The sequence below is a fragment of the Alosa pseudoharengus genome, unplaced genomic scaffold (assembly GCF_046254945.1).
Source record: "Alosa pseudoharengus isolate Yale_2024_CS ecotype anadromous, Long Island Sound unplaced genomic scaffold, YU_APseudo_1.1 YU_APseudo_1.1_scf_22, whole genome shotgun sequence".
Lineage (NCBI taxonomy): Eukaryota > Metazoa > Chordata > Actinopteri > Clupeiformes > Clupeidae > Alosa > Alosa pseudoharengus.
In genome coordinates this window covers 28,598,548-28,669,453 of record NW_027468680.1, presented here as the reverse complement: position 1 = coordinate 28,669,453, position 70,906 = coordinate 28,598,548, and the positions used below count along the sequence as shown (strand labels likewise).

Below are 70,906 nucleotides of genomic sequence, written 5' to 3'. Positions count from 1 at the left end.
TTTCTTCATCTTAAGGATAGTGCACGGTCCTTGGCTTGCACATGCAAACAAACCACAAATGCTAGCAGACATTCTACTGAGCATAATATGTTGTGGGGTGGATTTTTATTTGTTAAATGTGCACTGTAAAGTAGTCATTTGTTCTCAGTGATGAGGATCAGAGGATTATATCACAGGTGATGGCCCCCTCTTGAATTTCCCCTTGGGCATCAATTAAGTATCTATCTATCTATCTATCTACTTGTACGGTCGTAATACACACATGTACCCACACACACATGCCCATTGACACAGGGCAGTGTGTGCTCGTATGCATGTCGCCTGGTGTCTGAACGTTGACAGATCCTGTCATCAAGCGCACCCTGCAGAATGTGCCGCCCCCGAGCAAATGGAAACTGAACACATCTCGCTCCCCACTCTAAGTTGGCCTATGACCACCCCCACGACCCGCCATCCAAAACGTCCACCTTACTCACAACCACCTCCAAACCCTCCCCACCCTGCTCCGTTCACACGGTGACGAGGGTCACACCGGGGTCATTTTAAGGTCAGACGTGCATGTCGTCTTCCAAGGGGAATCCTGTATATCCCCACACTCAGTTTGCCGAAGACTAAACACAACCCTCTCTCACTGATAGCGGCCCATATTAGTTACGCTTTAGCTCTCTTTTTCTCTTTCTCTTTCTCTCTCTCCCTCTGAGAGATGTAGATGATGAAGATTAAGGCGGGGGGGGGGTGCTTTGGATAAAGGTTCTCAAGGTTTTGAGAAGGGGCAGCTGTGGGAGAGGTGGTGGAGCGGTGCGGTGCGGCTCGGCTCACGGCCCTCGGAGGGGAGCAGTCGCGCTGGTGTTGAGAGGAGCTGAACTACTGAACTCGCCTCCTGTTGTAAAGTTTGCTGGACTTGGATCAAATGTCGCTCAGCTATTCAGTGTGGCCAATAGAACAGGGACTGTGTTAAGAGGTGTGTATGTGTTTCTCTCACACAGTGTCCCTGTGTCTGTGCCTGTGCCTGTGCCTGTGCCTGTGCCTGTGTCTGTGTCTGTGTGAGAGAGAGGGAGAGAGACTGAGGGAGAGAGGGAGACATGGGAGGCATTCATTAGATAAAGCACAATAGCATTCAGGAGCTCCCCCTGGTGGTGTAATGGCATATTCTCCAGTGAGGATTTTAAGACCATGTACATGTCATCTCTTCAGTTCCTCTAGTTAAGTGTTCCACCCAGCCAGTGATTTGTTGGCCTGAGTTACCTGAGTGGGAGGGTAGAGTCACTGCTGTTAGCATTACGTTCTCTAATGCCATGTGAGCAGAACCTTTTTCCTCAGTGGTTCTTTGAGCACTGTTGGGATTTGTCATGACCATTCCATCAGTTGCGTATGCACACACACAGATGTAACTTCTACACCCTCATGAGAGATTATACTCCCTATGCTCAAACACCCACTCCAAAAGAGTGTGTGTGTGTGAGCGCGTGCATGTGTGGAGATTGGCTCTGCTAACTTGGGTGTAAACTTTAATTGAAACCTTGCATTGCGTCACGCCGGCCAACGCGCAACCCGAGCCAGCACGCATTGAGGAGTGATGAAAAGGCACACGTTCCACTGGGATCCAGCTTTCGCTGCTTTTAAACCGGCAGAAAGACGAACCAGCCTCGCGGTGGACTCGAGCGTGCCGCACGAAGATGCTTGAAAGCAGAGATCACCACCCATTCCCCCGGGAGGTCAACGCCGTCACCGTGGCTTGAGGTCTTAACTGTGTGGCATCTGGAGGGAGAGCACCCCCCCCGCTCCCCAACATCCAATGTCATAACATTTTCTTCAGCACTCGCAGAAGAGCATATGACAGCACAGTGGCATCCTCTGATGTAACGTAACCACCACTGCTGCTGCTAGGCTAAAGCTTGTCTAGCCGTGTGGAAGCTCCAGAGGATATACAGATGTGCCCAGCATCTGTCTGCGCTAAGGTCTCGGTGCCCTGAAGCAGAGCTCAGTGGACCAGGTCTGGAGAGAAATGGGGACTGGGTTTGGGATGGGGGGGGGGGGGGTGGCTGGCTAACGCGGGTCTCTCTCCAAAAAAGCAGCAGGGTGTTTTTCTGTGCGAGTGATTGATCTGTATTATGCGCTCTGGCCTTGAGAGCGATCCTGGCTGAGCTCTAGTATAAACGGTAAGGCGACACTCGGGCCTCGGTTCGTCTTTCTCCCCCTCACAGACCTGTCGGCGAAACCCAAGCCGGCTGGATTTGGGAACGCGGGATGAGGGTGGGAGAGAGGGAGGGGAAGGAGGGGTAGTCAGTGGTGGAAGGGAACAAGGAGGGGGAGGGTTTATCTGATACTTTCCAAAAAAAAGCCCCCCTCTAATCTAGCCCTTATTTTTTTCATTCTCAGCCCAGCAAAGACAGCACATCTGGTAACACTGTAGGCGCATTGTCCTTTTTGGTTCTTTGGCGAGGGAGTCGGGTTGCCTCAATATTTCCTCAAGGATCCGGTTTCGCAGAGGACACACACACACACACACACACACACACACACACACACACACACACACACACACACACACACACACACACACACACACACACACACACACACACACACACACAAGTACACCGAGGGAGACTTTGGGGAGAGACGAGAGTGGTGTTACCAAATAACTCAAAATAAATGTCTGGATTTCACAAAGACGTGTGTGATGCACTTCTCCTTTCCTGTCATTTTCTGAAGAATGGCTGTGGTTGTGCTATCCTGACAGGCTAACAGAGTTTTGGAACAGGGAAAAGTGGAGCCTGTCTAATTGGCTGCTCCTCTCTTCAGTACAGAGAGGAGGGGTGTGTGTGTGCGCCGGGGCCGGTAGAGGTAGTGGAGGGTGTGTGAAACGTTAGACTTGCGGCAGTTATACGAAAGGCGACACGTCTGACAATTTAACCCCCCCCCCCCCGCCGCTCCAGCCCATTCCTCCTCTCTTGGATTCATATTTCCTAATTATAGCGGAGAAATCAGAGGCGCACTGATTACATCTGGACAATGGGCTCACACAGGCCCCCTTCAGGAAAGTGTAGGGAATTGTACAAAGTTGGCTCAAGATTTAGTGAGTGAGTGAGCAGGTTGGAAGAGCTGTTATGTTTGTCTTCCCCTCTGCACTAATAAATTCCGTCCTCTCGGATGCAGGTCAAGCGATCAGTATGTGTCGAGAGTGGAATAATATATCTGGATTTGTACTGGGTCATGTATTTCTTAGCCGGTAGTTTGTTTCTGGATAGTGTTGGAATTATATGCCTCTCTCTTTCTTTCTGTCTTTCTGCCTTCTGTCTCTCTTTCTTTCTGTCTTTCTCTCTTGGTCCCTCTCTCACTCGTTCTCTCTCTCCTCTCCATTGTCATCTTGGTTCCATTCACCATCCAATCCAGTGTAAGGGCCTTTTAAACCTGCCTACTCCTCTGTCTCCCTCTTTACTTTTAACAAAAATTGCTAATGTGCAGAAAAAAACACCTGAAATGTGTTGCCTCTTTTGTTGTTTTTTTTCCGGCAGGTGCTTTGTGCCACGTGCCCTCGTGATGGCTTCCCTGGGGGAAAGCGGACATCAAAAGTCTTTTTATTTTCCTTAGTCAAGCTGTTTGCCCGCCGAATGCTGGGTGCCTCTTTGAACAAACAGAAGCCCAAACCTTGCAAGCCTCTCAATTCAGACAGCCTCTCTCTCTGCCGCACCCCATGCTGCTAGTGCAGGTGGTTTCACTCAGGGCTGATGCTCTCTGTCGGTGTGTGTGTGAGTGTGAGTGTTTGTGTGTGAGTGTGTGTGTGTATCAGAGACACATTCGCCTGTTAATGTGTTCTCAGGATCATTTTCAAACAGAGGCCAGGGCAAGAGGTGGTGTGAGGGGTTGAAAATGTTATAAACACTTGTTTTTTGCTGTGTATATTTTGGTAGAGTAGAACTATGTATGTCTGTTGCTATTTGTGTGTGTGTGTGTGTGTGTGTGTGTGTGTGTGTGTGTGTGTGTGTGTGTGTGTGTGTGTGTGTGTGTGTGTGTGTGTGTGTGTGTGTGTGTGTGTGTGTGTGTGTGTGTGTGTGTGTGTGTGTGTGTGTGTGTGTGTGTGTGTGTGTGTGTGTGTGTGTGTGTGTGTGTGTGTGTGTGTGTGTGTGTACAAGCTTGTGGATGCTACTGCACCCGGAAGTGTGTGTGTTGGGTACCAGATGTCTGGAGCCTTATTAACCCCTCAACCCTCTGGACATTTCTCTGTTTTTACTCACCATCTGCTTTTTAACTGCTGGACGGACACCCAATCCACCCCACTAATACAGTTTTGGCTGGGTGGGGTAGGGGTTGGATGGGTGTGTGTGTGTGTGTGTGTGGGGGGGGGTGGCGCTATAAATATGACTCGTATTAACAAAGCCCCGTCGAATGTGTCCAACCCAAACATCAGGCCGGCTGCACAGCCCGATAACGAGACGGTGGTGCGAGGATGATGACAACCTGGTTAACAGACTCACCCAGGCAGCCGTCGCCTCCTACCCTGCCCTCTGCTGCTCTAAGTTCTAAGATTGCATGAGGTGTTCCACACATAACATAAACATGCCAGCTGTATGCAGTGAAAACAGGCACAGGATCTTGTGGAATTGACATGATAAATCTGAAATTCATTTTAAGTACTAAAATGCATTTGAATAATAATAATACCTTGGTTGACTTGTTGGAATGTGTAGAGAAATATCTTTTGAATGTACACTACCGTTCAAAAGTATGAAGTCACCTAGAAATGTCCTTGTTTTCATCATTAATGTTGTAAATGAGAAAGAAATGGCTGATCTTTAATGCAATATCTACATAAGTATACAGATGCCCATTATCAGCAACCAGTCATCCAATTTTTCAAAAGGCACATTCTGTTTACTAATCTGATGTCATTTTAGAAGGCTGACTGAGAAAACATTTTTCCCCTTTTGCAATTATGTAAGCACATAATGTAATCTGAAAACTGCTGCCCTGATTAAAAAAACAATGCAACTGATCTCAGCTGGTATTCTGTCTATAATGGAGTGAAATGGAAATTTCAAAGTGACCCCAAACTTTTGAACGGCAGTGTATGCTTGACATGGATCATATTTCCATAGAGTACATTTTGAACGGCTCTGCTCCAGTTATTAGGACTTTTTCTTGGTTAACGGTGGTGCAAGCATAAAGCCAGGTTTCTAAATTTCCTGACCATTGTATTGAGAGCATGTCCATTTAAACCACGTTGTGTTTTGGTCCACAGGTTGTGGAGCTGATCTCCAGTGCCATTGGTGACCTGGTTCAGGGCATCTACTACGAGGGCTCCAACTCTGCTGAGGTAAGACCACCATGCAGCTCCCACGGTCAGCCACAAGAGGACCCTCAACCACATGGGGCCTAATCAAGTCAGTCACGAGGCCTCTGCGGAACATTAAGCCATTGACCAATCCGAGACAGATTCAATTGGCCACAGTTGAGGTTAGCTGGTGTTGCATGACGGTAAACATGTTGTTCCTTTCGTATCGGGTTCCATATTCTGCTCAAGTCGCTGGACGCATGTTCAGAAATAAGGGATAGTGAAAAGGGATGTTTGAAAGATGTATGGGCAACACTTCATAGGCTGAATAAACTAATTCCACATGATCAATGGAGAAGTGTCACATGACACCAGTATCTACTGTAAACATTCTACTAGTGGGTTGTACATAAGTTTTGCTCGGCTGTGCAGATGTAGTGGCTTGGATTGCATACAGGCATAGCAGGCACACTGCAGTTCATATGAAACGTGACATTTTATTGGCCGGTTCATAATCCTTAATTGGACTTGCATGATCAGATGTACAATGGGGCCAGAGGAACTTTTTTTCATAATAAGCCCAATTTGGGAGTCTGAAGCAGGTTTGCGTCACCAGACGTTCAGGGAGAGGCCATTCACAGACCAGAATGGAGAACAGAATGGCCCGGTTAAATAATGAATGAAAGGGAGAAAGTTGGTGCATGATGCAAACAGCCTGAATGTCTGGACTGGGCCGCGTTTCCTCAGGGATGCGAGGGGAGAGTATTTCTAACGGGGGGCAGAGGCGGTTCGGATTTCACCTTGCCCCTTTTAGAGGAGAGGATTCCGAGCAGACACCGCATCGTTTTCTCCTTCCAAGTATGCTCCGATTTCATCCAGCCCCCCTTCACCCGTTACTTTTTTTACCTGTTTTGTTTTATCTCACTGTGTGTTTTTGAAGGTAACAGGTATGAATGGATAGGAAATCTGGATGCTTTTTTGTCATCGTTTCAGAGTATTGGCTGGATGTTATTGAAATTTTTTTTCCCTTGACTTTGTGGTGGAGAGTTACTTATCAGTTTCAGACATCTTCAGACAATGATTTTGTACTGGTGGAATGTCTTTTCCCCTTGAATAAATCCACTGAATTTGTATCTCAGTGTGTACTGCAGTTATTCACAGTTATCCCCCATTCACAGGACTCCAGTATTGCTGATGTCTCCATGGCCACGTGGGAAGACCAGACGTTCCTATCCCACGGTGCTTTGCTGGCGAAGAGTTGCCAGGCAGCCATGGAGTTGGCTAAGCACGACGTGGATGCCCAGATGCTGGCCTACCAGTACGGCAAGCACCTGTCACTCGGCCACAAGGTACACCAGCCAGCTCCCAGAAAGAAAAAAACCTCACACACAGGAACCCCCCCCCCCCACCTCACATTGCTGAAATCATTTAAATAATTCATAAGTTATTAATTTCCTTGAGCGAGTGCAAGTTCTAGAGGAGCAGAGATTTGTAGGCGTAAGAGCATACCTTGCATACACCGATTTCATGCCCTCCAAGGAGCTTGCATCTGTTGCATCCATCTGTTCCTCGAGGCTCTCTCCAGCATCCTAATCCTGGTGTGGATGCTTGGGCAGCATGCTAACTTTGTCTAACTTTGTTTCCCGTTTCTTTGCCAGCTGAACTCTGACCTGCAACCGTTTGTGAAGAGTGGTGCAGCGGAGCCCCTTCCCTTCAGCCTGGACCTCGCTCCAGTGGTCTTCCACCGGCAGATCGTGGGGCAGGAGAAATGGCTCCAGCAGCTGCAACAGGTAGCTTTTGCTCCCCACAGACACACTGCTGCATCAGTGGCTTGGGGATTTGACAGGCACTCCCAGTAGGGCACAGTATAATGCATCTGACACATGTGTAGGATGTTTGATGTTTGAAGATGACATGAATGGTTTTCTTTAGGGGCTGGTTCATTATTTGATGTTGCCATTCATTGACCTTGTATTAAAAATGGCTCTTTAATACTGTTTATGGCTTATCTTAGTATACATGTTGTATAATGATGGTGTACTGTTTTACAGTTGATGGCACCTGATAACATGAGATCAGTTCATTGTTATTTGAATTCATTTTTTTCAATACAGAATTTAATGTTCACCCTTTTCCTTCCTCAGGCAAGAAGCTTTGGAAGACCTATAGATTTTTCTAAGGTGAGAGAAAATATACCATATTCCCTTAATTTTAGTTTACCAAACATTTATTTGAACTGCATCCCCAATAAAATGGCCATTCACTGTGTTTTTTGGAAAAGACACGTCCATTTCTCCACAAGCATTTCTCCTATACGTGATAATAGGCGATTGGAGTGGAAATCGCTAGTAGAAATCTAGTCAGTTTGGGGAAAAAAAAACTTTTTTTTTAACACCAAACTCTTAAGAAAATATCTATATGTGAGAGTTAATCCGAGACAGAAAACCTATCCAGCAGACACTCAGTGGACCCAGTGCCCCTTTCCAACTTCCATGTCTCTCCCACCTCTGGGGCGCGCGTGAGGAATGGGTCAGGGTACGGTTGCAGCCCGGGTGTGAGGGGCCAGGAGGGTGTCTGTTGGCTGTAACCGATAGCAAGTTTCGAAATTTGGTTTCCAAAGTCAGATGGAGAAGAAAGAAGGGGAGACAGATGAAGGGGGTGGGGGGGGACAGGAAGAGTGAGAGAACAGGGGGATCTCGGGTCGCGTCTGAAACCAGATCGAGGGGGATAAGGTACCAGGGCCTATTTACGGAGGAGACAGAGCGACTCGGGGACAGTGGCATTGGTGGAGAATCTCCTTCACCAGGGGGCAGGAGCACAGAGGCGCAGAGGAAATGGCGGTAACTCTGTGTGACAGCCGTCAGCATGAGCGCTGCGCTAAACTGTCAAATACATAAGAGATCAACTAATAGGTCCCAGCAAAACTGCTTGTTACACTTTTTAAAATGCTACTAGAAATTACTGAGACTTGAAAATGTACCAAGAGACAGCATACTGTCTGTGGTGCCCAGCTGGACCAGTAGTAGATTAAAGAAATTCATAAATTGGAAAACATTTCATACAAACAGTGTTCGTCTAAGGGCTTGTACCAGGAAATTAGCACTGTAACTTCAGTTAGATTGAAACTCCATATACAGGATAGACAACATACCAGGGGAGAACGTTTAGACTGCAGCTTCCGTGTGCTCCTCTCCCCAAAGTGTACATAGACTCACATTATGGGCGAGTCCAGTGATGCTCTCTGCCTGGTGTTTTTTAAGACAAAAGCCCACAGGGGCTTTTCAGCACAAGCTGTCTTCGAAATCATTTTGGTCAAATGCCTAGAGCAAGTGATGTCCTAACAGGGCAGAAGGCGAACCACAACAGGAAGAAGAGACAAACGTTTGAGTGTGTCCATGAGTGTGTGTCTGTGAAAATGTTTGTGTGTAACAGTTTGTGGTGAGAAAAGTTAAAGTTTTCCCAAAAGTCTTTTTTCTCCCATTGAATACAGAGATATAAAACAACATAAAAATGAGGTAAATCATCAGTTCATGCTATCATCATTTATGGAAATGACTGTAAAAATATTAATGTGACCGTGCTCTTCTTCCTCTCCTCTGGACAGCTGTGGCGAACAATTAAATCGGAACAAGGAGTGAGCAAAGCCATGGACCTGTGCAGTTACCACGGAAACAAAGCTTTGGATGCCATCAAGCGCTTCCCTCCATCAGAGGCGCGATCTGCTCTAGAGAACATTGCCTCTGCCGTCACCAAGGTCTGACCAACTCCGGTTCTACTGTAGCGCGATGAAGAACATTACCTCAGCTGTCACAACATCTATGCCACAACACTCATCAATGACTTTATATGAGCAAGTGTCCGTTAAACAGATGGATTTGGAACCAGGTGTGTCTTGAACAGAAGTATGGGCATATTCAGTGCAATTCCATGCGGATGGGTCTGATGTGCAGGATAGAGTAAACTATTCAGAAGGAGTGCTGTTGGCTTGACCATGCGGTTTGCACAGCCTCTTTCATGTCAACTGATTGGAGCAAATGGGTTTGCTTTCTTATGATTGTATGACCATCTGTGTATTCTACATGTCAAAATAAAAAGTTAGCATTTCCGTTATAAATTATCTATAAAATGGTTTAAACTATATAATTACTTGCTTTTGGTTTATTTATTTATTTGTCTTTGCTACAACTCAACTGTTGTCTTTAATCACCATTACAAATCATCATGTTCTCTTGCTGTTCCACTACAAGTGTGTGATAGCAGACAAAATCAGGGCAAAAGGAAAAAAAAGGTCAAACTGCTTCCCTTGGTTCTGCCACAGGCACACTTGAAGCTGTGCTCGCAGAAATTATTAATGAGGCCCACTCCCGTGACCTGAGCAAATGGACAGGAAATGCGGCAGTATTGATTGGGCCGTCGTGCGGGCTGGCGCCAGGGTGGTGGCCTGTGGTTTCCCAGGCGCTCTCCACAGAGGGACAACAAGGGTGTGAAGCTGGGCTGGAGGAGCGTCACCCTAACCAGCAGCCCCCTTACAGACACACCATCCACCCCCCACCCTCATACCCCACCTGAAGGACGTGGAGCTTACTCCAGGGAGTGGAGAAGAGAGTGGCACAGGGACTTGCATGTTGTCAGTTAGCCCCGTGCTCAAAAACAAACTTTTTGCAAATTAAAAAAATAAAAAGACTGCCGGCTTCCCCTGCTGCTCTTGACTGGCGGCCGGATGCGACGCTGCCTCCACTCAGGTACACAGTGCAGTGCGGCAAGCCTCTAGCCATCCATGAAATATGTATCCGTGCCTTGAGCAGACACAAGGAAATTCAGAGGGAAAGTAAAAGGAACAAAAAGTAAGGGGGGGCTTAAGTGCCAGTCAAAAGCACAGCAGGGTTTCTCCAGTTTAGAGAATTGGAAATTATTTGTTTTCTTCTTTCTGCCCTTTTTGCACAGCAGTGAATCTATGAAGTCACATTCAGGTACAGCGGGCTAAACAACCATTTTTCTTTGGGGTATGTGTGAGTGTAGAGAAATACATTCCACACCCAGAGAAGGGTCGGCAAACGTAAGTGGTAAATCAATTAGTCAGTGGTTATTGCTCAGACAGTTTCCCTTGTGCATATATTACACACAGGTTGAAGTTAAACATATAAGATTCCTGATTGATCCTACATATGACTAAACTAAGCTACAATGTGTGTGTTTTCACATTGTGTATGTGAAATAGAGCCAGCAGACGGACACACAGATCATGAAGTCCCACTGTATCATGCTGCCCTGAAACCCAACACTGTCTGGCTCTGCTCGACAAGATGATTTTTGTGGTTTGGGCGTTTGTTGAAACCCAGCTACTCCTCTGTCACTTGACTGGGTTTTATATGAAGTGCTTGCATAGGACAGCAGCTCCACCCTATCCCAGTATGGTGTCACTGCAGCTGGGCACCAGGGCAGGACCAACAGAGGTCTGTCCCAAACAACTCCTTGCGGTTTCCTGGTACCCTCCTGCAATACTCCACTTATTACTTTGGTGAGTACACCACAAGTCCTAATGCATGCCTTTATTTCATTTAATGATAATGTCTTTGAACGTATCAGTTGATAACTTGGATAAAGATATACCTTTGAAAAAATGCAATACAAAGTAGTAGTGTTAGTGGTTGAATTATGGGGGTGGGGGATTGTGGTTTAATTGATCTAAATATTGGTTTGGTTTAGCAACATTTCTTTCCAGAGAAATATCTATGTGCTTGGCAGGCATTGAGCATAGAGAAACGCCATGTGTACCGTTGTCAACATAAATGTTCTCCCAGTAGATTATAGTTTGGTGAGTAACCTGTTGATGGCAAGACTGTGCTCATCCTGATGTATGAAATCTCTCAGCCCTGCAGGTGCTTCATGTTGCGCTGGGAGAGGAATGCGTGAGCAGCTTATTGATGTTTAACGAGCAGTGCTCGACGACCAAGATGAGATGACATCCCCGTCTCCAGAAATTCTCTCTCTATGCTCCGCTACCTGACATATATGCGCAAATCTCTCTCGCTTGAGTGCATGATGGATCTGACCACCGTTGTGCCCTGCAATCGAGACAGCCCCATTAGCCGAGTAATGACTGATTCCTTTCCCATTCCCTGCCATACACATACATATCACAGGAAGCTTTTTACAACAATCTTAACACCGCACAGACATTTCTGTGGGAGGTCATGGACCATTGAGCTAGCAATGAGCAAAGACTGTTAATTGTGTCTGGATGTGGCAGTGACTAGATGTTGATAAAATTCAACCAGGTGTCTGCCATTCTTACCCCATTAGCCTTTAAAATCAGTTTCTGTGTTGGACATAAGCTAAGACACTGGAGAAAAAATAACCCTAAACTTTTACCCTGTTATTTATTATTATAATTTATTAATCACAATATTTAGTTACATTTAATTTAGCCCAGGCTTGGTTTTACCTAAGCTTACCCTACTTTATAAACAAATGTAAATAAATGTGCAATATGTAGTGTTTCCTTAAAAATCATGTTCCATAATGGTTAAAATATGAAGAGATAGTAAAAAGGTAATATTGTCTATTATTTTTAAGTTTGTATTTTTTGAATTATTGGCGCCTCTGCTAAAGTTGACTAAAACAGGTATAAAAAAATATTTGTTGGTGATTTATTGTAATCTCACAATGAAAACAATGAGGGAAAACCCAACCTTGAAGGGAAGCAAAATTATTTTGAGAAAAAGGAAAATCTCATAAAAAGATAAATAAGACGTTGCTCACAATTATTGGCACCCCTGCTTGTAATACCTTCTTAAGCCTCCCTTTACCAATAAAAGAGCTTGTTTGGAGAATACAGAGTAAGGGATAGGGATTTAAGAACATTCGTCTTTACAAAATCTCCCCAGATCGTCCAGATTCCTAGGTCCACACTTCTCCTCTTTGACTCACCTTACTGTATTTCTATGGAGTTTAGATCAGGAAACTAAGATGGCAATAGCTGAAGCTTGATTTTGTGTTCAGTAAACCATTTTTGTTTTTATCTGGTTTTGGTTCATTGACCTGATGAATGATCCAATCATGACCCATGTTTAGTGTCTTGACAGAGATTGACAGATTTCCTTTGAAAATTATCAGGTTTTTCTCTGGGTTCATGATACCATGCCGTTATCAAGGCCTTTGGGAATGAAAACAGCCCCACAATATCACAGCCTATCCACCATAATTCTCATTAGGCATAGGGTTCTTTTCAGTATAGACATCTATGTACGCCAAACCCACCTAAAGTGTTTCTTGCCAAAGAACGCAATTTTCATTTAATCTCACAATAGACCACACTTTCAGACAAAGTCACTGTACTATTCAGAACTCCTGCAGTTTACATTTGTAATTAAATGACTGGAAAGGCTTTTACCTGGCATGCTCTCTATAATCTATTGGCAGTGAGGTCAATTTTGAAGATTTTTTGGGGGGACTTAGTGACCCCAAGATGATACCTTTTTTCTGTAACTCTCCAAAAGTGGTTCTTATGGAATTTTTTGCCTATCTTACCATCCTCCATATTGTGCGTGGGGGCAAATGTCAACACATTTTCTTTTTATTTAAATTTAGTGTACAGTAATTTCCTGTGTATTAGCCTCATTGTGTATAAGCCACAGGACAGTGTTTTGTGCCAGTTAAAAGAAACAAAACCATATCAATACCATATTAACTGCCCCTGTGTATTAGCATCATAGCTGAAGAATTTTTTGCAAAATATAAGCTGCAACTAATAGTTGGGAAATTACGGTATTCTCTTGTCTTTCCGATGTTGAAAAATGGCTCGTGAATTTAGCCTCTTATTTTCATACCTTAGTGAAAATGACAGTCATGAACTACTACTAAAAGTTGACAGACACTCTGATTAACTTAAAGAAGTTGAAATTAGATAGGAAAATGCTTCTGTTACATTATGTATATAAGATTTTCTAGGGGTGCCAATAATAGTGGGAAATGTGTGTTTGTTAAAAATATTTATTTCTTTATGAGATTTTCCTTTTTATAATAATAAATTTGCTTCCCTTCAAGATTGGATTTTTCCTCAATGTTTTCATTGTGAGATTACAATAAATCGACAAAATGATTATTTTTTTATACCTGTTTTTAGTCAACTTTACCAAAAGTGCCAATAAATCTGGAGGGCACTGTATCTGAACCAAAGACCAAAAAACACCAGAGAGGTAGCTCACTCCTCCCTTCAGTGCTCCCTGAGAAACTCCACACACAGTGCTTTGTACAGGCTGTCCCCACTTTGTTTCCAGTTCACGGACAGGGCTGTTTATTAAGATCGTTTTTTTTTACAGTGAGAACGGAGAGCTAGCAGATCACATGGAGATATTTGCTGAATGTTACAAAAGTGTTACATGTTAGAAATGACTTAGCATCACTTACCCTACCTTTAACATATTATGCCTGAAGACGCTTCACCCATAACCTTAACAATTGCATGTAGGCCTATGTATTTAGTATCTATTTTATTCTTTAAAATGTATTCTAGAGCTTGTTGGTCCATCTTAATGGCCTTTCTATGGAGCCCCTATGAGCAAAACAATATATAAAGTTTAGTTTCATGTGCTCACATGAAGGTTTCGTGTGCACACATGAAAGTTTCAGGTGCTCACGCAAAGCTTTTTTGTGTGAGCATGCAAAACTTTGGTGTGACCATATGACAGCCTGCTGTAGCCTGGAGCATTCTGGAGACAGTGACAGCTAGATAAATGACTACAGTACAGGAGTTATACTATATTTTAGTCTCTTCATTATGAGAACATTGCTGCTTTGCTTGCAAGTCGTCAACTTTATATTGTTTCCATACGACATTAAAAACGTTTTGTGAAGTCTTGTAATCTGTTCTGGCACATGGGATAGGCCTACACCGATTTGGATCGGACAATTATTTTAATTTATAAACAGTTACAAACATCTGGCCAACTCCAAGGATATAGGTGGATGTACACGAACGCCAATATGGCAGTTGTCTACACATATCCCACCCCTTCCGCGGCAAAATGTCGACATGTGAATACATTGAGCCAATCATGTGGTGTGTTGTGAAGACATTGTGCCAATCATGTTTTGATCTCGCCACTGGAGCAAGGTTGGTGTAATGAAGCCTTGCGCACGCGTATTTCTGCTAAAATAGATGCCCGATAAGTGCCCAAAAAGTGTTGCAATATGGCCGCCGAGCAGTCTGGCTTTCACCAGACCAAGCTCAATCTTAAGATTGAACATTAGTCTGGGGAGTCCGCTGTGTATTTTCTACTGCACAAGAGGCGTGATCAACGGGCATAGTTCAAATGACTCTGTACGCAATTGGATAGTCATTCACCAATCTGACCAACGAACCGGGTGGCGTTTGCAGAGCGACGTGAAAACTCCAGGCTCTCCCGTTATCGTCATCGTTTTAAACCTGCCAAAAGCGCGCCAGGTGGATAAGCCAGTTTGTGATTGGCCCCCGCAAAAGTGTAGCAGAAGCAGGAGAAAGAGATGTATAGGTTTCCGCTCTCAGATCAGGCTGAGTTCACCCAGCCTAGCCGCAGAGTGGAGGGACTAATAGATATTAGAAAGCTAGATACCGTATTGGGCACGAGTTCTATTACAGTAGGTGGCATACGTAAACGCGCCCGCCATATTGCTGGGGGCAGCACGTTTACTGTCTATGGGGGAGTGACAGCAACACTTGCCGCAATCAGAGACACCTGTTTGATTTCCAGTCAGAGTCACATGTTTCTCCATTGGCCTCCAGTTATCTAGCTTTCTAATATCTATGGAAGGACTTTGGGCTTATTATGTGGTACAAAGACTCTCATAACAAATTATTCATAAACACAGACAGCCGCCATCCTTTCTAATGAACTGGTGTGCCAGTTTGGCTGGTGATCATGTTGACTGGTGATATTTGCATAAAATCAATATATGAATATTCAACAATTCCCTGTCTAGTTACAGGGTTCTGCTCTGCCTCCGCCCCTGGTGTTAAGTCAGACAAATGGATCTCGCTGGGGAAAAAAAGCACTAATCGCTTGATTGACGATAGCCAACAATGTGTGAACTGAAAAAAAACAAACAAACAATGTAATGTACGGAATTGTGTTTTTCCTTTTGTGGAGAAAATGCTGCATATAGGCCTAAGGCTGCAAACACTTAGGCTTCGACAAAACAAAAGTAACTGACAAGTCATAGCAGGCCAGCATTACACCTAGTGGCACAAAATAATCTAGCCTCCAATTGACCTTTCGGTAAGGTCATCTGTGATCATTCCATGCATCAAATGTGTATTTCATCCACAGTTTGTCAAATGGTACTCTGTGTAGTGTATTCGGAACAGGGTGTGAGACAATGGTTTATTGTGAAAATTTCAAGGCCTTGTTTCAAAAGAAATTACTGATTTACATCTATTTGGTACAGCAGGGTATTCTCCAAAAGGTCCGAGGAAGTTTTGCACAGCACAAGCTGGATTAATGTCCCCTGTGTGCAGCAATGCATTGCAAAGCTTCAGCTTCACCCACAGCAACCCACAGCTGTGCGGAAATGACACAGCAGGCCAGTACCGTCACGTCACGCGAGAGGGCACTAGCAGGAAAAAAACACGGCGGCGATCGAGAAACACGGACAACAGTTACCCGTGGACAAAACCACAGGGATAATCACAGCGGACATGTTTAACACGCCTTAAACTATTGCAGAAGGCTGCAGAGAAACACAGAGGTAAGTTTTTAAAACTGTGCAGAGGTATGTTTACAGCAGAACAGTCGTAAAGGGGCAAATCCGTCGGTGAATGTTTTTCTTGCCGCGTCACGCAATAAGAATTCCTCACTTTAAAGAAATAGCCACGAGAAATGTGGGTTGCACGCTGAATTGTCGTTTGTGGATGAATGCGCTATCAAGAAGCAAGCAAAGCTTTATTTGTACGTGTTCGTGCATAAAGTACTATTGGAGAGGTACATCTGCCTCTCAGGTTGTAATGATTCGTGGGTTTGTGGTGGAAGAATGAGGAAGTGGAGTGGACAGGAGTCTGAGAGGCGCGTGTGCAAGACACGGAGTTACAGCGCCGCCCCTGTGCACCCGGCGACACCCCGACCTGTATACACAGATAAACAACATAAACAAATCCAACTTCTCACGGACAAAAAATAGCTCGGCTCGAACGATATATGTTAATGCATGACGTTATGCACGTAGGTTTGACTGGCGTGCCATGTAGGTTAGTTTTCAGGTCTACTACCAACTTTGGAAGTCTTCTTGCAACGAGGTCGGGAAGTGTTATTGTTTACGAATAAACATATGATGGTGGCTTACAGCATATCCGGAAATGTTAGTGACATAGTTATTACGTTGTTGTTATTTTTGAGTACATTAAGTCATAATCAGGTGGCAATTTCTTGAGTAAAATAGAGGGGATTGGTTGAACTTTGAGTTATATAAGTCAAACTTACATAATCAGTGGGTATTTCTTCAGTAGGCTAGTTAACAGATCAAGAGGTGTTGAGAAAAGAGCATTGACAGCTTCTCTAATGACCCTACTGCATAAATATGGCTTAGTATAATTGTTATTTTGACTTCACACAAAAGTGGTTCGATTTTGTAATATTTTAACATATAAACATAATGTAGAACTCCAGTGTCAAAAACTATCAGAACAATCATACATTTTTGCTGCACATAGGCCTACTTTTACACAGGCATTTAGCAATTACAAACATATACTTTGTAGGCTAAACCTACTTTGACTGTATTGTTGTAAAAGTATTCTAAAATGTTTTGTCAGGATATGAATGTCATCAAGCATGAAGACAACGTAGAGAGAGAGATGCTTGAGAAAGGTAAGACCAGACTGCGTTTTGTCTCCTTTAATCCTAGTCAACTGAAATGCTTCTGTATGAATGCGTGACATTGAGCTGTTTCGTTTAAGTGTAGAAGAACTTTGATGTTTCAAAATAATACAATTTCTAATTGTTGCAGGAGGGGAATCATCAAAAGAAATTAAGACAGAGGAAGATTCAGAAGTGTTACAAGGCTGTCATGGGACTTCAGAAACTGCTGTGGGAAAGTCCCTGGGTGCCGCCTTAGACGACATCACTACATGCTCTGAAGCCCAGCAAGAGTCAGAGGATATGAGTATAAACACAGACCAACCTATAAGCAGGAAGAGGGTCAAACTTGCCAGTGAGGTAAATTGCCAGATTATCAATATTTTACTGTAACCGTATAATATCTTGCTCATACGACAAAAGGATATTTCATTGTTTATGATGGTGATGCAGTAAGATTTGCCTTAGGTATTAATATGTTGGTTTTAATTTTTTTGTTCTAATTTTGCATTCTACCCACAGCACATATTTAACACATATAGCTGAGTAGTTCATAAGATTGTTCCTGTTTTGACTATATCTTATATGTTTTGTCTCTGTAGGTTGGGGAACATGTGCAAGAGAAGGGGTGTGAAGAATCCACAAGGTCACCACTCCATAGCCTTACGTCTGACAAGAAGGACGCTGCCCAGGAGAAGACCATCGCCTCTTACAGGAAGCCTCTGTACAGCATCTCCCATCGCATTACAGAGAAGAAAGCTGCCTCAAGTCTGGATCAGCATGGACAGCATGAAGCAGGGGTTCGGTTGAACAGTATCCTGTTCCCTAAACTATGCAGTTCGGGGCCGAATAACCGATGTGAGTCAAGCCTCACTCAAGGGGGTTCAGCTGCTGCTACCCCAACCGACCCAAACCTCTACCCTTTGATCGAGAAAATGTTCTTCATTCTCAACACGCTGAACACAAGCATGACTCAGCTGCACAGTAAAGTGGACTTGCTGTCTCTCGAGGTTACGCGTATTAAGAAACAAATCAAACCCTCTGAAATGGCAATGGAGTTCCAGCCCCCGCCAGAATATCAGCTAACAAGTGAGGAGCTTGCTCAGCTGATGGAGCAGACATCCACAGCTGGGGAGCTCGGGTGCAGGCTGCTGGTCCAGCTGTTTCCTGAGCTGTTTACAGCCAAGGATTGCATTCATGGCTGCGGTGCCTGCGGTATAGCGGGCAAACGGACTCTCGACTCCCTTCACCTTCAGCTCATACGCAACTATGTGGAAGTCTGCTACCCGTTGGTAAAGAACAGTAATGTTTGGCAGACGGAGTGCCTCCTTCAAATTAATGACTTTTTTAATCGTTTCTGGGCCCAAAAGGACATGGAAAATGGCCAGCCTCATGGCAAACAGACTCCAGTTGGCCTTGGCTTTGAGGTAGACCAGAGTCAGCCCTGCCATTTCATCAATGAGGATGGACAGGATGAGAGACTTTCAGTGTCCAGTGACAACAGCAATGGTCCCCTAAACATCTCCTCAGACCTCATCTTGGATTCCCAGGAGGTGGGGGAGGAGCTTGATGACCTCTCTTCCCCTGATGACTTCGTCATTTTGTTGTTAAATAGGCTTTTCCCAGAGGTCTTTGAGGAGGGCAAATTGCCTGAGGGTTACAGTGGTTGTAACAGCATCGGGAAGTTATTACTGGACTCTGACAGGTTAGAGATCATTCGCAAGTATATGGAAGCTAATTTTCCTGATATGCCTGAGGACACATGGCTACAGATCTGTATTCAGCGAATGGAAGAAGCACTGGAGGCAATTCCAGGAAATGGAAATGACCTGGACAACATGCAGGATGAGAGCTTTGACACAAATCTGCCAGACGATATTTCTATTGTTAAAATCAGTGAGTTTGGTGATTTTGATCGTCCAAACCGCAGGACTAAAAAATCATGGTTGGCACCCATCAATTTTGACACACTTGAGATTCCTCTTCCTGATTTTGATGTACCCCAGGAATATCTCCTTACAAAAGAGCAGCTTAAGAATAACTATGATTGTAGCCTGTCCATCGGGAATTTTGCTTCCCGCTTGCTTGTTCTTATGTTTCCAGAGTTGTTCACATATGAGAATGCACGAAAGCATTACAACTGTAGTGGTACCTTAGGCAAGAAGCAGCTTGATCCAATTAGGATCAGATTGATCCGTCATTATGTTCAGCTGTTATACCCCCGGGCCAAGAATGACCGAGTATGGACCCTTGAGTTTGTGGACAAATTAGATGAGCGGTGCAGGCGGAGGGACACCGAGCAGCGCCGCTCATACCAACAGCAACGTAAAGTTTTTGTTCCAAAGTTGGAGCCAGACTTTGTAACTGCCAGCCAAATAAGCCAACTGACCTCTGAGCGCCTGAAAGAGGACTACGAAATGCCACCTGTTCCTCCTGAAAAAAGTAGCAAAGACTTTTGCAAGATCCCTCTGGAAGAGCTTGCCGTGCCTCCTCCTGACTTTCCTGTGCCTTCTGTGTACCTGCTGTCAGATTCTGAGGTGAGGGAGATTGTTCAGCAGAGTCTTTCAGTGGGGAACTTTGCTGCCCGCTTGCTGGTGCGTCTCTTCGGAGAGCTCTTTACCCAGGAAAACCTGCGGCTTCAGTACAATCACTCTGGCGCCTGCAACAAAAAGCAGCTGGACCCTGTCCGTCTGCGCTTGATTCGCCATTATGTAGAAGCTGTGTACCCAGTGGACAAGATGGAAGAGGTGTGGCACTATGAGTGTGTTCCGAGCATCGATGAGCGTTGTAGACGGCCCAATCGGAAAAAGTGTGACATTCTAAAGAAGGCCAAGAGATCGAGCACTGTGTCATACTCTTAACACCTCACTACAATGTCTTGTTTTTGTATTTCTCACAAACATGTATTATTTGCACAAGTACCTACGCTGAAGATTATAGTTAAACTTTTACAAAATGTCCATGGCAAGGACCAAGTATGTAGAATGAGGCCAAGCTGATGGTCCGTCCTCTTACAGGATGTGTTGTAAAAATGTAGCTGCCGCACCAGACAGTATAGCTTCTTAACAGGGCTTGAAATTAATTTTCTGATTTGCCTTTCACAGTGAGCTACTTATCAGCCACTCACATCAATTGACATGTAAATGGTATAGAGTGGCAAATCATGTTTCAGCTTCAAAACAATTTAGTTAGCAGCAGGTAGGGAATTGCCACATGGTATTGGTAAGTGGATGTTAATTTCTAGCCCTGGTTTATAATCACTATCCTTTGGTAGTGAGAGGGTAGTATGTATTTAAATGCCAAAATATTACTGTTGTAATTATAATTTTTAACATGTTGCTAAGCTATTGTAGCCTTAACAGAAAACATGACATTAACACTAATGCAACAAAATAGGTCACAAACAAGGTTTTAAAAGGTGGCAACAAACTGATTTCTAATTTAGATGTAGCAGCGTTCCAGTACTCGTCTTTTGTAACAAAGATGTTATGTCATAAAATGGTAAATGGTCCCTTAAATCTGTATTTAACTATTGCAACAGGTGGTCACTCTATTTTTAAATAAATAAGCAACATTACAATGTAAAATTAAAGATGTTATTTTATTCCATCTTTTTCTGAAAGTATTCTTTGAATTTCTCAATGTTTTGACGATTTGCAGCATCACAGGCCTGGGAATATAGGACACAGGTGTAAGACCAATGTCCTTTGTAACCTCTATTACATATAGAGCATACACGTATCAGTCATTTATGAAACAGTGAAGTATACACTGAATATACCATGTCCATTAAGCAGGAATTTTTCAGGAATATTATGCAATTTCTAGCCCATAACAATTTTTGTCACATTCAGCAATCACCTCACAATGGCTAGCTGCCCATTCCATGAGTACCTGGTCTCTGTAGGCAGCCCAGGCTCCAAAAACTGGAAACAAAATGGGAGCAGCCTGGTGAGCTGGGGTGAGCTACCTCTCTAGTGTTTCGTGTGGTCATTGGTTAAAATATAATGTAAGTTTTTTTGCACAAAAGAGTCTGCTAATGAATGTAAACATAAACACAAACGTGACTTCCTGCGAAATCCCTGACTGCACCTGTAATGTTAACAGAGATTTAAAGATGACATATATACAGGGTTCCCACTCTAAGTCAAATGTAAAGTTCCATGACTTTTCCCTGACAAAAAAACTGAATTTCCATGACTTACTATATAATGAATAGTACAATATACCGACGAAAGATTTCAGAGCACCTGCGTAGCGCTCAAGAATCTTTTACTTTTTTAGAGCGGAAAATGAATAAATAGGCATTGAATAAACATAGTTGGGCTACTCAAGCAAGCAGTAAAGCTAATAACCAGATATAAACCAATTCTGTGTGGAAATATATTTGTATTAATGTATTTTGGCAAGTAAAATTTAAACTGCTACAACAAAATTCCCTGATATTCCATGCCTGCCCCAAAAATATAAAATTCCCTGACTTTCCATGTCTGGAATAGACTTTCTAAAATTCCATGATATTCCAGAAATTCCATGACCCGTGGGAACCCTGTATATACTACATAACCAGTTAAAACTAAGTTCTGTTAAATTTCTCCTTTCAATGTGCTGATAGGGATGATAGTTTTTCTTAAAAGTTCCAGGAGTGGTTCATATATTATAAGTTAATACTTTAGCAGGACATCCCTAGCCTGGGAGAACCCAGACAAACCTTTTGCCCTCAAAAAACCCTCAATATTTGAATTTGCTCTGAGATAAGGTCTAGTGCTAACCAGGCTAGGACATCCCAGGCCTAACCATCAGATTAAATGGATATAGTTTACACTGCTTACAGCATCTGTCACTGTGGATGTAATAAACATACAATCCCAGTCATAACTTCAATTACTTTTTGTTTTATTCTGTTTAAGTGCTTAACAATCATGATCATTAGACAGCAGCAACTCCACTGAATGATCAATATTAGAGAGCACCAGCTCTCTAGGTCTTAGTCCAAAAATCAGACTCCAATCAAAACTCCAATCGAAACTCAATACCCAGCTCCCTACTACAATGTGCATTTTAAGTGTTCCAATAGTGATGAAACAAAATACATAAACCGATTTCTGTGTATTATAGGAAAAGTTTTTTTTTGTCTCCTGACAACATAAAGAACATTTAAAAGTAAAGAAAACCATTGTACAGGTCAGACTTGTACCATTTTGACCTGTCAGTTCTCTGTAACACAATAAGTGAAGTTTCCACAATATGAAATCATAGCCAAACCACCTCAACCTTTTCATAGAAAATGGAGTCATGATGATACAAAAAAGCACTTAACAAGAGTGTTTGACACAACTACCAAAGAGCCACGAGCTCCCGTTAAAAAATCCCTCAGCACTGCAGAATCAAACACAAGTTCTTTAGTCCAGTTATATTTTTTTTTCTCCAAAAATGTCAATCCTTGTAAACGTCTTTCTTAGGTAGCTGTAAGTTTTTCCAGGTTCTTAAAATTACTTTATACTTGTCAGCATCTCTTGTCTCTCCTATTACTTTCTTGAAGATGACTCTCTTTAGGTTGACAGAGTCTATTTCTTTGTCCTCACCCAGTATGAAGTCCAAAGTGTCTCCTACTTTAACCTGCAGGAGAAATCTTGCATAAGTCATTTTTGCTGTGGAGAACTATTGCTTGATTCTTTAACACTCATGTCATTCAAGTCATGTCTTTCTTCAGTCTAAATAAAGGCAAGCAAATCAAGTATGCTTTAAACGTATTGTCATTATGCAAAAGAAACAGGTTTGAACAGGAAAGGTATTATAAAAGAGTTTCATGCATAATTATTTTATAATATAAATCTCCAGAGGGTCACCTACAGTTTTGCTCTTCTTGATTAGTTTCAATCCATTTAATCGCAGTCTGCTTCCATAAAAGGCATCCTCCACTTTGCTGAAAAGGAGCAAAATTACCTTTACACATTACTACAGGATTGACAAGCCGACTGTATTCACCATACCAAACCCCATAAAAACGGTCAGGAGGGATGATACAGAGTAGGACTGTTGTGGCAGCACATACTCTTGACCACTTCCAAAATCACTTACTTCCGTGCCATGTCTAGGCCAGCTTTCAAGATGAGGTCATAGCGAAAGGACTGCACATACTTCTCTGTGTCTTTATAGTCTTTTGGCAACCCTGGATCATCTTGAAGTTCATCCTCAGAGTCGCTATCATCCTCATCATCCTCTTCTTGCACTGTTCTTTGGCTTCCTTTCTTTTTTGTGGATCTGTACCTAGCCTGATGTACGGACCAACCGGAGGAAGAATCCCTTACTGTTGTCAAAGCTTGTGTCCTCAGTGTCACGGGACCAACGGAGCCCCACAGCTGACGTGCATGCAATGTCCGAGGACACCATGAGCTCCACGCTGGTCCATGGCCTGTGGAGAAGAGCTGAATGGAGTTCAGACGACCCAGCTGTCTGAGAGTCAGCGCAGGCAACAGACTCTGCATTCTCTCGCCGCAAGCTGCCGTCGACGGACCTGGTTAAAATATTGAATTCATTTAAAAGTACTTTAGAGATAGCCTTCGTAAAAATACTTTACGCTTTCCTTGGGGAGAATAATGTGATTACGTTAACGTTACAGCCTAAATGTACTGCTAAATAAAAAATAGCTGGTCACCGTCACACATTTATCAGGAGCAAACATGCTGTTAGCATTCGTTGAACTTAATTGAAGCAGTGAACATGATTCAGTAGATGACACCTACCCGGGTAGTTCTGTCAAAGTAAAAAATAAAATAAAACTACGAGATACCATTCTATAACGTTCACTTGTAACATTATGATACATTGATGACAAACTAGCCAAACTGTTGCACAGCATAGAAGTATGAGATTAGCAAACCTGCAGCGAACAGCTCCACCCCTGTTTATTTTGTGACAGCAATAGAAAGAATCAGAAGCTGCAAACACACTTCAAGCACCTCGCAAGGCTCGAGATTCTACGTTTAAGGCCAATTAACTATTTATTTAAACCATCACATTAGCTAAGTCTGGTCTGACAACCACTGTCTGTCTGTCTCGCCTGGGCCCTTTCACCTTGTCAATAAAAACACATGCAAGACTACATCCCTTAACCAGGAGGATATCGTTTCAATGATATCGCCCCCTATAGCCTGGCAGTATGTACTGCCTAGCCTACTTTTGTAAATGTAGCAGGGGGCGCTGTTGCAATGAATTTGACAGAACATTCGACTTGACATTCACGGCTCTAGATTTTGCAATATCCTTTAATTGTCTTAATTGGCAGAGGGAGTCCAGTGTAGGGGCGGACGGGGAGTAGGCCTAGCGTATGGGAGGGACCAACCCAGTTTAACACACTAAATGTCATATCGACATTTTCAACAGCTTGCATACAGCTGTCAAATTGTCTGTGAATAAATGAAAAAAGTTCAAGTCTGTCTGGCCCGCTATTCTCAAACCGGATTGGCTCATCGTTGCACGTGCCCGCGACTAACAGCTTTATATTTGCACCCTCAACCCGTTTCTTTTCATTTACTTAGGCTACCAGTTGTAACCTCGGGTCTTTAGACATCATTATGATGTTATGCTCGTGCGGTTGTTTTATTTTTTGCCTCTTAATGTTAATACTTGGGGTCGAGGGAACATACAGACGTTATGGATACCAACCACAACAGATGCACGCGGACCGACCTTCTGCACGAGCCTTTAAACAGAATTTCTTACACAACGTGCAAGCGCAACAAGGTGCCATCAATGCAGGAGGTATGATTGCACAATTATCATTATTTTATGATTCTATCAAGTTCTGTCATCGACACACCAGAATAGCAAATGCAAATTCGTAACAGAATTAGGCTACAAATTCAAATTCAATTCAAACTGCTGGCCCAAATCGGCCAGGCTATATGTAATATATAAGTGGCATAGGCATTTGCATTGCATGGGAAAAGTTATATTACCCTTTTGTTCTGCATAATTAATACATTGTAAGTTTAATTAAGTGAATTATGTAAAATTGCTCTCTGCCAAAGGGTTTATTCAAGGATTAGAGGTTCAATGAGTTCAAGTTGCTCATGATGAAAACAAACACACAATTGTTATTTAACAGAAAATCCAATTCTCTTCAAAGAAAGTCTTAAACTGTTGCTAATAGCAAAATAGACCTTCAACATCAGATCCAGCTTGCATACTGCTCAATGTTGCTTCTTCTGAAGTAAATAGCCAGGCTACTTATTTCAGCAGTGAATAATAATTTAGAGACCTGGTTGTGCCAGGTTGTGGATAACCATCATGCCCCTCATGCTTTTTCTAACCGCTATAGGCTTACTCTTTCTCTTTCTTGTGTAACATCATCTATATGCTGCAGCAGACAAAATATCCATCTCTCTACTACCTCCTTTTTTTTAATTATGTTTACCTATGGTGGTCCATAGCACATGGCAATAACTATAGGTTTTATGGCTACCATCATTATCACAAGCCTGCGCGGATGTGGCCCCCATTCGCATACCAGCAGCCCACAGCTTCTCCTCCAGCTCCTGCTCAGCCAGTCGGTACCCAGAGCAGCACCTCCCCCATCCACTGGGCTACCACAACAGGTAGAAGATTCCTCAGTCAACCCTGGCTCCTGTCCCTCTGCCCAGTTGTATGGGCTGCTGCATGAGAGCCCTTCCAAGCTATGATCTGCCTTTCTTCTGGCCATACTTTTTCCTTTGTAGATGAGTTCACTAACCCTATCTGGACAACTAATCTGTTATGCAGTGGTCAATTTGCTCTGTACTGCAAGGATGAGTGATATACTCTGTGTTGTGGTAAAAATGTTGATTGGTCCTCAATTTAATGAAAGCATTTTTAGTTATTTCTCATTAAATGGGATATCAATGGTTGTGATAAATATACTGCTAATCTCTACTCTTTTTTATTCACTCTCTAATTTTATTGACAGACACAAAGGCTACCTCAGATTACCAAGGATTCTTTCATTAGTTATTTTTTTTTAGTTCCTCCATGTTACTTCTGATCATCGTCAATCTTTTCTCTCTTTTTCAAGAGTAGACAGTTATTTTTTACCATAATACAGTTTTAAGAATTCTAGTTAGATTTGAATTATTATTCAGTCATCATCACAATACTATTTTCACTTTGTGCCCTGTAGCACCGACAGAGATGTGCAAGAGTCGCCCACTCGACCTGGTCTTCATCATAGACAGCTCACGCAGTGTGCGCCCTGCTGAGTTTGAGAAGGTAAAGGTCCTTCTGTCAGACGTGGTGGACACTCTGGACATAGGCCCTGACGCCACACAGGTGGCGGTGGTCAATTATGCAAGCACAGTAAAAATCGAATTCCTGCTAAACACCTATTCCAACAAGGGTGACCTGAAACAGGCACTGGCACGAATCGACCCGCTTGCCACAGGCACAATGACTGGCTTGGCCATCAAGACGGCCATGGACGAGGCCTTCACCGAAGTGTCCGGGGCCCGGCACACCTCCAGAAACATCGCCAAGGTGGGCATCATTCTCACCGATGGGAGGCCCCAGGACACGGTGGAAGAGGTGTCTGCGGCAGCCCGTGCCTCTGGGATTGAGATCTATGCTGTGGGCGTGGACAGAGCGGACATGCAGTCTCTACGTCTCATGGCCAGTCAGCCTCTTGATGAGCATGTTTTTTATGTGGAGTCCTTTGGGGTCATTGAGAAACTCACCTCCAAGTTCAGGGAGACTCTATGTGGTAAGACCATTCTGTCAGACCTGCCTGCCCAAGGCTCCTCCTGCATTTTGATCTATCAAAAAATTGAAACTTAAATGAATCCATTTCCTAATTTGTATTATTAACAAGTAGTTGTATGTCTATTAACCCAATGCAACAGAATAATTGAAAACTGTAGCCCAACAATTATCTCACCCTATCACCAATGCTGGATAAATATTATTTGCAGGCTTTGACCGCTGTGCCCTTGGACATGACTGCCAACACATATGTATCAGCAGCAATGCTTCATACAACTGCAAGTGTCGGGAGGGATATGTCTTGAATGAAGACAAGAAAACATGTTCACGTAAGGATAATCTATTAGATAGGAGACACTTCTTCCAAAAATCTTGACTAAATGATAACAGATTGAACAGTTGGAATGGATATGTTTTGATTACATGATGTTCAGATACATCACTGTTATTTCAAACCAATATTAACTGTGGCAAAGAGGTATGGTCTGTGTGAAACGGTTTGTGACCTTTTGTTGTCATTATGTATAATTAAGCATGATATTTTGTCTGGTTCTTCCCTGGATTTACCTTTGATTTAATCCATGTTAATCTTTTGGGTGGAATGGTATGGGAAGGTGATAATTAAGATGTTTGATGCACCAGGCTTGTTGACCTTGTATTGATCTGTTGGGCTCAAAAGCACCAGTTTTTGTGAATCATAAACATAGGTTGTATGATCCTGCTTGGTTACAGAAATGGACAACAACTGTGTTCCTGGACAGCCATGCCCACCTACATGTGTGTTAGTCGACGGTTCACTAGAGTGCACATGTCCAGAGGGATATGCCTTGAGTGGCGACAACGAAACATGCTTACGTAAGAGCCCTCTATCATGACGGATAGAGAAGGCCTCAGAATGCAACCAGATGTTAAGTTCTAGAAAACTTAACATCAGCATGTTTGCAAAGGTTGCAACCAATTGTCTGCTTTGGTAGAGACATTATTATAAATCTCACCAGTTCAGTCTTGTTTTACTCATTTGAGACTTAGTGGGAATTTAAAATGACTAAATATAGACTGTTTTACATTCCCTTTTGAATTCCTTTTTGAATTCAAATGAAAATAATGTAACAGGGTACATAGGTTTGTCTGTTGTGAGGCCTCTTCTCATTTTTGCCATAAAAAAATAATCTTTCAAACTGATGAGGTGAATTTTCCTTGAAAACACCAGCTGTGTGATCCTGCTTCTTTGTAGCAATGGAGAGCAACAACTGTGTTCCTGGACAGCCATGCCCACCTACATGTGTGTTAGTCGACGGTTCACTGAAGTGCACATGTCCAGAGGGATATGCCTTGAGTGACGACAACGAAACATGCTTACGTAAGAGCCCTCTATCATGACGGATAGAGAAGGCATTGACATCTGCCTTTGATAACTTAAATAACCAAAATACAAAGGATGCATTTAAGACTTCAGCTCTAAAAGTGGATAGAACACAACTTTAATATGTATGTGTGGTGGTGCAGCATGCATATTATGTCCAGAATAATGCTAAGTACAATACAATTATTGATATAGGCTAATCTAATTGGTGTATTGGAGCGGTAACTGCATCTTTGTATTTATGCTGTGAACATTGTTGGACAATTGGGCAATTATTGGACAATGTGAATGGGATTTTCACTGGCATCATTGTGAGTGGGTACTATGGGAAGTATTCCATATAGACTATCTAAAATATACATTTATGGTTATGCAAGATATACACTTTTTGCCAAGCCCCCTTATTGGCTTTACATAAAGAGTTGAAACCCTGCAATCTTGTTTGTTTGATGCTATTACAAGTGGTACAGATTGGTGGCTTCTGGTGTTTGCTGATTTTCTGTTGTAATTGGTGATAGCTGTGGTTATTGTCCTTATACAGCAAATCTTACCAGAACATCCATATTATAGATGCTTTTCCATGCCATAGTATGCTCTTGCTTGTTTCCAGCCATGGATGACAACTGCAAGCCTGGACAGCCATGTCTGCCTGCATGTGTGACTGTCGATGGGTCACTGAAGTGCACATGTCCAGAAGGATATGCATTGAGTGACGACAACGAAACATGCTTACGTAAGAGCCCTCTATCATGATGGATAGAGAAAGCATCACAATGCAATTAGATGTTGAGTTTTAAGAAACTCACCATCTGCAAGTGATGTCTGCAATAACTAACAGACACATTTTATATTACTAATTTACTGAACTTTGAAAGCAACAGCTGTTAATATATGACATGTTCTTCAAGGACTAGCTGACAGAAAACTGTTATCCCAGTAGGAGACGTAACTATTATGAACTGCACTCAAATTGAACATTTGAGATGCGTGGGGGTGGGGATCAGTGACCTTTGATGCTCATCTTCCCTTCTTTGGTATAATTCTGGTAAAAGTTTTCACCAGGTTGGCCAAATGCTTTTCCACGCAGTCATTATTTTGTCATCCTGCTTGTTTGCAGTGACAGAGAACAGCTGTGTTCCTGGACAGCCATGTCCGCCTTTATGTGTGACCGTCAATGGCTCACTAAAGTGCACATGTCCAGATGGCTATACCTTGAGTGATGACAACGCATGCTTACGTAAGAGCCGTGTGATGATGTTAAGTGAAGGAATTGCAATGCAATGCAATGTGATGTAGTGTTTATAGACTTAACATCAGATTGCTGTCTGTTGCATCCATCTAGAAGACTAATTTATTTCTGAAATATCAGTGTGCTGCTTACCTTTGGTTCATTCACTGCTATAGATTTATTAGTAGAAGCCTACGATGAGATGACATTTTTTTTCTTGAAAACACCAGCTGTGTGATCCTGCTTCTTTGTAGCAATGGAGAGCAAAAACTGTGTTCCTGGACAGCCATGCCCACCTACATGTGTGTTAGTCGACGGTTCACTGAAGTGCACATGTCCAGAGGGATATGCCTTGAGTGACGACAACGAAACATGCTTACGTAAGAGCCCTCTATCATGACGGATAGAGAAGGCACTGACATCTGCCTTTGATAACTTAAATAACCAAAATACAAAGGATGCATTCAAAACTTTGGTCCTGAAAGTAGACAGTGCATGACTTTGTATTTGTGTGTGTTGTATGAATCAACATCCATATTATGTATAATGCTATTAATGATATTTCATTGATGGCATCTCAGATATATAACAGTAGCTGCATCTTTGTATTTACACTAAACGGGGACATTATTTGAAGACATTGTGAAAGCTTGGGAAATTTCTCTATTTTGATAGATAGAGAATAAAAAGCATAAAAATCCTAATAGATCTGCATGCGCAGTCTACAATAACTAACAGAAAAGTCTTAACAGGTTGTATTACTCATTTCTGAACAGCACAGCTGTTAAGATAAAAGACATGTTCTTCAAGGACTAGCTGATAGAAAACTGCTACCAGAGGAGATGTAACAATATGAGCTACTCTCAGATTGAGATGCATGAGGATCAGTGATCAGTGGGGATCCTTTCTTTATATAATTTTGTAAAAGTTTTCACCAGGTTGGTGAAATGCTTTTCCATGCAGTCATTATTTTGTCATCCTCCTTGTTTGCAGCAGCAGATAACAGCTGTGTTCCTGGACAGCCATGTCCGCCTTTATGTGTGACCGTCAATGGCTCACTAAAGTGCACATGTCCAGATGGCTATACCTTGAGTGATGACAAAGCATGCTTACGTAAGAGCCCTCTGTCATGGCAGAGTTAGATAGTGATGGCATTGCGATGCCAATTCAAATTGATGTTATAAGTGTATACAAACTCAACATCAGATTGCAACATGTTATATCCACCAAGAAGGCTGTTTTGTTTCTGAAATATAAGTGCTATACTGACCTATTAATATTCTAAGGGCTGCACATATGTTACCTGTAGTTTGCATGAAATCAAATGCATAATTGTCTGGAAAGATGTACTGCAGAAGTGCAATTCTTTGGTTCTGGGATTTCTTGGGAATGGCTGTATTTGTCTGTGTAGAATTATACATAATATGCTGCTACATCACAAAGCAGTCTAAATCGATAACTTAGTCACTAAATTGATTTAGTTAACCACTCTGCACACTGCAATTATGATAGGCCAGGTTGTAATTGTGTGTCAGATTTGATTCTGGGAGACGTTTCATGGGAACAGTGTGATATGGGGTAGTTTGCTATGTCAGCTTTTCATGTTGTGACCTTTTGAAAACTTCAACTACTACTAAGTACCAATCTTTGCTACCTGTACGTGATATAAAAAAAAGTTTCAAAAATGGGCCTAGTTGCAGTGATAGTTATTGTAGGCTATGTGTCATGTGAACAATATATTTGTCATGACAAATATTTAGTTCTATATAATTTGCAATGTCATTGTTTTATGTACAGTACAGTTGTATTATGTGTGGTTTCTATGTGGTTGTTATTGCCATCTGTGAGATAATGAAGGGAGAAAACAGTACTCTGGCTACCTCACTAATGACTAATAGCTCAATAGTATGGCAGTCAGAGCATAATACTCAGCTGTAGTACTATCAGTTTTTCAGGTTAGTTTCTAGACCAGCTAGAGCACTGTAGAAGCATCCACTCGGCTAGTGAAATGATTTGTCATACAATTCACAGCAATGGAGAACAACTGTGTTCCTGGACAGCCATGCCCACCTACATGTGTGTTAGTCGACGGTTCACTAGAGTGCACATGTCCAGAGGGATATGCCTTGAGTGGCGACAACGAAACATGCTTACGTAAGAGCCCTCTATCATGACAGATAGAGAAGGCATCACAATGCAAATAGATGTAGAAAAACATCTGCATGTGACGGCTTCAGTAACCATTCATTCATTAATTAATTAATTCATTCTCAAGCAAGTCAATATCACTACAAAACAATGTATACAATGTATACAATGTATTAGTACACACATTTGTCACTTTTTGAGCCTTCTACAGGTCTCAGGTAATTTGAATGCCATTAGAAATGATTTTGTGGTATACAATTTACTGTTATTAATCCTTGTGCTGAGGTAACTGGATTATGTTCTAGGTGTTGTAATCTGTTGATGGCAACACTACTTAGTGTACTTACATTCTTTATCTCTGATGGCTCAAAAAGCATCACCCACTGATTGCTTTTGCATGCAATATTTAGTGTTGAAATCTTACTCATTTTCAGCAACATGTAACCCAGGAGAGGAATGCCCACCCACACATGTCATGATCAACGGCTCACTGCAATGCACATGTCCAGAGGGATTTATCTTGAGTGCTGACCAAAAATCATGCTCACGTAAGAGCCCTCTATCATGGATAGAGAAGCCATCATCACAATGCAGATAGATGTTAAGGAAGCTTAAACAGATGTTATGTATGAAAATAAAAACAGTATCTGCATGCAATGATATTACAAAGAGCAAAGCATGTTTTTCTGGCAATCAGCTTTGGCAGAAAACAGAATTGGCTTTGTGAAACATCTTTAACATCTTTAAGCATGTCTCAATCCCAGTTATAGGCTTTCTATGTACCCCATAACTCATTAATCATTTGAGGGAATAATGGACATTTAGGTGCTTCGGAAATATTTTAGTTCAATACTTTAAATGGTTGGTGTTAGGGGGGCTTGAGTGAATCTTGATTTAGGAGTGTATGGAGGTAACTCTGGTCTCTCTGGTCTTGTCATTGGTGGTGACAGAAATGTCTGTGTTGTATTCTCATCATACAGTCACCTTGCTCTGGTCCTAAAGCAAATCGAGTCATCAGGCTTCAGTGTCAGCCATACCAGACAGACTAGCTCTCAGTATCATACATGATACAACTCCCCATGAAAGAACAAGCTTTGCATGTTTTGTAAAGTTGCCAGGCCACTGCCTGCAAAACTAATGTAGTAATGTCAAAGGCATGAACATGGAAATTATGAAAATAATTACACGACAATGGACAATATGTGTTTGTGTTTTCATTTTGAAATGGTGTAAGGTATGTTTCTGTTTGTTTGCCTGTTTATACATGCAGGACACAAGTAGTGCACAAGTGCTTCTTACCCTTAATTATTTCATTGACTACCTCATCTTCATAAATCAAACAATGAATAACTTTTACAGAAAGCTAATCCAGAAAGACAGTGCTTAATAATCATAATCTTCCATTAAAAGTATGTGCATGTAATATCAAGGGGATTAGTATTTCCCATTTGCTAAGCTTGCTAAGCTAAATATGCAAAGACAACACAGCAAGCTTCTCTGACACACTCAACAAACAATGCGCTAACATCATTTAGGGACCTACTGTTGAATTGTTTGTGTATTTTAACAGTGTGTTCATCTCCTTTTACAGAGGAAGTACAAGGTACGGTGACTGAGGACCCATGTATGTGTGAGGCTCAGATTGCCTTCCAGAGGAAGGTTCAAGCAACAATTCAAGATCTTACCAGCAGACATATCCTTTTAATTTGATATTGTAGTTGCAGCTCAATCAAATTTATGATAGGTAGCAGTTTAATTTGTTTGCATATTTGTGCACATTAGGTTCAATGGTGTATAAGGCAGTGCACATCACATTGTAAGCATGAGGTCTTAATAACTGATTCATCACACTGAAACATATTTTACCTTGACTGATGTGGTTTTACTAGCTGAGGTCACCCGGAAAGTTGAAGAATTCCAAGGCTTGCGATGATTCCAGAGATTGGCCAGAGATCATTTTCTGGAAAAATACTATAATTTCCTGCAAAGCATCTTCCATATAACCAGCAGTAGATTAATAATAAAATTGTTTTACATGCCATGCATTATTTCAAGTCTGTATAACCATGTGTTCTGTAAAATATCAGGGGCAAGGTTGTCAGTAATGATGTAAATGATATAAATGTAAAAAACGTGCAATTAGCCCACTGTGTGATCAACATGTTGGAAAAGCCAGTATTTGTTTCCCCATTTGGATATTTTGAATTGCGGCATTATTTTTGTATACATTGTGTTGTTGTTTTTTTAGATTTAAATATTATGTATAACCTTAAGAAGGTTTAAAATGAAGATGAATGAAGTTATCTTTGAAATGTCTGTGTAAAGTTAAAATATATTTTGCTTTATTTTGGATATTTGTGAAGATCTGGATGGACAATAAAAATGTACCTCCATAGGCCTATTATTGTGTTTCCTAATTGTGTCTGCCAAATCAGCTGGGAGTAACATTAGACAACTAAAAAACTCAGCGTTATAGAAACAGTCCTGTCATAGACATGTTCTTATTTGTGATGACCACTAAAGTTCTTTTATACCAACTTTAGTTGTTTAGTTAAACTTTAGTTGTTTAGTCAAAGGCTAGACCACTGGAAAACCTCATAGGTCAGTGGGGTAGACACCTTCTGGCAGTGGCTTCTGAGAATGAAATCAAAGATCCTAGGCCTAGGCCTACTAAGCGCTCCACTTCAACCCTCTCTGAAGAAACTACTTGCACCAAAGACTACATTTCCCAGGTACACAAACGGAAGTTTTCAAACGTCATCCGGTTTTTGGTTACCTGGAAACGGAGCTAAACTCTTGAAGTGTGCTAACGTTAGCTTAGCCGTGGATGATGCTCTGTCCTGAGGATGTAAATAAAATGCGTTATCTGTCGCTTTATGCTAATAGAATTTCATATCTTCCCAGTTTCATATGGTACAGTGTATTTAGAGGCTAATGGGAAACATAAACAGTTAGCTTAGCATAGGTAAACAAGTAAGACGGGCAACTTGAAGTTAATTCACCAAGCGACAGATCAATAGGTTGATTTCGTAAACATTGGCCAAAATTAACGTCAACGTTAGTTATTTGTTCGCCGTTGGCTAATGCTTCTCTTTAACATCAACATCAGTTACGTGCCTGGCAGATAATTTGCAAGAATGTTTATTTACCTAAGCAAGAAGGTAAGATGTTTATCCAAAACCCCTTCTTATTGTTGCTGTAAATAGCTGTAACGTTAACGTTAGTCAATCTGATAAAAAAAAAAATAGGCTAGGCTTCTAAATGTTGACGTTCGTAAGTTTTATATTAACACAGTCAAGTAAATTTATAATTTATCCAAATGTATTGTACTTAGGCTACTGTTTATGCGTCTAACTGCGTTTTAGATTCATTTACGTAAGTTAACATTAATAATTACTGCTCTGCAACCTAAAGTTGGCCTTTGACATAATAAAACGTTTTTTCTTCGTCCCAATAAGTTTTTCGAAAAGTAGCCTACTAATAAATAGCCACCCTTTCTCTCCCGTCAGATTGCTATTCCGAACAGCATACGGTTGAAATGTGTGTCCTGGAACAAAGATCAGGGTTTCATTGCATGTGGTGGCGAAGAAGGACTTCTTAAAGTTCTGAAACTGGAAACTCAAACAGGTATAAGGATCCTTTACTATCTGTTGTTATTCTCAAATCGGAGCTTTTTTGTCTATGGCAAAAAGTTAATTATTTCCCTCCTCCCATCATCTGTTGTCCGTAGATGATGCCAAATTAAAAGGACTTGCTGCACCCAGTAACCTCTCAATGAATCAGACTCTTGAAGGACATAGTGGTAAGAACTTTACGGAAAACAGTGATTCTGCTGTTCATCAGGCTCATGCATTTCTGTGCTCAGCAGGTTCATTTCTGTTTAAATATACTTTTCTGACAGGTGCTGTGCAAGTTGTGACATGGAATGAACAGTACCAGAAACTAACAACCAGTGACCAGAATGGCCTTATCATTGTTTGGATGCTGTACAAAGGTTTTACATTTTTATCAACCAAAATAGTCAGCTGCATTTGAGTACCTCTGCCACTTAGACTTGATTTGGTTTTGTACTTTTCTTTACACAATCAGGCTCTTGGTATGAGGAGATGATAAACAACAGGAACAAATCTGTAGTACGGAGTATGAGCTGGAATGCCGATGGCCAGAAGATCTGCATTGTGTACGAGGATGGGGCAGTCATTGTGGGGTCAGTGGATGGTGAGTTAGCCCTGTTTTGTTTTCACTTGATCAGTCCAGCTAATTCATGTTGGCATTCTCAGCTCTTTTGGAAAAACCTCGGCTAACATCCTTTTAAAATCCAAATCTGATCAGAATCGTCTTGTACTACTTTGATCATCATGAATAGCTAGATAGATGGTAGCGTATGATTAAGGACCTGAGTTAGTATGCAGTAGTCAGAAAGCTGTGGGTTCAATTCCCGGCTTCCACCGTTGTGCCCTTGAGCAAGGCACTTCACCCCAAGTTGCCCGGGGACAATGTAATTTCTTGTAATATAGATAGATCTTTATTGTCTTTGTATGCGATACAACAAAATTCTGTTGGAGCTGTGTAAATGTAGATAAAATATGTGATACTAAGCCGAGCTTGGAATGAGAAGGGGCAGGAAGAAAACATACAGCTTGTCTACCACAGGCAGACTATTGAGATCTTATAATAATAATACATAATGAATCAATGATGAATGAATCAACATCATTGCTAGGCAAACTGCTGATGATAGGTTGTTGTTTTTCAACAGGTAACAGAATATGGGGAAAAGAGCTAAAGGGAATCCAGCTGGCACATGTGGCCTGGTCTCCCGACAGCAAGATCCTCCTGTTTGGGATGGCCAATGGAGAAATACACATATTTGATAACCAGGGGAACTTCATTGTGAGTACTGTCACAGAATGAAATGTAAAAATACCCTTTTGTTAAGGTGACATTTTCTGTAGTTTACCATCATTCTCTGTGGTTTACATCAAAGGTAAAAATGACTATCAGCTGTTTAATAAATGTCACTGGAGCCATCAGCATAGCAGGCATTCACTGGTATCCTGGAACAGAGGGTTACATTGAGCCTGATTGTCCATGTCTTGCTGTCATCTTCGACAATGGAAGAGGACAGATAATGCGCTATGAGAATGATGAAAGTAAGCAAATTTGGGACTGCTGTTAAGTCTACATAATATACTCTGTAGGGAACTACCAGCAGCTGTTTTTATGTGGAAATACTGTTACTTACCCTCAACCTTTGGGTTCAGATCCAGTCCTGCTTGATACTCAAATGAATGTGGCCAGTATCCAGTGGAACCACTATGGCAGCGTGCTTGCTGTGGCTGGATGTCAGAAGAACATCTCCTTGGATAAAGAAGTAAACACAGTCCAGTTCTACACTCCTTTTGGAGAGGTTAGAGCATGCAAGTCTCACCACAAAAACATAATTACATATTTAGGCTACATTTTGAAAGGTCATCAGCTGCATTGATCAATGACTATGTATTTCTTGTGCCATTTGAAGCATTTGCGTACACTGAAAGTCCCTGGGAAACAGATGACGGCGGTATCCTGGGAAGGTGGAGGATTGCGTATTGGATTGGCCGTTGACTCCTTTATTTACTTTGCAAACATCAGACCTGATTACAAGGTCAACAATAAATATACTGTAATACCTGCAAAAACATGGACTAATTGATATTTTACAATATTTTTAAAAATGTTTATGGTAGCTTGAAAACCACAGAGATTTAGCATTAGGAATGTATTTGCATTTAAGTGGCTAGTTAAAATGGACAGATGTGTACCTCCACTTAGGTCAGAGAATAGAAGCATGAGTCCATTTAATCAGTATAGAATTAGTTAAAGCTAGTTAACTTCTTTAGCCTGTATGAAAACTGTTATTCTAGAGAGCCTTCCATTCCCAACACCATGACAATAATAATCTGTATATGAATAGACCTAATTTGCTGATACTTAACTTTGTTAAAACATGTATTAACCATGTTGGGAGTGTTTTTTGTGGGGAAATTCTTAACTATTAATCTGTTGTTGTATCTTTCCCCCCATATTTTGTTTGTAGTGGGGTTACTGTTCCAACACAGTTGTGTATGCCTACACAAGGCCAGATCGTTTAGAATACAGCGTGGTTTTCTGGGACACCAAGAACAATGAAAAGTTTGTGAAGTATGTGAAGAGTCTCATGTCCATCACTACCTGTGGGGACTTCTGTATCCTTGCCACCAAGGCAGATGACAACCAGCCACAGGTAAGCCATGCAAATCAATAGACCAATAGAATGCTTTAGAGCTTTGCTGGTGTTAATTATTGAGGTGTAAAGTTGTAAGAGAGATGCATGCTTTGAAGTGTGTGGTTATGTAAGCAGGCTCTTTTAGTTTCTGCACCTGGATTCCTGCCAGACATTGAGAGGGAAAGAGAAAAGTTGAAGGGTTATCAGAATGCAATGAAGAAAGGTCCAGTTTCTTCTTCAGTAGGGCAAGGAACTAGCAATGGCAAGGTTAGTAGTTGTATTCCTGCAGGGAGAATAAGAATATGGCGTGTGTTAAACAGTGACACCCACAAATACGTTTAGAAAGCACCATCAGTACTTCTGGTGTAATTGTGAGGCTTGTGTGGCAACTTATCGCTTGTACTTGAAAATTACTGGTTCCAGCATCCAAGGGCAGGCATATTTTACCAAAAGCTCGTAGTGAAATATGTTTCATAGCACTGTCTACTAGTGAAATGCATCTTGTATGTAGTTCAACATTTGTCTTTTTTTTCTCAAATCCACCATTAGGAGGATGCAGAACCAGAATCAGGCAATGCGACGGTAAATAACATCATGCAGTCATTTCATGTTCTGGGTTGATTTGTAATACAGTTGTTGTTTACTCCATATGATTGTTTGAGGCATGTATGTATTGACTAGTTGTTTGGAATGTCCAATTTCTTGTTTGTATTTCAGTATGTGTTGGTCCTTTGTAATTCTATCGGGACTCCTTTGGACTCCAAGTACATCGATATTGGTGAGTAACCCCAAAAATCAGTCCTTTAAGTTTTAATACAACAAACAAACTTGACCTCTAACGTCTAAAAGCCAATCCTTATTTGTTAGTTTTTTATCCAGCAGTGTGAGATTCTTAACTGTAGGGCTTGTAGATGGACTGGTAGCAGAGGCTTCTCTCTGGTTAGTCTGTTTGAGTGGGTTATCAAAGGTTGGCTATGGCCACAAAAGTGCAACTCAGCAACAAAAAGGCCTTTCACTGACCTATAGCAAACAGAGCCACTGAGCATCTTCCTGGTTCATAGGCATTCCGCAAAATTCCTTCCCTGTGTGATAATGCAGATTTGTGCTGCCACAGACACGTCTGCCAAAGACGGCAGTTGATACATGACAGGGCACCTTTCATCCTCTGGTGGATATACTGTACATTTCTCTGAGATTCACCATGTTTGCGCAGAGCTCTTAAAAAGTGCACAATTTTATTGTTCATTATCTAAATTATGATTGTATGTTCTGATATTCCACTGCATACTGCCATTGGGATGGTAGGTTTGGCTAGATGTTTCTGAAATGTTTGGTGCATCTAGTGTATAAATGTCTAAGCTCTCTGTTGTTTAGTAAGTTCTGCTTGTAGATATGTCTTGCATAATATAATTTTTATGGTTTTTCATTTCAAGTTGTCGACTCCTGAATTCTGTGAAATGTTTCACTCACAGATCCACTGTTTGTCACCATGACGAAAACGCATGTGATCGCTGCGTCTAAGGAAGCCTTCTACACCTGGCAGTATCGTGTTGCTAAGAAACTCACAGCCTTAGAGATCAATCAAGTTGCCAAGACCAGGAAAGAGGGAAGAGAGAGGTAAGTGGTGGAAGCTGCCACATGACACAACCAGGAGGATTTTGACCTAACATGCCCCTGCCATGTGTAGATGCAGGTACATTTTAAGTTTATGGTCTTTATAGGAGGGGGAGATGCTTCATCATAAATGCTCTCTAGACAAACCCATGTTAGTCTGTCAAGCCGGTGTGAGAGTGTGTTTGTTGACTCTGTCTATCTTGGGAGAAAAGGTCCATTCATGGGTGTGTACAAACACAGGACAAGCAATAGAAACCCAGACAGTCAGCTCTGGTTTGGGACCAGGTGTCCCGCCAGGTCTCCCCTTGTACATAAACCCGAGGGGGAAAGTACAAATTGTACCAGTCTGCCTTTCTCCCCGTTTGATCTGCCTCCTTCTCTTCTCTTCCCCTTCCTCCTCCCTCTCTTCCTGTCTCCATCCCTTCCTCTTGTCCGACCCACCCACTCTTACAGGGTATATCATATTGATGACGCTCCAACAGGGATTACAGATGGCACCTTTGACTTTGCCAAAGCCTTTGCTGTGAGTACAGCTTGTTTGTTTCATATACAGTCATGTTATAATGGGGAGTGGGTTCCTCCCTGGTTGTAAGGTGTTGGGTTATCAGTTATCAGTATCTTCCCTGTGTGAATTAGTCTCCAAAAGTTCACACTTATCATAAAAGTTTACTTAATTACTGATGTTATTTTGCTATAGCTAAAGCCATGAATGAGTTATACAACGTACTTGTATGGTGTAAATGCAGTTTACTGACTTTCAGCCTTTAATTTCTAAGGCAACGAGAGACCCCATCTGCTGCATCACAGCCACAGATAAAACACTGATTGTGGTACGTAACTTTCCTCATACTCTTTGAGAAATCTAATGAGCACATTTATTACTGCAAGTTGCATAGACTGAAACTGTGGTTTGGTGACTATTATCCTGCCAGGGTCGGGAATCCGGCCTTATTCAGAGGTATTCCCTTCCCAATGTCGGACTTCTGCAAAAATACACTCTGAACTACAGGGCATATCAGCTCTCCCTCAACTGTAATTCCAGGTTAGAGACCTCACGATATTATGCCTACAAACATGACACAATTATTTAAAGGAAAATGCCATATTCTGTTATGCAAATAGTGCAGCGATGGATAGTGAGAAGTTTGTATACTTACAGTAATCTTCCCCATTCTTGTCCCTAGTCGTCTGGCCATAATCGACATTGCGGGAGTGTTGACATTCCTTGACCTGGAGTCGCGGTCATCTTCAGGGGATGGCTTAGCGGGTGAGCAGGCAACAGCAGCAGCGGGAGATCCATCCAAGTTTGAGCGCAAGGACGTTTGGGACATGAAGTGGGCCAATGATAACCCAGACCTTTTTGCCATGATGGAGAAGACTAGGATGTATGTGTTTAGGAACCTGGACCCTGAGGTGAATGCTCCTTGTATGTTCTTGATGAAGCCACTCCTCCCTGCTCTTGAAAATAAACTCTGCTATCTTATCAGAATAATTTCTGTTTATTGCCAAGTACTGTTGTTCATGTGCAGTGAACTTATTAACTCATTGTAAATACTGTGCAGATGGACAGCACACTACTGAATGGCTGAATGGCTGTATTTATCTGTAAAAGAATGTTATATGTTTACTCTGCATTACCAAAATCCATTCAAAATCACCCCCCCCCCCCCACCCCCGATTCAAAATCCCCCCCCCCCCCCCCCCCCAATGGCCTTTTTCATGTCATTTAAAGGAGCCAATTCAAACATCTGGATACATATGCAACTTTGAAGACCTGGAAATCAAGTCTGTTCTTCTAGATGAAATTATGAAGGTAAAATTGTCTCCACATTCTAATGTTTATTGGAATTGTATGCTGAAATAACGGCTTTGTTTACTGTTCCTTGGCATCAGATCATCAGAACAAAGCCAAAACCAAACTACAGTTAATCAAATAATCGGTCAGTTTTGTAGAATTTGCGCTAAATTTGAATTCTACAACTGACTCATTACTGCTGTCTGCTCCCCACCCTTTCAGGATCCTGAGCGACCAAACAAAGATTATCTAATAAATTTTGAGATCCGGTCGCTCAGAGACAGCCGAGCGCTGATAGAGAAAGTGGGAATTGAAGATGCCTCCCAGTTTATTGAGGACAACCCACATCCCAGACTTTGGTATGTCTTACAGTAAAGCCATTCACTTTTTCTCTTCTGGTTCCTATGACTCGTCTACTATGCGGTATCTGTTGACAAATTGTTATATCCTCCTACATTCTCAAGTATTCTGTCAGTAGACTTAGGTGCATATCATAAATAACAAGCTGTCCTTCAATCTATGGGCTATACAATGAGACACACTCTATCTCAGGTGAAATTGAAATGCAGGCTATGGTTAGGAAGGCTCTGTCCTTCCCAGTGTGCATACCCTGACCACTTTGTCTAGTAGTTTGTCTACGTATGGGGTGGGCGGTGAGGGGAAGGCAATGATGCATTCACGGCAAGCAACCTCAGACTGACGTAGCAGTTTAGCATGATGTTTATGGTCTGTGCAGTAAGGTCTGGTTCCCTACGTAGGAGAGACCCTCTGGTGCGACATCATGGGAGGTGTTGCATAAACCAATGTGAAAGTACCTTTGGATGTGACCGTGGGTTCAAGATGTGGCTGAAGTCATTGCTTCATAAGTAATGGCTTTGAAATACCTTACTCTCATCACAGTTGGTTGCTGAGAGCTGTTTTTTTTTGTTAAACTGTGAAAGAAATTGTCTTTTCTACAAAAGTCACTCAATCATCTCCAAGGCCAGGGGCAGCAGTAGGAAAGATGTGCATTAGCTTGACAGGACCTTGGAGATTTACAATGGTGTTTTGGTGGCGTCGGGCTGATTGATATTGGCTTAAAGAGGACTTGGGCTACCCATGTCAGTTTTCACAGCACATTAAGGAATTTGGGAGTCTCTGAAAAATGCTCAAGGTCTTTCGCTGAGTCTATTGGAGTTGAAGCCAAACTGAGCAAAGTTGGGGGGAATCATGGTTGTGTGGCTGAGGAAAAAAAAAAAAAAACAGAGAACATTTTAGGGTTTAATCAAAGTGTCATATGTTAGAGAACATTTTTGCATTTTGTTTTAGATGACATGGCAAACTGACAATATTTCTGTTATCCACATCAAAATAGAATTATGTTTGTAAGATAGGTGACTTTATTGAAATGCTAGTTTTTAATGTCGTACCTATCTCAGTATCTATTGCTGTATTTCAACTGTCCAGCTCATCACCAGGTTCTTGAAAACGTGATGTCTCTGGAGTGTGTATTTGCGCAAATGCAGAAGTTCTTTTTCTTTTTTCATCTGAGCTGCTCTGTGTAATGGAGAGGTAGGAATTTGGATTGTTAAGGGAGAACTCAAGGAATGCGAGTGGCAGTCACGCATTGAAAGTGCAAATGTCAAGAAGCCAGAGTGAGACCCAGATGCCTCCCTCATTTCTGTGATTTCAGAGTTTGCTTCGAGCTCTCAGTGAGAAAGAGATCTTTTATGACTCAGACCAAGGTTCTGGGGCAACCCAAGGATCCCAACCTGAGGAGTGGAGATCTGAGGGTCATTCTCAGTCAGCTGTGAAAACATGAAATGGCCTTAGTGTGCCTTGGAAAGGCTAAGTAAAACAAATTTGATTTGTGACGCACTCTTGCATGTTTCGTGAGTTCTTCATGAGATGGCCAGGCCTAGTTTCCCAACAGCAGAGGCAGCGAAGGTCATACGAAAACCACCATCCCTTCACATCAAATTTTCTGTGGGTGTAAACAGGACTTCACAGCGTGTTCATGTCCACCTGAGATTTTCATGAGTGAAGATGTACAGCTCCATAGCATTCAGTTATAGGCCACATAACGATTGTACTTTGTACATCCATTATTGTTAAGAAAATTCAAATTTAACATTTTTACCTTTAACTGGCTCTAGATATGTCTATAGCAGTGGAAGTATCAAAAATGCTGAATGTGCCTTATGCTTTGTAGCTGCCTGTGAAAATGTTTTAGTACTAACAATGCAGGTCTATTCAAGTCTTTCATTGAATTCTGTCCATAGGCGTCTGCTTGCTGAGGCAGCCCTTCAGAAGCTGGATCTAAAGACTGCCGAGCAGGCATTCGTCCGCTGCAAAGACTATCAGGGCATTGAGTTTGTGAAACGCCTCGGCAACCTGCAAAGTGAATCAATGAAGCAGGCTGAGGTGGTGGCCTACTTTGGCCGGTTTGAAGAGGCCGAGAGGATGTACCTGGATATGGACCGCAGGTGACAGGAGTTCTGTTCTGTATTCTCAGTGGGTTGTCATGGTATTACATGCGTCATTTGGGTAATATCTGCTGAAATGGTATGTGTGTGTTTCTAAAGGGACCTGGCCATCAGCCTGAGGATGAAGCTGGGAGACTGGTTCAGGGTTCTGCAGCTTCTGAAGACCGGTTCTGGTGACGCTGATGATGCTCTGCTGGAGCAGGCCTACAATGCCATTGGGGACTACTTTGCAGACAGACAGAAGTGGTAACTGCATTGTTAATTTAATTGAACTTAAGTACTGTTACCGTTCCAGTGTGCCATATACAGCTTGAATTTTAATGGCTCATATATGGTTTTCTAACATCATGAATGGTTGTGTTTAGATGAGCATCACAGCTGTGTTTGTCCACAGGGTAAATGCTGTGCAGTACTATCTGCAGGGCCGAAATCAGGAGAGATTGGCAGAGTGCTACTACATGTTAGAGGACTATGACGGCCTGGAGAGATTAGCCAACTCTCTTCCTGAGAACCACAAACTGCTTCCAGTGAGGCCCAGTTCTCATTACTGTAATATCCTGTATGTTGTGGTCTTCTGTATGAAATGATGGATTGTTTGTTGTTTGTGTTATATTGTAGGATATAGGTCAGATGTTTGTAACAGTCGGTATGTGCGAGCAAGCTGTGAATGCCTACCTCAAATGCAGCCAGCCCAAGGCCGCAGTGGAAGCCTGTGTACACCTGAACCAGGTGAGATTCCTTTTCAATTTTACAGATTTAATGTAGCTGGCAGGATTGTACATATCCATGTTGTCTTAAAGCATTTCTACTAAATGTTGTGTGTCAGTGATATAGTCATTATTTATTCAGTACTTAGTCACTAGCTGGTGTTCAGTATCGGAATGTTTTAGGAGTTATGTTTTGTTATCCTGGGCGTATTAAAACAACAACAAAAAAGAAGAGTAAAATGACATCAGAGGCCTTAAGAAATAACTTGCCATACCATGTTTGGGATTTTTAGTATTTGGACTATTTATAGACTAAGCTACGTTGTGTCCGTGCCATAGATCTGATGCAATATAACTGGTTTTCAGTGGAACAAAGCAGTTGAGCTGGCCAAGGATCACAACATGAAGGAGATTGGACCTCTCTTGGCCAAGTATGCCTCTCACCTCTTGGAGAAAAATAAGAGACTGGAAGCAGTGGAGCTGTACCGGAAGGCTCACCATTTCCTGGATGCTGCTAGGCTCATGTTTAAGGTAGTCCTCCTTCCATCGCTGTGTGCATGTGGGAGAATGCCTATGGTGTGCAAAATAACAACATACCTTAGTCACCATATTGAAATAGAAATTTGACTACTATTTGCGACCCACAGATAGCTGATGAAGAGGCCAAGAAAAGAACCAGGCCCCTGAGGGTGAAGAAGCTGTACGTACTAGCAGCGTTGTTGGTGGAAAATTACCATGAGCAGATGAAGACCTCACAGCAAAGCAAGGCCAAAGGAAAGAAGTCAGAGGTGATTTTCCACTGTGTCTGTCAGCTTTAGAGAGCTTTCCCTCTGTCACTGAATGTGTAGATAGATACCAACGGAATTGAGCTTTGTCCAGCAGGAAAGATTTTTCACTCGGGGCATCACATTATTAGCAACACTAATGAGTGTAATTTTGGAGACAGAAGCCCAGCTGGTGTTTGAAATAACCGCCTCAAATATCCATTTCTTGAGCACAGTCTGGCCGCCCATGTCCTTATTTTGTCCCACAAAACGATGTGCTGTCAGCTTTAGCTAAAGCCTGCATGTAATTTCACCAGTGGTAATTCACATGTGGTGTAACTTCCTGACCAGGCGACATCAGCGTTGGCTGGACTTCTGGAGGAGGATGCATCCTCGACAGATAACCGCATTGTGGACAATGCCTGGCGAGGTGCAGAAGCATATCACTTCTTTCTGCTGGCACAGAGGCAGCTCTATGACGGAAATGTAGACTCTGCCATGAAGACAGGTAATTTCCATTTCTATTTAATATCCCTTATAGAGCGCCAAAACATTACACATGTCTCATGGCGCTTTACAGAGTGGTAAACAATCAGTGAAGGCCCATGAGTAACAGGGGCAAGGAAAAACTCCCTAGAATTGGAGATACATATGGGAAGAAACCTCGAGCAGATCCACGACTCAAGGGCCTGACCCATCTGCCTAGGATCAGTACAGAACAGTAAGGTCTGTATACATGATAAATGAAGTTGTAGAGGTGTAGAGAATAGAACATGGTGTCTAAAGCCACCTGAGGTGTAGGTTACAAAGAGGTGGGATGGTTACATACATATCCAGTATGATAATGCATAAATCCTATTTAATGTCAGAAAGTTCAAATAGTCCAGTGTAGGAAATTAATTGTCCAGGGGGATTAGGAGTTGTCATAGGGCAAGTAGTGGGTCACTAGGCTGCGCAGGCCAGGAATCCGGGCAGGGGGGACAGTAATAGGCGATGATAGGGCAGTCATAGGGATGGGACTTCAGGTGAGGTTAGTGAGATGAGGGCCAAACACACGGATGGCTGATGACTGGTAATGGTATACCTCACAAATGAGGTAAGAAGGAAGAGAGAGAGATTTAGGGCCTTCCCAATACCTCCCCTACCCCTAGATTTTTGCCCTAACCCTCGTTTTTGCGCGTGCACGTGTAGGGCTAGGGTGTCCCATTACTTTAGGGAGCAAGGGGAAGTGCTATGTTCCCCTTAAAATCAACCCTCAAAATATAGCCAGGACCGATGCAGGCTTAAAACGAAGTGGGAGATGAAATTACCCAGGATACCGTGCGAGCTCAGCGAGCCGGCCAAATTTTTCATATATTTTCGCAAATAAGCATATTAAAATTTCGAAATATGTTGGAATATGTTAGTTTGATGCACATCTGATGGACTGTTGAGTTTTGAACACTAATGTTAGAAAATATCTCACGACGCTCTCTGACGATGTTCATGATATCTGCTAAGTGCTTTGAGAGAGTCTGCCCATCAAATAACGTTATATATCTGATTCTGATCTGGGTAGTTTCGTCAATATTTAAGGTGTGTGTTCTGGCATTCACATGAACACTAATATATTTGTTGATTAACCAGACGTAGATAAACCAGCACAGCCCACACAACAATGACCGCTGGAACGGGCATGTTCCTGAATGAAAATAGTAGCAGGCTACTACCTAGATGCGTCGGCGCTGCGCGTGACGTAGGTGAGCACGTTCGCTACGCTAATTTGCATATAGTGGTGTCCCAATTCATAGGGAAAGATCTTCACCTCCACTTCCCTTGTCGAGGGGGCTTTAATGTTGAGGGCAATCAAAACCAAGTGGAAGTTTTAAGGGGGGAGGATTGGGACGGGCCCATAGAGTGGGTTAGTATTACTATAAATCAAAAATGGTTAATATCAATAAGTATATCAATGGTATGGTACTATATACTGTAGTGTTATACCATAGTGAGAATCGGCAAGTGAGGGAGAGTTGAGAGAGAGAGAGGGAAGGGGAGAAAGGAGAGGGGAGGGGTTGTACGGCGTGACACATGATAAGTCAGCATAACTATGGCATGGTGAAAGGTAGACACCAGCGCAGGTATGGTCAGTGACCACCGTCGCACGCATGACTGGGGTGCCAGTCACACAAGGACACAGCAGGGTGGTCCATTCCACACAACATGTTAGAATACTGTAATTTCCCACATATGAACTATATTGACCAAGGTTTACATCGATTTTGCAAAATTTCTTCACCTACGAAGTTAATACACATGGGCGTACGACGGAGTATAGGGGCCACACCCGATTCTGAAGTAGGCCTACAATTTCGCTAAATCACCTAGGCGACACAAGGCATTTTGTTGTTGCACAATAATGGCACAAGGCCTCTGCAACTGCAGTTTTTTTTGTTCCCAGCTCAGAAAACTGGATGTGATGATGTTTCAGATAAGTGAGTTCACTTAAGAATGTTGTATTGCCATGCTTCCTTGTTCCCTTCAGAGATTGAAAACGTACAGGCTATTTATGAAAATGTATGTGTGTGTATGCAAGTTTTCAAGACATATTTTCGAGACACATATACATCCTACAGGAAACTAGCTGATAACGAGAGGTTTTTTAATTTCACACATCAGCGAATTATAGCTAATTAGATTACCAGCAACAGAATTTTCAACTATGTAGCAATTGCTATTTAGATTGAGACGTAAACCAGTTATGAATGGGTAGAGAGAAAACTATTAAGAGAGCATGCCTGGATGACCATTCGGCATGGCCATATCCGCTGAAGTACACTCAGGCCTTTATGTTACCATATTTAGGACATCACATCACAACAAAAATGTACAACAAATGTTGAAAACTAATGATGCAATTATAAATGCAACAATCGGGCAACATCAAGGTCTGCAAAAGTTATTGTCGATAGTTTAATTTAGTGTGCGATAAGTAGAAAATATAATTATTATGACAGGCCTAGCTTTTGGGCACTTTGTAAATCATTGGAGTTGCTGTAAGGGATAGGTTCAAATGACTGAGCACAATTCTGTACTTACAGTATAGGATCCATGACTCTCTGAAGCAGTTGAGTAGATAGAGGACAGTGCGCCAGTCTTCTATGAAATACTCTACACATAGTTGCAGCCTGTTTTAAGGTCAGAGTGTAGGCACACAGTCCTGTGTTAATGTAGTGCTGCTGCGGTGTTCTGACCAAATACTGCTCCCTGAGTTTGAACAGCATTCAAGTGTCAACCACCATGGTTGCTTTGGATGTCATGTTGACCTTTTGAGATTCATTTCGATGCTCCATCATCACTGTGAATGTGCTTGCTGTCTGGCCTGTGCCCATGATCCGCCAAAGTCAGTTTAAAGCAGGCTCAACGTCGGTTTGCCATGTTTCTGTTTTGTACAGTATGTTTGGTCACTCCATTTGCAATTACTGAATTGGACAATTTGGTTAACCACAGCAAGCTGGTGGAATGACACCTTGTTGACGTCGAGTGTGTCATAGCAGACAAGCTCTACCTTAACCAAGTTGTGAAATAGTATACTGTAGAGGCAGGGCTATGTTGCACAGAAGAATGTCTGAAACAACAAATAGCCCAACTGGTCATAAACATTTGTGTTGGTACGTCAAGTATCGCCAAGCCACAGTTTGTTGACCTCTTGAACGCCCCCCGAGTCAGTTTGGTTCATGCTCTACTGAATCTTACACTCTCCGTTCTGGTTAGAGTCACACGGGTTATTCACTCGTTGCCAGGTGTCTAGAGACCCAGTGAGATAGGATGACAGTAGAAATTTAAAGTAGCGTGCTCAGAGGGCTCTGCCCCAGACCGGGGTCAGAAAAAGCAACGGTATATCACCGCGCCAGACGTCATGCTATTGCAGGCTCGCCAATGTGTGCGAGTGTGTTAGTGTGTGCTGTGACCTCTGACCTCCATGACATTGGCTAGCAGAAAAAATAAACCAGAGATGACTTTTTGTTTCCTTTTCTCTTCTTGCGTTTCTTTCTCAGGAGAAGGTGTGCAGTCTAAAGCCCTAGGCTGTGTGTGTCAGACAGCCATGGCATGACGCGTAAATGTAAATGCTGCTTCAGACAGACCACCTGTGTGACGGCTACTTGCGTTATTGTCTGCGCATGTGTGTGCACCATACCAATGGAAAATGTTCCTTACTGTTGCTGGCCTTTATGAGCCGTGCATGTTACTTTGGGGAGATTGAGATTGAAAAATGAGTTGAGCCTATGCAGATGCTGTTAGTAGACTATACTGTTCAGTTTTGCCATCATACAAAATTTGTCAGATAAGTGTGTAAGTGTGAAAAAATCTGACACTCTGACCATACGTTCTAACATTAGACAAATGCACGATACACAGGAGTTAAATTAAATTCCTAGTGCTATAGGGGATTTCCTTTCCTATGCGGGCAAAACAACATCACCAACAAAACAGCCTTCGAGAGCATTTCACTTGGGTTATCAAGCAAAGCAACTATACAGTAGTGACACATTTTAAATCGCAGTTTCATCACTGTGTCCATTAGCCCTGCACCTGCGTGACTACGAGGACATCATCCCTGCTGTGGAGATCTACTCGCTGCTGGCCATCTGCTCATCGGCCAATCGGGCGTTTGGCACTTGCTCTCGGGCCTTCATCAAGCTGGAGTCCCTGGAGAGCTTGAGCCCCGAGCAGCGGCAGAGCTACGAGGATCTGGCCCTGGAGATCTTTACCAAGTACCCGCCCAAGGACAACCGCAAGTCAGAGCTGGACAGCATCTCTGAAGGGTATAAGACCTCTCTCATATGGAATGAAAACATGGCCAGATATGTGACGGTCCATGAGGTCTCTTTTATTATAAACGTTAAATTGAATCTTATATTTTGTGCTTAATTCATAAAATTGCAAATTGGGGCATCATGTGGTGTTTACTGTGGAGCTTGTGCATATTGAAAGCAGTGTGCAATCCTACTGAGTAGGACAGTGCTTTTGCAACAGGTTTACATAAAAAGAGCCAGACATACTTTTGTCTCTATTCTTAGAATACAAGTTGGACTTTAACATTTAATGATGTGCTCTCTCTCTCTCAGGGTGGATGGAAAGCTCCCTACTTGCATCGTGACAGGGCGCATTATCTCCGAGTACCAGTTTTGGATGTGCAGTACTTGCAAGCACTGTGCCATGGAGCAGGACATTAGCAGACACAATTTCTGCCCCCTGTGTCACAGCACCCTCACATGAAGGCCAAGAGGGAACGACTAACTATTACCCCAAGTTTGTCCTCCCTCTTTATGTTTTGGGTTGTCTTGCTCAACTTATGATTTTTTTTTGCTCAAAGGCAAGGGGCTGCTCTAAGACACTCGTAAAAGGTTATGAATCATAATGGTTTGTTAGTTTTGCTGATGTATTATGTATCAAACAGTTACAATGGTTCAGACCTACAAATGAATAGAAAAGTGTTTCAACATTCCAGGTCTGTAATGCTATGAAGTTAAATATTTCTTAAGTGGACTGTTGAAGATGCAAGTTTAGTTAGTAAGCTGTTAATTTAGTGCATTTTGAAATGCATGATGGAAAGGGATTTTTGGACTCCATATGTCTCATTCATTACATTCGTTATGGCTTTATACAATAAGCAACAGAACACAGGCCTTTTGGGGGGACCAAAATATCAACATTTCCTTAGTACACGAGTCAGCTTTATTAACATTTCATTAGAATACAACAGTGTGAGATTACTGAATTGCATTTTCAGGAAAGAATTTAGTACTTTATATATTGGCATTCAAAAATGTAGTTGCCTGCTTTTTAAGTGTATTGTGGGTTCAGCTGAAAACAGGATGACATTATTTTTCATGTTTTTCATTTATTTTTGTACACTTTTTCATTCTTTATTTTTGCATTTTATATATAAAGCCATACTTAGCATAACAAACATGTATTGTACCCATACATTTGATAACATTGTGGTACCCATGATTAATTATTAGATTAACTATATTTGTGATGAAAAATTAAAAAGTGAATTACTCTGCTGAAGTGGTCAGTCTTGGACAAGGACTTTGTTAATATTAATTGACTGAGGAATTCTGAGAAAAGAGACTGAGGAAAAGGTGAGTTGAACATCTTCAATCTGTGGTAAAATTGTGACTCCCAGTGATGTAAAGCGGTACTACACATTAAACAAGACTATACGCATTAAACACACAACTACACAGACGCACTTATCACAATATGGGCGAGAGTCACTGTTGCAGAAGTCTACATTGCCGGAATTTGTTATTTTATGAAAATGCGCCTAAAATATGATAGAGGTAATCATTTAGTGAAATGTTAATCAACTACATATAGGCCAAGCCTAATAATTGCAGGGCTACTGTGCGTTCGTGGAATTCGATTCATTCTGTTGAGTTAAACTCTTCGCTCCACACCGTGGCGAGTTTGGACTGCCAGCAAACCTTTAGGTCTTCTGTTCCAAATTCCATTAAGAGACAAAACGTTAACCAGACTCATTATTCTGTTATGTGAACACTAAACCTGACTGTGGTCCTACACAATTCAGTTATTGGATTGCACTGGTTAAAGGAGCCCCTAGAGGGCGCTAAGAGATCATGAAAGACAGAGAGTGCAAGGAAAAGATGCAGAAGTGGCTTCGTTATTGCGCTGCAAACACGTTGTTTCACGTTATTCAATTATTCAATATAATAAGTGTAGCATAATACCAACCTCTGCTGATTACTGTCTTGCAGCCTAATATCAATGATGTTACCTACAGTATGTCTCAGCCTCTCCATTCGCGATTAATTGTCCTCTTCTAAAACAGTCTAGAAAAGTTAATTACTATAGTAGCCTAAATTAGATTAATCAAGTAATTAGATGAATCAAGGAGATATTGGATTACGCACGGAATGTTTTATTGAAACAACTTAGAAAAAGCAGAAGATATAATTAACATAGGCTACTTAATATTGTTTATTTGTGCAATTTATGAATGGTCATAAGTTTCCATTTACCCATCAATCGTTTAAAATAGCTCTAGTAGGCCTACACAAAACGAGGTGAGGTTCTGCAAGTGCATCATGCCTGAATATCCCTTTGTTTTCGTTCCACAGCGCACACAAGACCAATTTTGTCTTCTGTAAGCTATTCTTTATAAGGGCCGAGAGCGCGTATGCCAATGGCCACTAAGCAGTGACGCAAAGACACTGCCTATGGGCAACTCTGTAACACGCGCTCTGGCTCACTCAAAGCGCTTCCAGCATCTCGACCGGGACAGTTTGCTGCGGGACATGGAGAGGACAAATCCTTCGCGACTGGACCCGTGCCATTATCTGTCAAAGCAAGAGAACCACAAAAAATGGAAACAACACTACATTCTGTAAAGTGACGGCAGCGAAGAGCGGATTGCTTTCTAATGCTGACAACTTTTTCTTGCACTTTCACTAGGTAATTATCTGTAGGCTTCAGCTGTTTTAAAGATAAACATAAATTTGTGTCTGATATTGACCATCATTTTACAAATGTCTTGTTCATCTTAATATTTTTCTTAATTTCCATCAATGTATTAATATTGCCTGTATTAGCAAATACTTAAAACATTTTCAGTATTTTATTTATTTAGATGGTTTGCTTTTCCTTGATGCTTTTATTGAGTAGGCTATTTATTCTCTGTAAGGTGTAAGTGTGCTTGTCTTTGTAGGCTATGGCTTCAAACAGATAACCTCTCTGATTGTGTAGAAGTTGCAAAGCTAATCTTATGACAATCCTACAAACAATTTAATATAGCTCAGTGTAAATTAATTTCGCCATCTGTAATGCTGGCAATATTTTTGTAATGGAAAGGCATCCCATTCAACCACTGCTAAAAGATAAAAGATTAATGAAAGTTAGTTACAGTGGAATCCTTTTTTTATAAGAGCTTTGGATGGATGCGGTGCAGCTTTATTGACCTTTTGTCTGACTGGTGATAATAAAAGTCTCAAGTAACTCAATAATGCTCTCTGTTGTAGGAAATGGTGTCTGAATACCAAGCAGCATAATTGAATCAAACCACCACTCTTCCATTTGGTGGCAAAGACTCACCATGGTGTATGGGCAGATTCTTCACAGATGGGGCCCAGAAGATGGCTTCATCAACCTGAATGTTGGTGGCTACAAGCAGAAAGTGTCGCGCCGCCTTCTGCTCTGCTTTCCCAACACCCGCCTTGGACGTCTCCTCTTCTGCCACTCGGAAGAGGCCATCTTGGAGCTATGCGACGACTACGGCGCAGCCGAACGCGAGTACTATTTCGACCGCAACCCGCGCTTCTTCCTCTACGTCCTCAACTTTTACAACACGGGGAAGATCCACCTGATGGAAGAGCTGTGTGTCTTCTCCTTCAGCCAGGAGCTGGAGTACTGGGGCATCAAAGAGCTCCACCTGGACACCTGCTGCAGCAACAAGTTCCAGGAGCAAAAGGAGTGCGTCGAGTCCGGCGACTGGGACCGCAGGAGCGACGACCAGCAGCAAAACCAGATGGAGGGCAGCATCGACTCCTCCATGGAGGAGCTGTCCGCTCTGGACAAGGACATTGAGAAATTCGAGGGCACGTGGTGCGCGGAACGCCGCAAGTACATCTGGCTGCTTCTGGAGAACCCTGGGTTCTCGCCTGCAGCGAAGGTGATTGCTGTGGCCTCTCTGAGTGTGGTGCTCACCTCCATTGTGGCCATGTGCGTGCACAGCATGCCTGAGTACCAACAGGTAGACGCCAACGATAAAGAGATCGAAGACCCCGTGCTGGCTATCTTCGAGATCGTGTGCATCATCTGCTTCTCGTTCGAGTTCATCATCCGCATGCTGGTGACCCCGTGCCTGCGCAAGTTCTGCTGCAACACGCTCAACATCATCGACTTTGTCTCCATCATCCCGTTCTACGCCACGCTGGCCTTTGACCCCGTGGAGGAGGAGAACGAGGAGCTGGAGAACGTGGGGAAGGTGGTGCAGGTGCTGCGGCTCATGCGCATCTTCCGCATCCTCAAGCTGGCGCGCCACTCGGTGGGCCTGCGCTCCCTGGGCGCCACCCTGCGCCACAGCTACCACGAGGTGGGCCTCCTGCTGCTCTTCCTCTCCGTGGGCATCTCCATCTTCTCCGTGCTCATCTACTTTGTGGAGAAGGAGGATGAGGAGTCGGAGCTGCAGAGCATACCCGTGGGCTGGTGGTGGGCCACTATCAGCATGACCACCGTGGGCTACGGAGACACATACCCCGTCACGCTCGCTGGGAAGCTGATCGGCACACTTTGCATCGTCTGTGGTCTCCTGGTGGTGGCCCTCCCCATCACCATCATCTTTAACAAATTCTCAAAGTACTATCAGAGACAGAAGGCGGTGGATGCCAACCAAGGCAATAATGAGATTAAGGTTCTTGACCCGAGCCTGCTGCACTTCCATGTTAATAACCTCTACTCACAAAATAGGCATTCTTTGGTGGCCAGTCTGTCCTCTAGAAGTAGCATTGGGAGTGGCGACGATGCCACAGATGCTTCCAGCCTTCAAGAGGTGGAGACAGTTTATCCTGCGGAATGAGTGCAGACATCTGACAGAAGACAGCCCTCTGCACCAGAGTGAACAGGGAACAGAGACAAGACATAGATGATAAAATAAACAACAAGCACTTTCAGTAACTCAGGGCTCTATTCATTTGGTGCACTGACAGTGGTGGTAATACCGGTCACATATAGCCGGCTTATTACAGACTTCTCTTCACTTACTACTAGTAGCACCGGTTATATGAAGGTCACTGCTGTCAGGTCAAGAAACAAAATAATTTTTTAAAGCAAAGACCTTAGTCAGTTAGTCATTCATTATGTAAGCTTGGGAGGAAATCAATTCAGATGTTTCTTAGAAAACAACATCAGATCTTTGACATGTAATGGCATGTTATTACATTTGTCTTAAACTTAAACACTGCCTTTGTAATCGATGATTGCATGTGTTATTAAAAGGCTAAGGGTACACTCTTAAAACAAATGTGTTGTCCCTATGAACACAGAGATGTGTTAAAAAACAACGCAAGTTGTGTTATTTTCAACACATTGTTTTAAGAGTGTAGAATGTGCATAATTGTTCAGCATGCCAGTGGTAATGAGCGTACTGTCTGAGTAAAACAGATTCATTCAAACATCTGCACTAGATTGTACAGTGATGCAGCAGAATTTTGCTCAGCAGAGTTTATCTTCAATTTGAATAAAAACTTCTAAATCAACATATTCAAAAGAATGGATGTCATTTCAGCCTGTGAGGGAAGTCCTTAAAAGGGCATCAGACATTGTTAATAGAGAGAATGTGTTCACATTCAAAGGTAGAATGCCATAAACTGCTTAAGTGACATTTCAATGTGATGGACAACTGAAAATCCACTTAATCGCCAGGATCTATACGCTTTTCAGAAAGGTAGTTATGCCATAATGTTATTATGCCAATGCCAATAAAAATGACAAAAAAACAACCATGATTTGGAAAATCGACCAGTAAAGATGACTTAACATATGTTTATTATAACAAAAGTGAGTGTAATTGGCCTATTGTGTTGATGTCATGCTGATAGGGTGTATCAATAAAAGAGAAGCGGGAGATGCTTTCCCCAACAGCCCCTCTCTTCTGCCTGTCAGCCTAATGCACTTGCTGTTTATCTGATTTCCCACAGCGGCACAGGGCAGGCAGAATCATTTCTGGCGTGCATTGAGATGTGTACATCGGATCGATGAGAGGGGGAGGGGCTGTGTGCTGGGGATGTCATCTTAGACATCACAGGCTGGACAGGAGTGCCCTCTCAGCACTGCCCGTGAGCGTCTGCTGATGGCCTCTGAAGGTTTTGAGGAATTACAGTGCAGTGTTATCACTGTGTTATCACTGTGTTTGACTCCACAGCGTTGTCAAGTTTGAGGGTAAATAAGAAATAATTTACACTTAACACAATCGCCACCAATATCAGGCTTGCTGCGATAACTGTTAGGTCTGATTACATTTTGTGCAGTGATGGACGGAGACATTTTTCACTGTCATCCAACCTCTTGGCTATTCATCTTGTGGGTCTTGGAGCACTGTTAAATTAAAGGGGAATGCCAAGATTTTTTCCCTTTAAATAACATGATTTGGGGCTCGTTGCAAGAATCAACAAATTGGAAAGCAAATTGGAAGTGTCACTATTAAAAAACAATAGCTTTGCAGTTTATTGTTGCTAAAAATGGAAATAAGAAACCTATTTTTTCCATCTACATTTAATGTGAAAAAAGTTGTCAGGACAAAATGATATATTAATCATACTGTGTTTTACTCTTAACTTTGCTCTTGATCTCTTGATGTATTTGCATTCCCTGAGCAAGTTTGTTTAACTTACTGAAATTGCTGACAGTCATCCTTTCAGCTAACACATATACCACCAAACATTGTGCGAGCAGGTTGTGTGCTGGAAACGCAGCAGTGCAGGAGAATGATGACCTGTCAGTGAGAGTGAAATCACCCATACATTTACACAGCACTGACATTTAACCACAGCTGCTCAGGTAACGTGCCTGTGAAATGTCCATGAATCCAGGTGTGGCTTACCTTCTCACTCATCCAGAAAATGAGACACATCTGTCAAAGGCTCCTGTTAACCTCAGACAGATTCAGTACCTGCACTGCAGATGCTCTCCCTGTGCTCTGATTATGATAGGAAATGCAGATCAATGATGCAAAGAAATGATTAAATTGAATGTATTGTTATTTTGCCTTTAGAAAATATCTTTGTTTAACATATTGTGTTTAGCGTAGTAGTACTGAATGGTGTTAACACAGTGAAAAAGATTTTGAAGCATGGTATCAGCAAAGCTTACATACTGAGTGAGTGATGAGAGGTGTTCATGTGGTCCTCTTTATTCCTCACAAATAACAGAGTTCATTGATTATGTCTTCTCTGCAAGTGTTTTCTAAGTAGCGCTCCAGTTAATGCTTTTTGATTTTCTCTCACCCGGAGTGACCATCAGTGTTGCCACAGTTACCTTGAAAACGTAATCTGATTACCGATTACTGATTACTCCTTTAAAAAGTAACTTAGTTACTTTACTGATTACTTGATTTTAAAAGTAACTCAGTTAGATTACAAGTTACTTTATTAGTTACTTTCAGCAGCTGCCGACAACACCCCCACCGCCTCAACATAAACATGATAACCGGTTTTGCCAATACTCACTATACTGGAAGTGCATTTTAACAGTAATGCCAACAATGTATAGCAGACATCCCAACCTAACCTACTTAGATACTGAAATTCAGATGTTTGTTTAATAATGTCTAGTCAGTACACCAAATAAGGAAGGCCTATTGATATAAATTGTGATAGTAAAATATGTAGATTTTGTAGTTTGGCCTTTTCATGTAGCCTTGGCAACTAGCCATCTAGTATAGGCCTGAGTAATATGCAAATGAAATTACACTTGTTAAACTCACCTCAACAAGTCTTTTGCAATCATTTAACCCGCCGTGAGCAATGCTAAAGTCACTGTTACAAACAGTGCAGTGTGCAAGACTATCATTATGTTTTACTCTTATGAGATAATTGGGTACACTTTTAGTCTGATGTGAAATGGGTCTTAAATGTTCCTTTTTGAGGGGCACTGACTCTGCCATGACGCTCCTGTTCCTAGATACACTAACTGAACTGATTAATTAAGTTCGGGAGAAAAGAGATATAAGCTAAGCCCACCTACACTGAAAACTGATTGGTTGATTTAGCAAAACATACCATGCTCTCTGTCTTGGATGCGCTTGCAGGCACACACGCGCCACTCCTCTCTCTCTCCCTCTCCGTTGTGTGCACGTTCAGATGCACACGCGATTTGAAGTCCGGTCTGGCTTGCGTGCCCTTGTTCGCTGTAGGTTCCGGGAGATTTTATGTAAGTAATTTGCAGGCGTCAGGATATCAATATGTGGGAGACTCCCAAAACTTCGGGAGACTTGGGATGTCTAGCTAGACAGCACTTTGTCGCCAGCACAGAATGTACAATGTACCTTAATGTTGTCATGTTTAGCTGACACAAACTCAAAATAATGACTGTATAGATAAAATGTGCATCTCTCTCCTCCCTCCATTGTTTACGTTTGTCGCTGCGTGGTTTTACACGTGAGTTGTCCTCATGCTGAAAAGGTTGGCATAGCCTACATGACGTTAATCCCCGAGACAAGAAGAAAGCAAAGAATATATCTTTTTACTAAGGAAAATGTCAAAAATAGTAACGCACAGTGACTTAGATAAGTAACTTTAATCTGATTACTGGTATCACTGGTGACCATCCAAGCAAAACACAGCTCTGTTGTCTGTTGCTTCTACTGTTTGCCAGAAAGCTTTACCACAAACATATATTTGATGACAAAGGTCTGGGTTGCAAACTTTAATGTGCATTGTAAGGCCCCCGCAACCATGGCTTATATGTTGCAATATAGCAATATTCTCACTGATTTTAAGAAAGCTTCCTGAAAGAACATTAGAAACGTTTAGATTTAAAGTCAGAAGTTGAGATGACACCATGAAAAGGGAGAAGATTAAGTTGGTAATTAGGATCTTACCTGTCACTATATGTACACAATCCTATCTTTGTTGTGTGTACACAGTTTCTGATATGAATAGACAATGATTGAACAGATTTATTTTGGTCTGTTAAATCCTCTTTTCAAGGAGACATTGTATTTTTTTTTTTCAAAATGATGATGCACTTTTCTTGACAAGAGGTAACTATTTATAGAGGGCTTTCACAATATCTTTGCAGATTGCTGATGTCAAGAGGTGACATCCACTTCTGATCTGCCCAAAGGATTTTTTCAAAATGGACAATCAGGCTGAAAAGCTTCAGCTGAATACATAAAAACCCTGTTATGTGATTGATTATGTGACAGAACAGTGAGACAGTTCAAATGCTACTTCACCACAGTCCAGCATTCAGTTTGACCTTCCTTGACAATGTTGATGACTGACAAAATGAGAAAAGCCAGGAAATGTTTGAGTATTGAACCATAGCAGTATACTGTAGCCCAGTTGCATGGACAGTTGCTGATGAAGTTCTTGATTTTTGCCCTTCACAGTAACTCCACAGTCACTACTGCCCTTTGTGGTTGAAAATTCTTGTCTGCCCAGTGCCCACTTTTCAAATCAAAGAGGTAAACACATAGTGATGCAGAATCACTAATCAAATTCACAAATAGAGATTTTCTGTATAGACAAGACATGTTTCATCACATCACCTGTTTAGGTTCTATTTTTAAAGTTCACAGTCAAAATGTTTCGCGTTGATTCACATCTTTACGGCCTCGGTCTTCTCTTTGATGTGTCCTCATGGAGAGACACATAGATTTCCTGATGCCCACCCAGTGGTGACTCACTTGAACTGTAACTAGAGTGTTGTGAACTTGCTTGTCACGACAGATTTACTGTCACATAATTTCTGTTTGTGCTTTTATGTCCCTACAGAGCCATCTAGTTATTAAAGAAACCACTGAGTAAGTTAGACATATGGTCTAGAGTTTACTAACTGTATTAAGTCTCACTCTAAAGCATTTCTAAAAGTACAGCTTAAGAAATATAGTACAGGGTACTTTGGCCTGATGCTTTATTTGTTGGTTGTACGGTAAATTTCAGTTGAATCATTTGGGAAAGCTCACACACCATCTTAATGCACTTTTATGAGATCTTTAAAATGGTCTATAAGGATACACTAGCATTAATGTGGAGTCCACATTTTCTAAAGTACTGTAGCTTCTGTCTGTTTTTTTTACCCACTCTGAAGGATGGTTGAAACTGGCAGAATGTTCTTCTGTGAACTGGATGACTACTTTTTCTCCATAATGGCGGCTTGTCTCTTCATCTCAGTTGGATGGACGATTAAAACATGGCAGTGATTCTTTAGACTGGCTGCATGCTCTCATTAAACGAATGCATGACAGAAGCAGCTAAGTATACCACTTTATTCAATTCAACATTCCTTTTAAGTGATCATCATTCTTACACACCTCTTACCATTGTGAGAGAGACTATGATTAAAACTACATTATATCCATATCATTATTTTGGAGCAGGCCATGGCAGACAACTCTGTTGTTCAGAGCTTGGAAAAATAACTGAACTGATTGGTCAGATAAGATCAGAAAGATTTACTGTGTCAGCAGAGCCTGAGATAGCCATCAGAAGGTCTTGAGAGACAAACAAGTCATGTCCTAGAGAGAAAAAGTAATCAATGTTTGATGAAGTGGGCACAGCGATATTTGTGGAGAGATAACAGCCAAAGGTCTCAGGACTACCACAAGTGTGACATTGGCTTGCCCTCACCTGTCTGGTTGGAAAATGTGTGCTCTCCTTCATGGGGGTTTCATGACAGAGATGTTAGTATATTGCCTCCTTTTCAGAGTAAAATGTAAAAAGATGAGCTCTGAAGGATTGATGGACTGATTCTTTTGAATCAGAGATGTTACCATTTTGCTAGAAAAAAATATTTTGTTTGTCATATGAACGTTACTTTTAAGCCTTGAGCTAACAGGTTTGTTGCATGCGGAAGATTAATAAACCAGTGGGTATAAATGCACTGTGAGTGAATAGAACTAGACTTCAGACCGACAATATATTTATTTTCACCCACGCAGAATAAACACATTTAAAAATAAATCTCCATGGAACCAGAGCAGAATTCAAATATGCATTCAAATATTCAATGTTATACAGTGTCTTCACCATCTGCAGTAGAATCTTTTTTTTTAAATTCAGTTTATGGAGGGCCATCACTGTGGTTGTGGTTGGCTATACAAACGAGGCTTCTTGGGCATTGCAGTCCAACTGCATGTGTGGTGCCCCATTAGGAGTTAAAGACTGAGTGATTGCTCCCTAAGCCTTGCTACCTTAACCCTTCAAAACAGTTAGTTTAGCTGAGAGTGTTCTCTCTCTCACAAAACAACAAAATAAGTCGTCATGATTCAGGGTGTGACAGAAACACCAAACCAAACACACGGAAGTACTGAAGCATGGTATCGAATGCAGGCTGTGTGTGTGTGTGTGTGTGTGTGTGTGTGTGTGTGTGTTCCTTTTACATGTGTGTTTAGTGTGAGTTGTTAACTCATTCCTGGGGCTAAGCCATTTCCTTAAATTATATTCATGGTTCATGATCCGACAACTAACTGTATTAGGCTCACGGATGAGGAGGCACGCTTTTATGGTATGGTTGATTTCTTTAAATGACTGATACTAAGATATCTTCCTGCTCCAAACTGTGAGATAAAATGTGAACAGGTGCTCCTGCAATGCCATAGATGTAACAGCAGCCAAATCTGTAGCTGGGGTTGAACCCTAATGCTGTATAATGTCTGTGTTTCTCCTGCATATCAGATTGACATACGAATCAAAAGGGAGGTCACATAAATACTTGTGAGAAAGATTAAGAATGAGGAATAAAAGGTTGAGGATATATATTCTAATTATACATCACAAAACACATTCAATTTCCTTCATGCTCAGTATAAATCTGATACACTATATTTGGTTTCTCTCTGTGTTTTGCTAACATGCATTCCTGAAATTGCGCTGGATTTGATTCTGTAACTGCAAGATAAGAGAGGAGTAGACCTTGCATTTTGCATATTGATTTCTCTGTAGGACTGCCAGCCTCATGCTTTTAGAGGTCTGTGGCAGGCTATGTCTTAGGCTAGTGTGGATAAAGAAATGCAACAAAGAACTCTGCAGTGTCTAACTTGTATCTGTTTGTATCCGGTCTTTTGAGAGATATAAGATTTCATTATGTGTGTGGCAAGCACATTAGCAAAGTGCTTTGCCATTTTATACTGCAGAGCCCCATGTAGACAACTGAGTTGTTCAGAGAGGTTGCATTCATTTAACAATGATTTGTATCCAAAATAGTTTGTTGAAAGCAGGATAAATTCAATTTACAACTACATATTACGTGCGGCATCTGTAATGACAGAAAATATATTTTCTTCACACATAATTTTTCCTGTCAGTGTGGTGATTTGCTTGCCCCTTGGGTGACGTGATGGGCTACATCATGGGTGGAGCAGCTGTCATTCCTGGCCATTATGGATGTGATGATTCATGATGCTGTGAGTTACACTAATGCAAGCAGCATAAGACAGCAGTTTACATGCAAACAAATTTTATACAAGCAATGCAAACAACTTACAACGAATGACTGCAGTGTCATGTCATTACAACATTTGCCTTTCTTTTGGCTTTGCAGTTTCTATCCGAATTCTTTTCTAGTCCAGGCTTCTCGGCACACCTGCTCTCAGAATGTTCTATCTGTCCCTGTTCTCTATCTGTCCCTGTTCTGTATGTCCCTGTTCTGTATGTCCCTGTTCTCTGTATGTCCCTGTTCTGTATGTCCCTGTTCTCTGTATGTGTGATTGATGTCACTGTAATCATGGTGCTCTTGATGATTTAAATCAGCTGTGATCAGCAAATTATGTTTGCCATGATGAGATCAGTTAGGTAGTGCAGAGCCAGGAAAATTTGCAGAGTGAGGTGAAACTCCCATTCCCAAGATTGTCACTTTCCCCTCTCTGGTAACACACCACTATGTACTCTGGGTCTGTCTACTTCGGTGAGAGGTGACTGGGAAAGAAAAGCAAGTTGGCTTTATAAACAAAAATAACTGGATTGCATGATGTGTGCGCTTTTCTGAATAATCCATTTATATTCTGCACCACTCCTACTACACAATCAAACCAGTACCCAAAACCGGCCACAGAAAGAGACATACACATTTGCTGTGAGGTAATGAATGCTGTCAGCTTGTTTGATTCACTGATATAAGCCTAAGTAAAATAGCATTTAAGAATGTACAGGCCAGGCCGGGTTGTTCCATCAGACAATCAAGACATTGATTCATTGCCATGTTACAGCCTCGCGAGTGTGGCTCTGTCTTTGCCCTTAACCTTAATGTGTTGATAAAACAGCCCCTGTTCCACCACAGTGCATATATTTAAATTCCCATCTAACAGTGACATATTTCTGATTATGAAATGTTCTACTTATTCATTGGCATTTTAGTCCTCCTTTTTCCAGCTGACTAAAATATGGCAGCTGAAATGTCAACAATTCCACCATATATAGGCATAGACAATTATCATTGTGAGGTATCTCTGTGTTTTTCTCCATTAACTGCCAGTTACCCTTCTTCAAAGTGTTGTCCTATACTGCCACAGAATGGCGATCATCCCTTGGGAGGAAGCTATGAAATGACAGCAAAAGGAAAAGCCACAGGAGGAAGCTCCCAACACGACAGCAGACGACTAAATCAAAAGCCTCCTGTTCCTTCCTCGCTGACGGAAGGTGGATTTCACATGAAGCGCACCCATAAATCTTAACCTTCAGCGTCTGAAATGCTGACGCCACACAAACGGCCATGGTACAGTAGCTGGAGTCAGCGGAACATTTGCATGTCTCCGCGATGGTTGGTGCAGCTTCATGCAGCAGGGCAAAGTGTGTCATTCCTGAATGTGGTTGAAAGTTTCCCAGAGTGAAAGCAGAGCTGACTCCAGGAGAACACCCCATCTCACAGATCTACTTTAAATGGATGAGAATGAACCATTTGATATGTTTGCAATTTCAGTGCAGTTATTCATAATGTATGCAGCTGGTTGTTGCAAGATGAAAGGCTTTAATCATTGCTGTGTCCCATTTCATTACGTCCATGTTTGTGAGACTGAGAACAGGTGCACAGTATGTGTGGTTAGTTCAGGGAAATTACACACCTCTCTCATTAACGCATAGCATACACTGTTCTTGTTGGCTTAGATGTACCCAAAACTATGTTTGACTCCAAGCCCACACTTAGTATGCATACGTCTCTTGACTGCCAAATTAGATTAGTAGAGAGAGTAGGTGCGCTGATCTTTGCTGGGTGCTGCATCACATAATCAAAAAGACTGTCCATATATTTCTCAGCTTGTCAGCCTATGATGTATTAAAATGATTATATTCAAATTATATGGGCCATACACCTGGGTCCTTTTCTTCACATCCCTAGGTATGAGCTCTCTGTCTATATTTCTTTTTCTGAAAGCCAGTGACAAGCTATCGAGCCAATGAAAGGTATGATTATATTTGTTGGGGTTTCAGTGAGGGTTGGCAAGGTGGATCACTCTTGGATTCCAGTCAACCTCTGAGGCCAGACTAAGACAAGTTGACTCTGTGCAGCCAGCCTGTGTATATCGGACTGTCACGTCTTTATTAAGTGCCTGTTGAAGTGCATTTGGATTCTGAGCTTAACAAGCAGCCCACCGAGGCACTTGATTAAAAACCTGACTAGACTAAGAGTCAGTGGATTACTCATGTCAGAGGAGCAAGGAGATCAAGATTGATTTCTGTAGATTTGCATATGCACACGACATTCACAAACCACTTTGAGTCGTGATGTGCATCAAGAAAAAAAAGTGCCACTGTTGACTATGAGTGCAGGAATATGAGCAGTGTGTATAACTACCTGTGTCATTCTCCACTAGTCTTTAGTCATTGTGTGTGTGTGTGTGTGTCCACTCCTTCACCCAACCAAATAGCAAATTGCTGTGTCTGTGCAGATGAGAAAAACCAGATGAATCCCTCAGAGATGTATGAGATTGATTACATATCCCTTTGGCAGGTGCACTTTTACAAAAACAAATGTTTGTGTGCTGACTGCATTAAGTTATGAGTACTGTTTGTAGTAGACTGTCAGTTCACATATAATTGAGATTAATTAAGACTATGAGACTACAAATGGACCATCTGCAGGTGATTTTACACATTGACCACTGATTGTACAATGGACCAAAATCATAGTTATTACCTCAAATTGGCATTTGCACTTGCAAACACATTACATATCACTCTCTTCTAAAGAGCTGAATGATAAAGAATGACTATCATGATAACGGAAAAACATATTGCTCTAGCTAATATGAATGACGATGTCCACACATAAACTATAATGATAACAACAATGAAGAACGATATCATCTGGGATCACTAAATAAGCTGACAGCTAATCAGAATCCATCAAATCCATCACATTCATCAACACAAAAATATTTTTAAATATATATATGCTCCCAGAGTGTAGCACTAGCTGCCTGGCTGCTCTAGCCATTGGCTGCAGCAACTCGAGCTATAGCACCGATTTCTTCCATTTTTTTGTACTGACAGTACTCAGTCACCTTGAGAAACAGAGATATGTGAAAAAATGCCAGATTTTAAGAATGCTCTCCTTCCTGCTCTTTTCTCCTATCTCAGGTTGAATGAGTAATATGTCACAGGTACTGTATCTGCGCCAGATGTTCAGTTTTTCACTATACTGTAAATGGATTTCCAACTTTCCAAAACTACATTCCCAAAGCTTGAGTTTAAGAACAGGGATGCAAGAACTAACCTAACCTTAAGCTGTTTTTAAATAATAAAAAACACCTCTGACATTATTAACAATTTTGCTAAATTTGGTTTTTAGTAGACAATGCTGTTCCCTTACCTGATGGTGATGTTGTGGGCAAACAACATCAATGTATAGTTTGGGCCTTCTGCCAACATGGCTGCCTTGTCATCACTTTCTGCGGACCATCACTGTCAATGGCTGACACATTCAGAGCACATCTCCACGAACGAGCATCCTGGTGAGTGACAGTAACGCATTGGACCATCTCTCAAAGTTGCTCCTTAACACCTTGAAAGCATAGCTGCAGAAGCATTAAGACCAACATTAAGCACATTTGCAGACTAAATTATAGATTAACTAACAGAGTGCTAAAGCATGGCCACATGTTCACTTCAGTGTGTACACTGTAGCTGTGTGTAGTTTATCATTTATTCTCCTGCTATCTAAGTGGAAGCATGACAACCCACAAAATATTTGAGAAAGTCGATGGCATTTACCTGACATCATAAATTAGTTTATTTCTATTTTGTTTATATTGCACTGCTTCTCCTCTGTCATAATATTATCATGTTTACTGAAATGTTATTGTGCAATTTTGCTGCTGATCAACTAAATAATCATATCAGAATACAGGCGTATAGTGTCTAATATGAAATAGAAAGGCTGAGATCAAATGTGGCATGCACTTCAGCCTGAACTGAATGGTGTAGGCTCAAGATTGAATTAAGTCATGGTCACTGCTCTGCCAATCAATATATATTATTCAGAGAAGAGAAACAGTCTTCAGACCAATTACAATCCACTAATCTGATGCAGTTGCTCAGCATTTCGCCTGCAATGATTGATGCTGATGGAAATTCATAAATTTTATATTGTCATTAGTCAGGGGATATCACATGTCAGATGTTGTTAGTTCACATAAAAATATAACAACGTTGACAGTTGCACCACTCATGGTGCAACTCTAAACAGATTCAAATAGATAGAAAGCATGCAGTAGGCCTATTATTTTGTTATTTAGTTATTTTGTTATAAAGTTATTTAACTTTATTAGCTTAAAATAATTTCCATTACATGTAACATGATTTCCATTACATGTTACATTACATTGCAATAGATACTGATACAAAGCAACCAAACATTAAGACAGAGTACAACCTTTGCATGGCAAAACAAATGAACAGCACACAATGGTATCTTCTGTAACCTTCGTAAAAGGTATTTAATTATAACAGTCAGCAATTAATACTCATGTCCATATTGTCATTCCATCTACTTTCTCTACAACATGAGCCTCCTCCTCATGTGGGACCCATAGAGTGACAGGGCCCTGGCTCCTCTCATACTGGTTGGAATCACTTAAACTGGGTGAAGAGCCTGTGCTGGGGGATGGTGTATGTGCACTGTAATTCACCAATGAAACCAGTAGCCCCTTACCTAGAGAGGGTCAACGTAATCCTATTTATTGGAGGAGAGAGCTATGCAGTCCAAAACTAGCAATAAAATAGATGAAGAACCTCTCGTGTGCAGCTTTGCTGATGAAAGCAGTAGGTTAATGAAAAGTAATTGCCTGGCCACAAACTGACTCCACCAGGGGAAGCAAACAAAGTCAAGTGGCTCAGCGTAATGTGTTCACACAGGCAATAACTGTCAGCCCTAGAACACCAGTATTATTTTCTTATCTGGATCCATTTGGTGTTTGTAATGGGACTGTAAGGAACACACACAGTTTACCCCATCTGTCCTGTTTATACCACAGTGACTGGCTAAATATATTTTAATCAAATTAATGTGTGTCATAGGTAACATGACTCCCAAACATCTAAAGCAAGATATCAATCCAAAGGTCTTAATTTCATGTTTGATGTCCCTTGCAATAATATAACAATAATAAACATTATTTATACAGAACACTTCAAGAGTGAGCTTTACATGGTCAGACACAAAATGGATAAAAAATAGATTTTTGTTATGGTCACCACACTCACCTTAGGTTCAAGACTGCAATGTGACAGCTGGTTCAGCTTTCTGCAGGTTACTTTAAATCAGTGAGCTTCATATTGTTATAATCCAACTGCCCCTTAAGACATTAAACATGACCATGATTTAATATCATCTGAAGTAAACACAACTGTTTGTGTTTCAGCGATGGTTTGCATTGGTGAGCCACTGTGTATACGGACTACCCACAGTGCACTGCCAGCTAAGTGGGAGCTTAAGCTCTGACACCTGGTTTTAAAATACACTGTGTTAACTTTAAAATGGATGGCGTAAACAGTTTACTTTCACAAACAACTCCTTTTTCTGAAGTTCATCATGGTTCCTGTTCATGTGGTTGTCAGATGTTGGTTTAATACAGTATACAATGTGTGCTAGAATCTAAGAGACACCCTGTGGGCCATTTGAGTTATGGCAGCAGGCAGTACTAAGAATAAACAAATAACAACCTAATAAAACTATTATGACCATATATTTTGAGAAACACAACAGCCATGTGCAAGATCTGAGGAATCAGGTTTGACATAAATTGCCAAAGCTGAAGAGTTGTTTCACTCATGGCAAGCATCCTTTACAGGAACAAGGATTTTGATAGACATATTGTGTGCAGCCCTGTGGCTGCTATGAGTGTGTGTCCTTTACCAGGAGGTGAAGAGCTGTGTCTGAAGCTCAATTCGCCTGCTTCAGTTCATGTCCTTAGCACTGTGTCTGTGCCGGTCAGGTCACTTTGCATCTTGTAACTAAGTGGAAGTGAAGCAGAAAAGCTGAATCCAATAGTTGTTTAAGCCGCAGTAGGCAAGAACAGAGTGCTTTCCTAATGGGCATTTTCTGTCCATTCAGCTCTCACCTCTACCAACTTCTTTAATCCTCCCTTTTTCCTTTTGCAGCTCACTGGTACATTTAGTCACTGATCATAGTGTTATTGAAAGAGATGGAAGCCTAGTGTTGCATCACTTACATTAAGACTGAGTGCTCCGTCAAAAATGACTGACTTTTAAGAAGAGAATAACATTATTTCTGTGTGTAGAATGTGTATAATACAATGGTGTTCTACCAGCAGGATTCCCAGTCAACGTTGTATGAGCATAATTATATTGTATGAAGTAATTGAATTGCACATTCAAGTTTCTCTTGAGGAAAGGGACTGACTCATTGTGTTTCTAGGTGTGAAACAACAAGCTTGAAAGTGTCCATTATATAACTAATTGTGTTCCCAAGAAAACTTGAACAAAGATTTGGGAGGTAAAACGTGTTTTTTTCTGCACTGTCATGATAAAAATGATTTTCTCAGTCTTATTTCATACATTGTACAACTGTGTGTGAATGTTACCTTCATTATGTGTAGAGAAGGTTGTTACGGTGTTCTACCAAACACTATTGGTGAGCTTCTTGGGATTTCTCATGGGATCGCATTCTCTCATTTGTATTAATCAATGACAGTCCACAACCTATTGATCACTCTTCAGAGAAAATTAGCGTGCTGGTTTATTAATAGGGGCTTTATAATTGGAAAAGGGATTTTAATTGTTTTTGGTCCGGAGGAAATTATTAGTCAGCTGTATTGGACTCACCTTAGCTATCACTGAAATGTAAACAAATCACTTCTTCTGATAGAGAGCCACCAAGTTGTTATTGCAATTAATGGCTGAGACTTTCTTTTATCATGTATCTCGATACTGACTGACATTTAAACGTTTTTGTGGAGGTCTAATTACACAAGAATGCCAATGATCTGACTGAGGTGAATTTATGGTCTGTGGAAAAGGTATTATAGAGCAGTGCAGGTAGGGATAATAAATCACAACAACTGAAATTGCACTGCAAAGACAGAGGTGCACCACATCATGCAAATTAGTACATTATTTTCGGCACAGATTGCTTCAATCAAGTCTGAGATGTGCTCACAGTATTAGCTGATCAAAGCAAAGTCCTATAGGGGCCAACGTGAGGGAAGGTTGAATTGTTTGACATGAATGCTGAATGGAACAACATGCTTAGTGACTGTGTGAAAAATGTATAGATGAAGGCCTTTATGAAAGCCATAAAGATAAAAAGACAGCTTCTAATGAGCCTGTAAGAGATGTTGACAATGCACCAGTGAGACACCCACAAATGGCAAGACCATTTAGATACACAACTCATCTGACTCACTTTAGGAGGCTATGGCCTAAAATATCTTGTTTTATGTTTAAAACATCTGGTCTCACTTTGCACTGTTTTCTTTTCATTCGGATGCATACAATTCATATTGGCTGATTATTCGGATGCATACAATTCATATTGGCTGATTCATGTATACGCTCTCACTCTCCAGCCTGGGATATTCATATTTTGCAAGCATAGAATCTTGTATTTATATTGATGAATCTTGATTAATTTCTAAATTGTTAATTTAAAAATGTCCTGCAAACTGCACCAATGTTCTGAACTGCACCAAATTTCATTTGTATGATTAACCTGACATCCACTGGGGGTATGCCAAGTTTCGTGGAATTTCATCCATGGGGAGGCATAAAATAAATTAATTTATGTGTACATTTAGTGAAATTTAGTATACCCATTGGCCTGTAGATGGTGGTGTTGAACGAAGGGTTGCTGGTAGAGGATGATGAGGAGAGGAGCTACAAGGCAGGACTGTCTCTCTCACACACACACACATAAACACACACACGCATACACACACATGCCCACACACACACATCCACATGCACAGGCACACACACACACATAAACACACACAGGCACGCACACACTCACACGCACGCACGTACACACTCATGCATGCACACATACTGTACATGCACGCATACACACACATGCATGCACACACACACACATCCACATGTGCAGATACACACGCATGCCACTTACACACATCCACATGTACAAACACACACAAACACACACATAAACACACACACAGGCAAGCACACACTCTCACACATACACACACTCACACGCATGCACACACGCACACACACAGTCACGCACATACAAGCATACACAAAAGTTGCAAGAGTAGGGGATGGAGTAGGAGATGGAGACAAATTGACAAGCGTGATTTATTTTCGCGGAGAGGACTGAGCGGTGGTCATATTTTGTACCACTATGTGGTACATCTAGTTACAGTAATAACATAATATAATTTCAATAAAATATATATGCATATAAAATGATATAAAATATGCATACATCCCGAGTTTGAATGTACAACTACCATGCTGAAAGGGTTGCATCTCAGTCTAATGACTAGGAACATGTACTGAGACGTGTTTGCTTTACCAACAAAGTTCCATGATCATGATTTCC

The 70,906-nt window shown here is 41.7% G+C and overlaps 6 protein-coding genes across 9 annotated transcripts in view; 5 read left to right on the top strand and 1 right to left on the bottom strand.

Moving 5' to 3' along the window:
- The window catches only part of pdss2 (prenyl (decaprenyl) diphosphate synthase, subunit 2), a 26,452-nt gene extending 17,034 nt beyond the window's left edge, over positions 1-9,418 (top strand). The window contains exons 4-8 of the mRNA XM_076299599.1: positions 5,243-5,317; positions 6,454-6,624; positions 6,934-7,065; positions 7,420-7,455; positions 8,880-9,418. Of these exons, the coding sequence (XP_076155714.1) occupies positions 5,243-5,317; positions 6,454-6,624; positions 6,934-7,065; positions 7,420-7,455; positions 8,880-9,035 (570 nt within the window). The 3' untranslated portion in view covers positions 9,036-9,418. The remainder of the gene's footprint in view (positions 1-5,242; positions 5,318-6,453; positions 6,625-6,933; positions 7,066-7,419; positions 7,456-8,879) is intronic.
- Positions 9,419-15,860: 6,442 nt separating this feature from the next.
- bend3 (BEN domain containing 3) lies at positions 15,861-20,712 on the top strand. 4 transcript variants are annotated; one of them, XM_076299595.1, is made up of 4 exons: positions 15,861-16,000; positions 17,061-17,115; positions 17,255-17,463; positions 17,706-20,712. In XM_076299595.1, the coding sequence occupies exons 2-4, from the start codon at positions 17,064-17,066 to the stop codon at positions 19,962-19,964; spliced, it is 2,520 nt and encodes an 839-aa protein (XP_076155710.1). In that variant the 5' UTR covers positions 15,861-16,000; positions 17,061-17,063; the 3' UTR covers positions 19,965-20,712. The 4 variants fall into 4 exon arrangements, with proteins under 4 accessions (XP_076155710.1, XP_076155712.1, XP_076155711.1 ...); XM_076299597.1 differs by lacking the exon at positions 15,861-16,000 and adding an exon at positions 16,176-16,496; XM_076299596.1 differs by lacking the exon at positions 15,861-16,000 and adding an exon at positions 16,176-16,544.
- Positions 20,713-21,978: 1,266 nt separating this feature from the next.
- mtres1 (mitochondrial transcription rescue factor 1) lies at positions 21,979-24,200 on the bottom strand. Its single transcript, XM_076299598.1, has 4 exons — positions 23,987-24,200; positions 23,185-23,620; positions 22,957-23,029; positions 21,979-22,722 (listed from the first exon to the last, which is right to left on the bottom strand). The coding sequence occupies exons 2-4, from the start codon at positions 23,589-23,591 to the stop codon at positions 22,540-22,542; spliced, it is 663 nt and encodes a 220-aa protein (XP_076155713.1). The 5' UTR covers positions 23,592-23,620; positions 23,987-24,200; the 3' UTR covers positions 21,979-22,539.
- Positions 24,201-26,271: 2,071 nt separating this feature from the next.
- On the top strand, positions 26,272-33,490 carry matn3b (matrilin 3b). Its single transcript, XM_076300021.1, has 3 exons — positions 26,272-26,836; positions 27,045-27,164; positions 33,166-33,490. Exons 1-3 carry the CDS (start codon positions 26,272-26,274, stop codon positions 33,282-33,284), a joined length of 804 nt encoding a protein of 267 aa, XP_076156136.1. The 3' UTR covers positions 33,285-33,490.
- Positions 33,491-34,388: 898 nt separating this feature from the next.
- Positions 34,389-51,191, top strand: wdr35 (WD repeat domain 35). The gene is made up of 28 exons (XM_076299592.1): positions 34,389-34,735; positions 35,084-35,201; positions 35,305-35,376; positions 35,476-35,568; positions 35,664-35,792; positions 36,334-36,467; positions 36,562-36,727; positions 36,839-36,984; positions 37,096-37,221; positions 37,654-37,839; positions 38,371-38,403; positions 38,539-38,599; positions 39,294-39,438; positions 39,889-39,958; positions 40,212-40,265; positions 40,368-40,477; positions 40,620-40,848; positions 41,168-41,248; positions 41,453-41,589; positions 43,492-43,695; positions 43,795-43,941; positions 44,090-44,222; positions 44,314-44,424; positions 44,769-44,933; positions 45,050-45,190; positions 45,518-45,674; positions 49,728-49,968; positions 50,272-51,191. Exons 1-28 carry the CDS (start codon positions 34,712-34,714, stop codon positions 50,420-50,422), a joined length of 3,564 nt encoding a protein of 1,187 aa, XP_076155707.1. The 5' UTR covers positions 34,389-34,711; the 3' UTR covers positions 50,423-51,191.
- Positions 51,192-53,264: 2,073 nt separating this feature from the next.
- Positions 53,265-54,746, top strand: kcns3a (potassium voltage-gated channel, delayed-rectifier, subfamily S, member 3a). Its single transcript, XM_076299811.1, has one exon. It carries the CDS (start codon positions 53,265-53,267, stop codon positions 54,744-54,746), a length of 1,482 nt encoding a protein of 493 aa, XP_076155926.1.
- Positions 54,747-70,906: the final 16,160 nt, after the last annotated feature.

Bases quoted from the DNA above. Each gene is read 5' to 3' on its own strand.
- bend3 (XM_076299594.1), top strand. From the start codon at position 16,577: ATGATGGTGGCTTACAGCATATCCGGAAAT. The intron at 16,607-17,060 runs GTTAGTGACATA...ATGTTTTGTCAG, and splicing joins CTTACAGCATATCCGGAAAT to GATATGAATGTCATCAAGCA. The intron at 17,116-17,254 runs GTAAGACCAGAC...TAATTGTTGCAG, and splicing joins GAGAGAGATGCTTGAGAAAG to GAGGGGAATCATCAAAAGAA.
- mtres1 (XM_076299598.1), bottom strand. From the start codon at position 23,591: ATGCAGAGTCTGTTGCCTGCGCTGACTCTCAGACAGCTGGGTCGTCTG. The intron at 23,030-23,184 runs GTAAGTGATTTT...GCTCCTTTTCAG, and splicing joins GGCCTAGACATGGCACGGAA to CAAAGTGGAGGATGCCTTTT. The intron at 22,723-22,956 runs GTAGGTGACCCT...TTTCTCCTGCAG, and splicing joins TAATCAAGAAGAGCAAAACT to GTTAAAGTAGGAGACACTTT.
- matn3b (XM_076300021.1), top strand. From the start codon at position 26,272: ATGTGCAAGAGTCGCCCACTCGACCTGGTCTTCATCATAGACAGCTCA. The intron at 26,837-27,044 runs GTAAGACCATTC...TATTATTTGCAG, and splicing joins GTTCAGGGAGACTCTATGTG to GCTTTGACCGCTGTGCCCTT. The intron at 27,165-33,165 runs GTAAGGATAATC...CTCCTTTTACAG, and splicing joins AGACAAGAAAACATGTTCAC to AGGAAGTACAAGGTACGGTG.
- wdr35 (XM_076299592.1), top strand. From the start codon at position 34,712: ATGTTTATTTACCTAAGCAAGAAG. The intron at 41,590-43,491 runs GTATGTCTTACA...TTCTGTCCATAG, and splicing joins AACCCACATCCCAGACTTTG to GCGTCTGCTTGCTGAGGCAG. The intron at 45,191-45,517 runs GTGATTTTCCAC...CTTCCTGACCAG, and splicing joins CCAAAGGAAAGAAGTCAGAG to GCGACATCAGCGTTGGCTGG.
- kcns3a (XM_076299811.1), top strand. From the start codon at position 53,265: ATGGTGTATGGGCAGATTCTTCACAGATGGGGCCCAGAAGATGGCTTC.